Source organism: Condylostylus longicornis, unplaced genomic scaffold (genome assembly GCF_029603195.1).
Source record: "Condylostylus longicornis isolate FDR11 unplaced genomic scaffold, ASM2960319v2 ptg000098l, whole genome shotgun sequence".
In the NCBI taxonomy this organism is placed as follows: domain Eukaryota; kingdom Metazoa; phylum Arthropoda; class Insecta; order Diptera; family Dolichopodidae; genus Condylostylus; species Condylostylus longicornis.
The window spans coordinates 805,102-866,049 of record NW_026578066.1 but is presented as its reverse complement, the minus strand read 5'-3'; the positions used below and the strand labels follow the sequence as shown (position 1 = coordinate 866,049).

General features: G+C 25.0%; 8 protein-coding genes across 11 annotated transcripts; 2 read left to right on the top strand and 6 right to left on the bottom strand.

The window, feature by feature from the left end:
• Positions 1-7,449: 7,449 nt before the first annotated feature.
• Positions 7,450-15,067, bottom strand: LOC129613956 (probable helicase with zinc finger domain). The gene is made up of 5 exons (XM_055528304.1): positions 14,514-15,067; positions 13,762-14,449; positions 11,867-13,704; positions 8,820-11,799; positions 7,450-8,752 (listed from the first exon to the last, which is right to left on the bottom strand). Exons 1-5 carry the CDS (start codon positions 14,904-14,906, stop codon positions 7,968-7,970), a joined length of 6,684 nt encoding a protein of 2,227 aa, XP_055384279.1. The 5' UTR covers positions 14,907-15,067; the 3' UTR covers positions 7,450-7,967.
• A 3,357-nt stretch (positions 15,068-18,424) lies between these two features.
• On the bottom strand, positions 18,425-20,341 carry LOC129613962 (zinc finger protein 431-like). 2 transcript variants are annotated; one of them, XM_055528314.1, is made up of 3 exons: positions 19,131-20,341; positions 18,637-19,059; positions 18,425-18,556 (listed from the first exon to the last, which is right to left on the bottom strand). In XM_055528314.1, exons 1-2 carry the CDS (start codon positions 20,203-20,205, stop codon positions 18,665-18,667), a joined length of 1,470 nt encoding a protein of 489 aa, XP_055384289.1. In that variant the 5' UTR covers positions 20,206-20,341; the 3' UTR covers positions 18,425-18,556; positions 18,637-18,664. The 2 variants fall into 2 exon arrangements, with proteins under 2 accessions (XP_055384289.1, XP_055384288.1); XM_055528313.1 differs by lacking the exon at positions 18,425-18,556 and having other exon boundaries at positions 18,630-19,059.
• Positions 20,342-20,709: 368 nt separating this feature from the next.
• LOC129613964 (zinc finger protein 791-like) lies at positions 20,710-22,648 on the bottom strand. Its single transcript, XM_055528315.1, has 2 exons — positions 21,410-22,648; positions 20,710-21,341 (listed from the first exon to the last, which is right to left on the bottom strand). Exons 1-2 carry the CDS (start codon positions 22,449-22,451, stop codon positions 20,995-20,997), a joined length of 1,389 nt encoding a protein of 462 aa, XP_055384290.1. The 5' UTR covers positions 22,452-22,648; the 3' UTR covers positions 20,710-20,994.
• A 67-nt stretch (positions 22,649-22,715) lies between these two features.
• LOC129613965 (enolase-phosphatase E1) lies at positions 22,716-24,248 on the top strand. Its single transcript, XM_055528316.1, has 6 exons — positions 22,716-22,808; positions 23,079-23,275; positions 23,333-23,516; positions 23,580-23,664; positions 23,716-23,972; positions 24,037-24,248. Exons 2-6 carry the CDS (start codon positions 23,204-23,206, stop codon positions 24,168-24,170), a joined length of 732 nt encoding a protein of 243 aa, XP_055384291.1. The 5' UTR covers positions 22,716-22,808; positions 23,079-23,203; the 3' UTR covers positions 24,171-24,248.
• Positions 24,186-27,980, bottom strand: LOC129613961 (helicase POLQ-like). Of its 3 annotated transcripts, XM_055528312.1 has the most exons (8): positions 27,172-27,980; positions 26,836-27,081; positions 26,629-26,772; positions 26,351-26,556; positions 25,988-26,133; positions 24,555-25,920; positions 24,365-24,499; positions 24,186-24,309 (listed from the first exon to the last, which is right to left on the bottom strand). In XM_055528312.1, the coding sequence occupies exons 1-8, from the start codon at positions 27,710-27,712 to the stop codon at positions 24,238-24,240; spliced, it is 2,856 nt and encodes a 951-aa protein (XP_055384287.1). In that variant the 5' UTR covers positions 27,713-27,980; the 3' UTR covers positions 24,186-24,237. The 3 variants fall into 3 exon arrangements, with proteins under 3 accessions (XP_055384287.1, XP_055384285.1, XP_055384286.1); XM_055528310.1 differs by having other exon boundaries at positions 26,629-27,081; XM_055528311.1 differs by having other exon boundaries at positions 25,988-26,117; positions 26,371-26,556; positions 26,629-27,081.
• A 1,130-nt stretch (positions 27,981-29,110) lies between these two features.
• LOC129614002 (uncharacterized) lies at positions 29,111-30,125 on the bottom strand. Its single transcript, XM_055528368.1, has 2 exons — positions 29,977-30,125; positions 29,111-29,876 (listed from the first exon to the last, which is right to left on the bottom strand). The coding sequence occupies exons 1-2, from the start codon at positions 29,997-29,999 to the stop codon at positions 29,177-29,179; spliced, it is 723 nt and encodes a 240-aa protein (XP_055384343.1). The 5' UTR covers positions 30,000-30,125; the 3' UTR covers positions 29,111-29,176.
• A 1,024-nt stretch (positions 30,126-31,149) lies between these two features.
• Positions 31,150-37,089, bottom strand: LOC129613998 (uncharacterized). The gene is made up of 9 exons (XM_055528364.1): positions 36,872-37,089; positions 35,256-35,548; positions 34,006-34,068; positions 33,610-33,910; positions 33,345-33,546; positions 32,155-33,282; positions 31,948-32,082; positions 31,526-31,854; positions 31,150-31,307 (listed from the first exon to the last, which is right to left on the bottom strand). Exons 1-9 carry the CDS (start codon positions 37,087-37,089, stop codon positions 31,274-31,276), a joined length of 2,703 nt encoding a protein of 900 aa, XP_055384339.1. The 3' UTR covers positions 31,150-31,273.
• A 15,178-nt stretch (positions 37,090-52,267) lies between these two features.
• LOC129614004 (uncharacterized) lies at positions 52,268-52,867 on the top strand. The gene is made up of 2 exons (XM_055528371.1): positions 52,268-52,511; positions 52,585-52,867. The coding sequence occupies exons 1-2, from the start codon at positions 52,310-52,312 to the stop codon at positions 52,737-52,739; spliced, it is 357 nt and encodes a 118-aa protein (XP_055384346.1). The 5' UTR covers positions 52,268-52,309; the 3' UTR covers positions 52,740-52,867.
• The last annotated feature ends 8,081 nt before the right edge of the window (positions 52,868-60,948 follow it).

Sequence of the window (60,948 nt, the reverse complement as noted above, 5' to 3'; positions counted from 1 at the left end):
GATTCACCAATTTTCAAATTTAATATCAAAATTTATAACATAAAGGCAGTGTAATAACAAAAATATAATTTGAAACGAGAGAGAGAAAAAAATTAAATCTTATAAATAATAAAGTAGAAAAAAAAAAAGAGTTAAAACTAAAATATACTGTATATACGTATGTATGCGTGTATATGAATACGACCCAATACACACATAATGTACACAAATCTATTAAATTTTTGTTCTTTTTTTGTATTAATAACTACGATTTTATGGATTAATTGTATGTTTGACATTTTTTTAATTTTTTTTTTTTTTTTAATATTTTTTTTTATTTTTTTTTATTATTTTTTTTTTGTATTTTTGTATAAAAAGTGTGTTTATACGTATGTATATACTTATATTTTTTTATAATAATATTTTTTTTGTTTTAATGTTTTTCTTCTAATATTTTGTTTTTATTTTTTTCTTTTTTTAAATTATTTAAATGGGTATTTTTATTGTTTAATATATATATATATTTTTTTTTTTTTTTAATTTTTTTTTTGTTTTTAACTACATATATTATATATAAATGTATTAACTTTTTATCCTTACCCTATATATATTTTTTTAATTACATAAATTTCATAAAGACCTAATAATGTATGTTTGTAATCAATTATAATATATGCTATGTATATAATATTATTATACATTTTTTATTATAAATTTATAATATGAAACATTTACATATATATTGTACACATATTTATGCGTTAATAAAATTTTTAATATATTTTTATATTTTTAGTAAATTAATTTTTTCTCCTATGCATATATAATGCATATATATATATATATATATATATATATATATATATTTCAAATATTCATTAATTATATATGTATGTATAACTATTAAATTATTTTATCGTCTTAATTATAAAAAAAAAACAAAGAATTATTTTTTTGTTAGGTGATACAAAAAACTAAATCAGTGATCGTTAAATAGTTGGTTTTTATTATTGAAAATTTAACTTTAATTAGAAAATTAATAAATATGTAATAAGTTAAGGATCTATAAACTAAATTTGAAAATAGTGCGATTAAAGATAAGTAAATTATTATAGAATGAGACCAATTTCAGTTGGTTTTTAAATATTGCCAAATTTATTGGAGAATCACTGATAGTCAAACTTTACACTAACTGCATTTTTGTTCTTATTCTTTTTAATTTTTTTCATATAATTTCCATATTATTATATATATATATATATATATATATATATATATATATATCTTTTTATTTAAACATAAGACTTAAACAATTTATGAATTTGTTTTTAAATATTTTTTTAAGTTTTTGATTTAAAAACTATTTTTCATTCTTTTTGTGATCTTATATATATGTATATTTTTTTTCTTTTTATTTTCTTTTTATTACTTTTTTTGTATTTTATTTTATTTAATACATAATTTTCTTTTTTAATTTTTAAATTATATAAATGGTACTTTTTATTTGCTATTTTTTTTTATTTATTTTATTATTTTATTATTTTTTTTTATTTTTTGTTTTGCTTTTATGTTAGAAATTTTATAAATAACTTTATTCAGAATTACATTAACATTTAAAATGTTTATTTGTTAAAAAAAAAATTTATTTATTTTAAAATTTAATTTATCGTGCATATCATGTTTATGTTAATTTTATATTTTATAATTAAAAAAAAAAATTATTTTTCCTTTTACAGACACATTAACTATTTTCATTACTATTGTTTTCATTTGAAATATCAAATTCATATTATTTTACATTAAAAATTAAATCAATTAATTATTATTTATTAACATTAATTGTTAAGTTATTTGCAAATAGATATATTTTTTATTTATATAAATTATAAATTAGTATTTCGAGCTCTAAAATTCTAAAATATGTTTATAAAAAAAATAAAATCGCTTAATTAGTAAATTTAATTGTAATTTTTCAAATTCTCTATATTTCTTTTTCAATAATTTTGGAAACAAAAAGTAATTTTTAAATTATTTCGTAAATTTTCTCTATAGGGATTTCATCAATATTGGCTGTCTAAATAAATCTTTTTTAATATCTATAATGTAAAAAAAAAATATTTTATTAAAAATTTATATGTATTTATATGTTTTTAGTTGTGGATAATTTAATATTATATATATGTTTTTAAAAATATTATTAAAGCAATTAAATATTTTGTTTCTGCTTTTTTTCACTTTTTGCAATATATTGTTTTATCTAAAATTTAAGCAAATTTATTTTATTTAATATAATTTAACCTTTTCAAATTTATTTTGTCTTTTATAAGAAGCATTTATTTTATTCGTAATTTAATTCATTTAATACTACATATATAAATTATAATATATTAAGAAGCAATAAAAAACAACATACAATACTAAAAAAAATCTAAATTTTCATTTATCTAAATTTTTCATCAATCTAAATTTTTGTATAATATAAAAGAACATTCAAAAAAGCTTTTTTTAAACATCATTAAGTACAAAATTTTTTAAAATTAAAACAAAAAATTAAATAACAAATTTATGAAAGTTATATTCTTATTTTTTAAATTGATAAAAATGTAAAAATTTTAAATAAACAATTTTAATATATCAAATATATACATTTTGTTTCGCTTTCATATAATTAGCATTTCGTGTGATATACAAAATACTAATTATAAAAAAAAAAAAATTCAGCAAGTATAAAGCAGAAAATATAAAAGAAAATTTAATTTGAAGCTTTTTCTAATAGTAAATCAAAAAAAAAGGAATTCATAATTTTGTAGAAGTCTATTTTTTTTTCAATGAAATTATTACTTTTATAAATAAATCATATATAAAATATGTTATTTAAAAAATATATTAAATGAAAATGTATTTTTTGTTTTTTGTTGTGTTTCGTTATTTTTAATCACCAAAATAATAGTGTAATTGTATATCCAATATTTAAATTTTTTATAAATATTAGTTATCTAGAGATTATGTTAGAATATTTTAAATATTTTAATAATTACAAATAACTTCCAATTTGATTTATGTTCATTTTATTTTTTTTTTAATTCTTTTTACTTTAATTTAAACAATTTTCAATTGATTATTTATTAAATTATTACACATTATAATATTTATTTTTCATTTAATTCATACAGTATACTGTTATATAATATTTTCAATTAGAGAAATTATCTATTTATTTATGTAAATACTTTATAAATATTATAATAATATATTTATGAAATTGGTGCAATCATCATACGGAAATTTATTAAACTTGATACATGGAAAATAATCACAAATATTTGAGTCGCACCATTTGACATGATGGGTTATTATTCAAAATTTTGAATTTTCAATAATTTGAAATTACTTTCTTCTTTATTGAAAATAAGAAATTATAGATAGCAACACTACATTGTGCAATAATTAACAAAATTCGACAATTTAACTTATATTTTTACTGAAACATTTAGTTGCGATGATGTGATACTGTTCTAAAATTAAGATTTAGATTGCAGATTGACTACTTTAATTTTTTGATAAAAACAAAATTATCATTATGGATTTTTAATTACGAATATTATGTATTTGTATTAAACTGTATAAATATATATATATATATTATATTTAAATTTTTTTAATTAATTCAATTATGTTTCCATAATTATGCATTTGATATATTTATGTAGTTTTTATCATTACATCATGTATATGTTTATGTTGATAAAACAATTTTTTATAGATAAAATATTTATGTGTTGAAAAAATAATTTTTTTTCTGTTTTATTATTAAAAAGTATAATTTATTATTAGTCATTCAGAGCTTGAGAATATATAAAACTATATCACTAGTCTTAATATACATATATCTAACTGTTATATAATTCAAATATGTGTATATATTATAATTATACATATAGTATTTATATATATTATAAATGTTGTGTGATAATAATTTTGCATACAACGCTGATACAAATCACATATCATATTATAACAATATAATGCACATATTAAATTAAATACACTCTAGAAATATTTAAATAAAATCTATTCTTTAAATTTCTTTGTAATTATTATCATGTAATATGAATTGTGTCTTATTTTTTTATATTTTCCACATATATTTATATATATATACATATATATTCATATATATTTTTTTTTTAATTATTACTACATATTATATCTAATATTATCAACGCATAATAATTATAATTTTATAATTTTATTTGTTTTCATTTCATATTTAAAATAAAACTTGTACATATATACTGTTATTTTAATGTTACAAAATTTATAATTTTTTGCAAATTTTTTAGTATTTTTAAATTTTGAGTTTATAGGTATGTACTTGCCTTTATAAATGTATAATGTTTTTATCTTTTTCTTTTTTTTTTATTTTTTTTTCTTTTTTTTTTTATTGTTAGAATGATATAAATGTTAAATTTATTAATTTTTTTTTATTTTTTCTCAGTTTTATTAATTTTTTTTTTGGTTTATAACCTTTTTTTTTTTTTGATTTTTTTTTTTGTTTTTTATTGTATTATATATATTTATATATAAAAAAAATATTAAGTAGTATTAAATTATGTTTTACTTTTTATGAATTTTTTTGTGAATTAGTTCAATTTATTTTAGCTCTCATTTTTACATATTTTTTCCCCAACTACAAATTGGACGCAGTGGTTATTTTTATATTTACAATATTTTTAGTATTATTGCATATTAGAGTGGGCTGTTAATCATAAAATACTTGTTAATGAAATAAAAAAACAAAATTAAAAAAAAAGAAACTAGGTAACAAAAAATTTCAAAATTTTTTGTTGCCTTATTTTATATATAATTGTAATTATTTATAGTTAATATTATAAATATCTATTTTCAGTTCAAAAAACAATTATTGTTATATTAAGATGAAATCCCCACTTATTTTAATATAGTTCGTAATTATATTTAAGAAATGTTGGATAGTAAAACAGTATTTTTAATTATAAATTTAATTTAATAAACAATTTTAAGTCGTTTTATTTAATTTTTGTGAAAAAAATAAAGAAAAAAAGAAAATTTAACTTAAAGGTTTTTTTTAAGAGTAGGTTAAAAAATATATAAAAATAATGCTTTTCAATTGTGTTTTTCACATGTTTTTTTCTTTTCGATTGCTCTTTTTCATTGAAATACTAATGAAACTTTGAAAACAAATTATATAATTACAGATAGTAAATATAAAACATATAAATTTTCTAACATATATTTATTTCATTTTCTTTATATTTTAGGTTTCGATATTTAATTTAATGTTTTATTTTATTTTTTCCCATATTTTTTTTTTTTTGTAGTGAAATTGGATTTTAATTTATATAATTTTATATTATTATTATATGTAATTATCGTTTAAATGATATTTAGTAGAATTTCTGTTTGATTTTGAATTTAATTTTTTTTTTGCTTCAAATAATTTTTTCTCTTTAGTTTTATTCTTAAAAAAAATTTTTTTTTAATAGTATAAATAAATAAGGTATTATAAAACCTTAAGTTTGTTTTTATTTTTATAATATTCAAATATAGAATTTTTTATTGTGGCTGTTATGTACTAATTTTTTATGGAATTTAATTTTATTTTAGAATGCTATAGAAAAATTCTGTTAATTTTCTATATATCTTTTGAAATGTCATTTTGCATATGGTGTATAAGTAAATATTTATTTTATATTTTATACGCTTTTATGTATTTACTTATCTTATTCAGTTATATAACATAAGTAAATACAAATATATATATATATATATATATACATATACATATGATATAATATAAGAATATTTATGCACATATGTATATAAGTACACATAAATAATTAAGTTTTTTTTTAAATATTTATAACTCCATAATTATCTTTAATTTCATTGTTATTATATTAAAAATTTAAATACATATTTTTAAAATTACATAATTTTGATTTAATAAAATTATGTTTAAATTTATTTATAATTTTAAATGTGTTTGTTGCAATTTTCTTACTATGTGTTTATTACATATTTTATTTTCCATTAATTACATTTGCATCTACCTCAGTGAAAAATGTGGAAATGAATAATATTAATCATAATAACAATAATAACATGAAATACGTAAACGTACTTTTGTTACAAGTGAAATTGACTACTGATCACTACTATTTAGTATTTGATCAGATTTTTTTTGCCGAAGCTTAATTTATAATGTAAAATATATTGTAATTATATTACACTACATAAATAATTAAATTACATAAATATATTTATATATGTTACTTGTATTAATTACATATATATATATATATATATATATATATATATATATATATATATATATATAAATTTTGCCTCTTGATATTGTATTTGTCAATATCAAATATGTATTGTAATTTTTGAAATTTATTTTATAGATGATTTTTTTAGACTTTTCAAGATGAATCATTAACATATTATTAATAGAAATTAGCATTTTTTCCAAAATTTTATTATTATATTCTTTGAAAAGTTTATAATTTCTATTCCCAATTGTCAAAAACCTATATAAATATTTATATTATACATAATATTCAATAATTAATTTTTTTCGAAAATGAATTTTTAATTCAAAGTAGGTAAAAAACATATAAATGCAATACAGAATCTTTAAAATATAAAAAGTAGAGGAAATTAATAAAATTTTCAAATATTCACAAAGCATTTAAATCGAAAAATTGAACTCTATACGTTTCCCAAACTTTTTAATAGCACTCAAAATACTTAATTTAATTAAAATATGTATTCGGAAACTGCTTTCAAATTTTATTTGATTTGCAATAAGTTGTTTTTAGTTTTTTTCTAGTTTTAAGTTTAACGCAAAATAATTTAATATCGTCATATAAAAGAAGAAATAATATGGAAAGTAAAATAATATCAATCGGTATGAAAGTTTCATATTTTTATATAAAGAAATTTTGAATGAATTGTTAAAAAATTTATTCTTATTTGATTACATTATAATTAACATTTTGAAACATATTTTACTATCAAATGGGAAACTAAAAAATTAATTATTAAAAAAAAAACTTTTGAATATTTGAAACATGAAATTTTCTATTAAAAAATATATGTGTTTTATGTAAATTTTGATATTTTTAAATTAAGATTTATATTTTCTTTAAATCTTACACGGAAATTTTTATTTTATTAAAAACTAGTAGCAAAAGAGGAAATAGATAAGAACTGATTGATGACATTTTCATTGCAAATTTTTAAAATGTTTTATACTATTCATCTTCATTATAAATATTTAATGTATGTATGTTTTGCTAAGATAATCTTAATTAATTATTTTTTTTACGTAATTAACTTTCTTTTAAATTTAAACAAAAATTAAATCTTACATAACTTTTGGAAAAAGTTTAACTACATTTATGTGTACATAATGCATCTTCTATATGTAAATATATATATATATATAAATGTTTGTGTACATAAATACAACAGAAATATGCCTAAAATAAGTTTAATATGTAAGGAAAATTTATAAATATAGAATATTTTTCTTTAATTTATTATTTATCTATTTCTAATTGATTCCTTTTTTTTTATGTGTTTATATTTTTAAAAATTAGATATACATACATATATATATTTTTTTTAATTAGTTTTTTGGTATTTTTTAATTTTTTTTTGTATTTTTCAATTATTTTGATGTTTTATGTATAAAAAAATTATTCTTATTAATATTTACATAATTTTCACTGAGGCAGACATTTGTTCATTTTTTTTTTTTTATTTTCCTTTAGTATTTCTTATTTGTGTTAATTTTAATATGTTTATTCTTAAAATTCGTAGCAAACTCACAAGGCCTTACTTAATTTATCAAATAATGTTTTTCCTTTTTTACAAAACTTTCTGTAACTAATACTTCCCTTTTACTTTATATAAAACTGAATTTAAAATTCAAATACTTATTGAAAGTAATTATAAAATCCATTAGACCTTTGACCAAGCTCTCGAATCGCAGCGAATGGGTCTTTTTCTTCTGAAACAGTATTATTAGTATTATTATGATTTTGTTGCTGAGATGTCTGTTGTGATGACTGCTGCGGTTGTTGTGTAGCAACGGCACCTTGGCTTAGAACTGCTGCATAAGTTGTATGCTGTTGCGGAGGATGAGGAAGCTGTTGATTTTGGTTATGATGTTGTTGTTGTTGCTGTTGCTGTTGTTGCTGCTGTTGTTGCTGTTGATGTTGTTGTTGCTGTTGTTGTTGCTGTTGAGATTGGTGTGATTGTTGATTTTGGTGTTGTATTTGATTTGAAACTGTTAAAGTATTCCTAGTATGGCCAGAAGCCGACACATTATTTGCTAGTAATAAATCGCATTCATTTTTAAAAGAATAATTATAAAATAGTTTTTGTATTGAATTCACGTTGCTATACGGCGAAATATCAGTCGTATTGAATAATGCTTCATATAAGTTCGATCCAGCAGTTAAATTATTAGCACAATTTGCTAAATTATTGTTTTCTAATAAATTATCTGGTGTTGAAGAAGATATTGATTGGTTATTAGATGATGTTGAGCTATGGTAATCCGTGCTTGTGCTGCTATTATTACTTATAGTTCCGATACTACTGGTACTGCTATTACTTCCAGCAATACCACTGCTGTTACTGCTCCCCAAGGCATGTCTTCGATATAATGGCACCGACTGTTCACGACTTGTTGTTGTAGATAGTCCTAATTCGGTGCCTAATTATTAAAAAAAAAAGTAAGCAAAGTCATTATGAAAATTATCACATAAAATGTAATTGCTTACCGTTCATCAAATAGTTTGCATTATTTGAATACATAGAAATTCCAATATTTTTTTGATTTTGCTGCACAACAGATTGTGGCTGTGAGTAGTTTTTCATATTTGGAATACTCGTGTTAACACTATTGTTTTGGTTGTTTGAATCGTTGCCAGTCATTCCTAAGAGGTCTCTTAAAATCGGCTGACTGATTTCGTTCCCGTTCATCAATGAATTAAATACCAAATCGATTTGTTGATAAAAATTGGGATTGGTGCTATCATTGGCATTGATTGCAGAAGAATTATTGGAGTTGTTTACTATATTTGCTCCGTGATTACTCATATTTGTTGTATTCATTAATCCAGCTTGTCTTTGATTAACAAAATTATTGGATGATGATGATGTTACTGCTGGTATTGAATTAGTTTTATTGTGGGTATAACACATTACTTGCTTTAAAATTTCTGTAAATTTATTAGCAGCTTCTTGGCCATGCATTTCTAGAAGTCTCAAATACCACTTGTACTGTGATTCTTTTGCTTCAAAGGCCATGTCATAAAAATTCATGTTAGGTGGTAGTAAGAAACTGTAATCATGATATTGAGGTAAATTTTGTTGATGTAAATGTTGTTGGTTTGCTATCTGTGGAGTTGTATTATTTAAGTTCATTGGAATATTGTGAACGTTGTTTAAAAACTGGTAATCTTTTTCTTTGTTGAGTAAAGTGTTACCGACTGTTGTTTGACTTATATGATTAGGTCTTAAAAGGTTGTCTAAGTGATTTTGTTGCTGTTGTTGCTGCTGTTGTTGAGCAGCCAATAAAGCTACAGCAGCGGCCTGCATAGCAGCGGGACTGGCCGGACCATTAGTTTGCTGATGAGTTTGTAATTGATTTCGCAACTGGTTAATGACTAAAGAATTTTGGTTACTTTGAAAACTTGAAGATGGTCCAATATGATTTGAAGAATTCTGATACATATATTTATTCATAGCACTTAAATCATGTGAATTTCGCAATGAATTTGACTGATTAGTAGAAGTTGCCGGATTAACAGACGAGAGATGATTTGAAGCCTGTTGAGATGGTCCCAACATAGGAGGACCTCCGGAACTTCCACTTGGACGTATATTCAAATTCATGTTGATTGGTTGTGGCGCAGAATTTTGACCTAATTGGGTTGTTGCTTGTGGCATTACACCGCCTGTATTATTTAATCCAGGTGGACCACGCATACTTGGTGGTTGATTGACCGATGTTTTCGGCACTACCCAAGGATTATTTTGAGGGGGTGGTCCCCAAAGCGAAGCGTTCGGATTATTACCTTGATTTTGTTGATTTGAAACAGGATGAGCTGGGTGAATGGATTGAGGCTGGGATTGATTTGGATGTTGAGGAGGAACATAATTTGGCCGAATCATTTGATTAGTGGAGTGCTGTTGTTGCTGCTGCTGCTGCTGTTGTTGTTGTTGTTGAGACCACATCATGTAAGATGAATATTGTTGGGCATTATTTATATTATTTTGAGGACCATGTAAATTGTATCCCTGTTGTGGAGGGGGTTGACCAGCAGTCGGTGGCGGACGAATTGGCATTTGATGATTATTATTATTCAATTGTTGGTGGGATCCTTTTTGCACAATATGCTGTTGTGGAGGAATCGAAACATTATTCTGATTCATCATTCCATAATGATGATTTGTTCCATACATCGAAGAAATTTGGTTACTTTGCTGTTGTGACTGCTGCGAATGCATAGAATGATGATGATGATGATGATGTTGTTGTTGTTGCTGTTGATAGTGGTGATGTTGTTGTTGTTGTTGCATTTGATGGGAAGATTGGTGACCGCCTACTGTACCACTGGACATTAAATACATTGCTGCTTGCTTGTTAAGATACGCTTCTGGTTGAAGAGCTCTTGGAATAAATTCTGGAGCTAAAGGATTTAAAATGTAACTTCTTTTTAATTCCACACCATCTAGTTGAGATCGTAAGAATGACCATGTTATTCCGAATAATGATTTATTTTGATTGCATATATCTATAAAACGTTCCCAAACTTTACGGCATCGTCCAATAGAGCAAAGCGCTACTGGATCACCTACGACGGCTACAAGACTTTGAGCCCTGGTTATTGCCGTGTTTAAGAGCTTAGAATTGCTCAAAAATCCATAATCAGCATCATCAGTATTAATTACGGTGTTGTTTAAGGAGTTTGATGGCAAACATGTTCGCCTAGTACGTACCGTCGATAAAAACACGGCTCGAAATTGTTTACCTTGTACATTGAGAACTCTTTCAACTGAAATACCGGGCATGCGTCTTTTTCTCAGCTCAGATCGAATTCGAAATACCTGGTCAGCATATGGTGTCATTATACCGATACTAGAATCATTTATTTTGCCCCAAGAGCTGGGCCATTTTTTTCGTAATTCGCACACTCTTTCCACTACCTCATATACTTCGGAATTGTTATAAAATGCTGTAGAATTTTTATCTTGAACATCTTCCCCACGAGTTGTAAAAAACGTAAGTGGGTAAAATCTGTCATGTCTTGGTTGCTTTCCAGATGCTATCAACTTCTGTTCATAAAACAATTCAGAGGTAAATCGTATTATTGCTTCATGAGCACGATAATTTTCACATAGTAAAATTTTACACGGAAAATTTGACGGATAATGATCATACAGTCGTTCCAGCAAAGATATATGAAGTCTTCTTTCCTTTGCAAAATTAGAAAAAAGTTCTGGACTCATTTGCATATGATCACCAGCTAAAACAATTCTGGTATTTTCTCCTGCCAAAGCCAGAGGCATAATAGCTTCGCACTCCATTGCTTGGGCAGCTTCATCTAAAAATATATGAGTAAAAAAACCTTTTGGTAACCCTAAAAGAGCTAGTTGCATCGAAATATTCAGTGTGACAACAACGATACGATGTTTTACAATATCTTCCACAGAAGGACGTCTAAAATTACCAGAAGATGGATCTATTATACAATACTAAAAAAAAGCAGCGTCAGTCATTATTCTTATATTGTAAAGTATTATGGTATATTCTTATATTTACCTTTTGAACAACTTGATTTACTGTAGCTACCCATCGTTTATGATAATAAACTCTTAATGGTACAGCTTCTTTCATCCCCTTTTCTACCCAAGGATGCAAATACTCTTTGATATATAAATCAGCGGCTGAATTAGAATGGGTGCATATCAAAATTCTTGACTCCGGTTGTGTCAATAATTGCTTAATCGCTTGCGCCAATGTGAAAGTTTTTCCTGTACCAAATGGTCCAATTAATAAAATTGGTGGTAAACTACAATTTATTGGAGTAGTTATAGCATTAACAGCTTCCTTTTGTTTAGCGTTTAACTTTGGATCGCAGACCTCAGACCATTGCTTTTTCGGAGTCCATGGGATATTAGGTTCTATAAATGTGTCTGGAAATATAATTTTGAAATCAGTGATTTTGTCAACAGCATTGTGCCATTCACAATATGATAATCTGTTCAATTGAAATTGAATATCCACTTGAACGTCAGTGTCCGATTTTAAACTCATTCCCTGCACACATTTGGCTGACAATTTTAAATACATCATGTTTTTCCCCTTATCTTCTATGAGGGCTTCAAAAACATCACGTTTTTTCTTTAGATGCTCGTCCTTTGGAGTTGGAGAAAGATACACGCTCAAACAATTCGACAAAATTAGGCGACCAGCGGACGTATCTTCAGATATATCTTTGTCTAAAGTCATTAAGCCAAAGAGTTCCCCTGAATGTGAATATTTTGCAGTGCTGGTTGCCATACCACTTGGAGTTAACATGTAACTAGACGTTATTCTTAGTTTAGTCGTTAAGTTATATCTTGCTACTTGTTCGTATCGCGCTATTTCTTCAACATATAACAGTTCATGAATACGCGAACGATAATTATTTTTAGTTAAACGTTTTTCTATTATAGTTGATTGCGTTAATGTAAAAGTAGCAGCACGGGGACATGGATACCTTTCAAGTAACTCTTTTTCCAGTTTTTGATCGTGTAAATAAGAGTCAGTCTTTAAATGTGAGCCAATGGTGGTCTCGAATTTTACTAGATTGCAATTGGTTTCGTCCCATCTTTGCGCTGTAGAGCTTATTATATCTTTTTTAATTTCTTGAATTTTTTCGGCATCACCTACTGGAAGAACATCTACACATAAATGTTTGACCAGCACTGGCTCTGTACCAAAATCAAAGCACACTGATTGACGAAATGTGCCGAATATTTCTGTATTAAAGGTTATTTTTATTTTATGTTCCAATATTTCGCTGAATTTTGTTAGATTTACAAATGTTTTGTCAAATGTGTTTGAAATCCATTCTTGATCTGATTTAAGTTCAACTTCGTTATTTGAATTTTTTGAACCTGAATTATTGGATTTTTTACAATTATTTATGAAATTTATTTTATTTTCGCCAGGACATATTGATTTGATTGAAAAATGGTTCCTATGGGCATCTTGTAGCAATGCAACAGCCTTTAAGTGTTTTCGGCTTTTCAGGATAAAAACCCATTCCCGTTTGGATACTTTTGAACTCATACTTGTGACAAGTTCATTTGAGCACTGTTCTTCTACCCCATCAATTTTTTCACACATTACTTTGTCTGGAGATGAGGCTTGGCCCCATTTTTCCAATAATTCTTCCGTATAACTTTTTCCGTATAGCTCTTTTTCACAAGCTTTTTGAAGCCTCATTTTTCTATATTCGAAACGTTCTTTCCATTCATTTAGTTCGTCTAACCCGTGTGCCTCAACACATTGATTACCATAATGACAACTTTGCGATTCTGAAAAGCTTTCACATAAACTATAAGAGTCTATTGTGTAGCCTCTTGGTGGAGGCCGCCATTTCCAATCTCGTCCTAGTAAAATAAAGCAATATAAATATGTATTCGTCTTAATTATTTGAAAATACATACCTTCGTCTGACATAATTACGTTTTGGTGTGTTTCAGTTTGACAATGTTGTCTTAATTCATTTTTGTCCTGAAAAGTTATTGCGCAATATGAACATGTAACTGTTCCATCACTGTTTTCACTTGCTTTTTCATTTAATTTAAGATTGCTAATTAATTCAGAAGCTGAACTAACAGTATTTGTTTTAGGTTTCTGCAGTACACTTATAACACCAGTAATGTTATTCGAACTACCACTTTTACTTGCAATGTTACCATTGGAGCTATTATTATTACTAGAGTTTCCGTTATTATCACCACGTTGTTGTTGCTTAATGTTATTATTAATAGTATTGTTACTATTATTATTAATATTATTACTATTATTATTTGTATTATTACTGTTATTATTATTACTTATGCTATTAATATTATTCTTAACACCTTTTAAAGTTAAGTGTTTACTATATTTGTCTAACGGTAAATTATTTGTAGCCCAATGTTCTAATTTTGTATCTATTTTTATAATTTCGGTGTCTATTATTTCAGCAATCTCACTGATTGAACTAATTGGCGCTTTACTATTAAACACTAAAGACCCATTTGCATATTTGACATGAGTCTTATAACGTTCTAGAGTTTTAGATATATCATTAAAAGACGGTTGGAGTGAAATTTCTTGAATCCAATCATTAAGAGCATCTTCAGCTTCCTAAAAAGAAAATATTTGCAAGAAATTATTACAAAAACAATAAAAATTTTGTTTTTATACAAACCGTAAATTTTTTTAAACGACATAATGCGTACACCAAACGTCTTCTAACTCTTGAAATTGTAGTACTACATTCCAAACTTTTATCACTTAGAATTGTCAATATATTTTTTCCTTCAACAATACATTTATCATATTTTGATAATTCAAAAAGACATTCGTAACGTCCAAGAAAACATATAATAGTTTGATCGTTTATTGGAGAATTTGGTCCGGGTTTACCAAAAGCTTCCGTTGTTGTTCCTGTATCATGTTTTCTGTTTTCTTCCAATATTTGATCGTACAAAGTAAGAGCTTCTGACCAAATATGTTTACGTACAAATTCATGAGCTTGATTTTCCTTTTCGGCAATATTCGGAGAAATTGTCAACTGCTGCGATTGTGATGCAGTTGACATTATATATATGTATATATATATGTATATTTATATGTATATAAATATATATGTATATGTAACGTTGAGTAAAATATAATAGTGGTTGTTTTTAAATTTTACAAAAAAGATAAATGTTTAAACGAAAGATATAAATTATTTATATATGAATGCATATATACACGATGAACTTTTAATATTCACGATTTCAATAAAACTATAAACCAATCTTAATTATTTTTTATATTTCAAATTTATTTAAGATATCTTAGTTTTCAAAAAAAAAAAAAAAATTATTCAAAATAAAAGTTTCGAAATAAAATTATAAACAAATTGTTTTTAAATTTTTCTTACAGGATATCAATATGTATTAATTTTCTTTTATATTCAGTAGTATAAAATAATATTTCGCAAGAATATGCTGGAATAAAAAATACAAAATTTAAAATTAATTAGAATTATTTTGAATGAATGATTATTATTATTTTAATCAAATTTTATACAATATAGCTATATTTAATTTATGTATGTAATTAAACTTAAGCAAATTTTTAAATGAAGTAAACAGAAAATTTATATATATATATATATATATATATATATATATATAAATTTTAAATGTAAATATGTAAATACCTAGGTATACCTACCTACCTATTTAGGTAGATACTAATTCAATTTTATATGCAGTATCTGCATATACAATTAATTAAAAAGATAAAACAAAGACAAAATTTTGAAAAAAATTTAAAGTTTTCCATAAATAAGGAATTGAAGAAGTATAAAAAACTTATTGCCTAATAATTTTTTTATTTTTCCCGCTAAAGGATAATTAATTTTTTATTGTTTAAGCTCGCAAATAAAATAATAAATCATACATATATAAGTAGGTATCGATATATTAATTTTTTTATATACATATTTTGTGAAATCGGTGACTTTATTTTCTATTGATTTCTGTTTCAGTTGTTTTATAAATTATGTTGATTATTCAGATGTTAAGGAACAAGCAGGAAGTTATCTACGTAAAAAATAATTTGTTTCATGTCTCAGCCAAAAACAAAACATGAACCAGAAAAATTTAGAAAAAAACTACCTACATAATATGTACATATATAATTTTATTAATATATTAATAAAAATTAAAGAATCAATTTTCCATTTTATTTTGCTTTATGGGAAACAAAATATAGGGGAGAAAACAACAAGGTTTTTTTTCCAATTTTTAATTACTATATATAATTAATTGATTTTTCAACAAAAGTTCATTGTTTTAATTTTCATATAATGAACAAGGTAAGGTTTTATTAATGTGTATGACTATATAGATATATTTTTATACATAAACACACATCATAACATAAACATATACAGTATGTGCTTAAATATGTAGGTATTTTGTGTGAAATTAAAATTTAATTGATATCAGAAATTTAGTAAAACAAATATTATGGAACTATCTGTAAATATATTTGATATAAACACAAAAATATAATGAAATATAAAAAAAACTTTTTAATTTTTTTTTCCATTAATTATAAAAATAGGGCATTCTTGCAGTTAAAAAAATGCAAATAGCTATGTATTTTTTTTGTTCAAAAAAAAAAATTGTGTTGTCAAAATGTCGGCAAATAGTTCTTTTTTTAATATCGTTTTTTTTTTAATAATTTTATATTTTTATTTTTTCCAACAACAATTTGTATTTTCATTTCTTAAATGCTTAAAAGATTATATCATAATTACTAATTTCACCTAACATAATTGAAATAGACGCAATTTCCATTATTATTTTGACATTTTGAGTCCACATAAGATTTTTTATGACACTACATTTGTTAAAACATATAAAATTTTTTTTTTATCACCATATTTTTATTTGCACTTAAAATTAACACAAATTTCATTTTTTTTTTAATCAAAATAATTTTCTTTAAATTTTTCTTTTCTTATTATATATTATCCATTTTTTTCTTTTTTTTTTTGAATAAAGAATATTATTACTAGTCATGTCTTCCACAAGAACAGCAAATTAAAATCCCAATGCAGATTCATTTTTTTATTCTTCATTTATTTTCATAATTAAAAACCTTTTTTAAATTAAAAACTAAACGAATACTTATGAATTTTTTCTTACCGTTTATTAATAACGCTTTAAAATAAAAAATGAAATTGAAATTTCACATTTTTTTTAATGATTTACTTTCGGACACTACAATTTTGCAAAATATTAAACAAGGCTAAAAAAAAATTGAGAAAGTAGTGGTGACTGGAGTATATGACAAAATGTCATACTGATAACGTCAAACTGGTAGCTACCGCAATTTACTTCATGTTTTAAGCAAAATATGCGTTTACATAACAAAAAAAAGAGATTGAGTTCGGATTCATCACAAAAAATTATGAGTATAATTCTGGCTAGTTTAATTGTATTCAGGATTTTACTAACCATACATGGTTCAATGTCTTACTCAAGTTATTTGACTTTATATCAATTATATATACAATAGCTGAACATCTTTTTTAAAAAGATTGAACTAAACGGGTGCGTACAAGGTTCGAAAACTACGTTGATTTAACCATTAACTAATAATAATTAGTTCTGCCACAATCAACAATTCAACTTCAACATACATACAAAATATAACAAAAGAATAAAAATCATTAAAACATACAAAATATAACAAAAGAATAGAAATCATTAAGATATTCACATCATACATAATGTTAGGAAATAGTACAAACAAATATACGAGGAAAGAATAATTTTAACATATTTTGATTCATGATGCATTTGGATATTTGTAAAGGTAAACACTATTCGAAAAGAAACATAATTGTACTATATATAAGGTACATACTATATATCTACTCAACATATTAAAAACTTTTTGTTATCTGCTTTTGTATGATAACTAGATCAATGATTTACATACGTAAACAAGATTTTTCACAAGGGGAATGATATCTATGTCAACCATTGATGCAAAAATCATCGTGTAAACGCAATTATTCTCTATTGGGGCAAGACTGTCGTGAGTCGAATTTTAAATGGTACAGGGAACCTAAAAGCGCAGTACCAGAGACAAAAGATGGTACATATATTAATTTAAGTACTCTGCAGTAAGTTTCAGTTTTAAGTGTTTAATTTGAATATCCTATTCTTCTTGAAAAGGAAACTACAACCCAACAATGGAAACAAGTACAAATATCATGAAGTTGTTATAAAATCTTTATATACCCATGGATTTAAATAAAAAATTATCGATTTTCTAAAAGACGACATATAATATTGTGCTCTTTACAAAATCACGATGTGGATTTGATTGAATTAAGAACAAATTTTATAAGTAAATTATTTTGCATTGTGACATCGTACACTGTCATTGATATCACAACTATGTATCTTTATCGTTCTTGTATTGTATTAATTGATTGGCGGTTACATCCCACAAAAACGATTAACACCATTTGTTTTGACCCTATTAACAGATTGATTATAAGTAAAATATGTATTTATAAAAATATAACAGTAAATATTTATGTTTCTTTGCAACGTGTGTGAAACAATGTCACTCATTTCATACAATATTGAAATCTGAGCAGTCAAAGCAAAGTGACCGTTAACCGAACCAAACACTCAACCTATGTATGTATATATAAGAATGTACGCATACCTAAAAAAAATGGAAAAGTTGAAATATGTATGTAAATTTATTTCTTTTTAATGAAAAAATTATTTGGTAAGAAGCTATACATAATGCTTTTTTGTATTTAAATATTCGTTAAAGAACATTTGTTTTTTTGATTTCATCAGAATTTTTTTCTGTATTGGTTGTTTCTGGATTATTAAGGTGAATTGATTTATGCATTTTCATTACGTGACGATTAAGCCTGATTTCTGTATCAAATCGAGCCTCACAAAAACTGCATCCATATAATTTTTCTTCCGCATTGTGTTGCTTACAATGTTCTTGGAATAAAATTGAACTTTCGAATCCAATATGGCATATTTTGCATTTATATGGGGATTCGTTTGTATGCTTGGCTTTCTTATGTTTTTTTAAACCTTCAGGCCTGGCATATTCGCATTCACATAAATCACATTTATATGGATTATCAATTCGTGTGTGCATTTCTTCATGTTGACGCTTTTTATTGAGTTTCAGGAATCTTTTACCTAACAATGCAACATTTAAATATTCTTAAATATTTTCTTTAATACATTAAAGTATCTTAAGAGCATCTTACCACAAAAGTCACATTTGTAGTTGTATTCTCCTTTATGATACAGCCGTTCATGAGCATTTTTGTTAACGTTAGAGATGAAGGTTGACGGACAAAAACTACATTCAAACGGTTTGGAACAATTTTTAGATAATCTTTCTTCATGACGTTTAAGATGAAGTGTTAAATAATCAGCACACTTAAAGCTTTTATTGCACAAACTGCAACTGAATTTTAAATTTATTTCATTTCGCTTTGATACATCATTTTCGTTGTGATGTTTTTTCTCATGAATTTGTTTGTTTAGTTTGGTTTTAAAGTAATGGTTACAATTTTCACATTTGAATGGCTTAAATCCTATATGTGTTTTATCATGTGATTTCATGGATGAATGAGAAAAGAAAGTTTTTGGACAAAAACGGCATTTAAATGGTTTTTCACCTGTGTGAGTGCGAATATGATCTAAAAGGCGGTTTCTAGAAGTATAACCTTTGCCGCATGTTTCGCATATAAGCCTTTTCACACCCTTATGAGTTTTTTCATGTAATTTTCTTTCTTCACCTCTTTTTAATACTAATTTACAAATATTACATTGCCAATAGCCTTTTGGAACTTGTTCAGTATTAATTTTGATAGCTTTATCAACCTTTTTCCTTTCACAATCTGCATCAAATTTAAGTGAATCACTATTTGAACCGATGTTAGCTTTTTTAAGATTTTCAGATTTGCAAACAGGATCTGAAATAATGGTTTCACTTTCGCTATAATCAAATTCTTGATTTAGTTCCCTGCTGTTACAAAGAGAATCTGAATCAAATGTTTCAGTAAATAGATCATTTCCAACATGTATTGCTATTTTTTTTGTAATAAAAGAATGCTGTTCAAATAAGTGATTCCAAAATTCTTCTAATGTTTTGCTGTTTTTATTACAAAAGCTACAATTCAATAATGGTTCGTTTTCTACTGTTATAAAAATATCGCCACATTTCGGATAGTTTTGAAATTCTGTCTGTGTTTCTCTTGAAAAATATGATTTTATCCTATCGCATAATTCTTGCTCAATATCACAATATTTATCATCACAAGTTTCTTTTTTCATTATGTGCTTTTTTTATTTAAATTTGATATATGAATTATGTATGTATGTAATGTAATGAATGTGTGTAATTTTGTAAATTATTTGACAGTTTCCGTAAATCTGACATTATTGGTTATTCATGTTTGTGGTTTTGTACATTTTGAAAAAGTCATTGCTTCTTGTTTAGTTTTTGGACGTTACCTAGCTGTGTTTACATGTCAACTTTTGCATCCAGAGTTAACATAGGTTTTATTCCCCTTGGTGTTTAATTTTATATATAAAAGTCCAGGTGTAAACATAGGTTACTACCGTTATTTTATGTAGGCATTGAAAAATATATTACCGTTTCTCTTTTCTTTACTGCTTTCTTGCGCAAAACTTTACTAATGTAGAATGACAAACTGGCATTTACCAGAGGACGTTATTACCTATCAGAATTGCGACTTAGTTATTCAGCTAAGAAAACAATTTAATACATACATAGTTTGATACCCCAATGTTCAATTTTGAACTTTTTATTGACAATTTAAAATTTTTTTGAGATCAGTATTTTACGATTTGTTCTCCAATCCTTCTTTACGAATTGGAGGTGAGTCTTTTGCAATTTATTGTGATAGAATATTAAGTTTTATATTTTTATATGCATTTTTTTTCCTTATGAATGTTAACTATTTCACAATTACAGTGATATTCAAACGTTCAGATTATTACATCTTCAATGTTAAAATGTCCAACAACAAAAGCAGTTAATTTGCAAAAAATGTGGGTACTAATGGTTTATTAATACTTTAGAATATCTAATATGCTTCATTAGTTGTCATCTACTTGTTTTCCAATATTTTTATGCATTTTACTTATATGTCTATCCAGAATTATTTGCGTATCAAATCGAGCTTCACAATATTTGCAACCATGAAGTTTTTCTTCAATGTAATGCTGCTTGCAATGTTCTTTAAACAAAATAATGCTTTCAAATCTAGTTTGACATACTTTACAATAATAAGGCGAGTCTTTTGCATGTTTAGCAAGTTTATGTTTTTTTAATGTAATGGATCTTGCGTATGCACGTTCGCATAAATCACATTTATAAGGGTTTTCAATGCGAGTGTGTGTTTCTTCATGCTGCCGTTTTCTACTTAATTTCAAAAATGCCTTACCTAGAATGAATTAGCAATTAAAATTTTTTACATGTACAACTATACAAATGTATTCTAAAGATATTTACCGCAAAACTCACACTTGTAGTTATATTCCCCTTTATGATTTAACCTTTCATGAGCATTTCTGCTAAATTTAGAAAAAAAGGTAGATGGGCAAAAATTGCATTCAAATGGTTTCAGAGAACTTTTATTTAAGTTTTCCTCGTGACGTTTTAAATGTCTTAAAAGATATTCAGTACATTTAAAAGTTTTGTTGCATAATTTGCAAGCTATATTAGAATCAATTTCTGTTTCAATATTAATTAGCTTATCCTTATGATGCTTCTGCTCATGAACTTGTTTGTTGAATTTTGTTCTAAAGCGATGCTCACAATATTCACACTGAAATGGTTTTACTCCAAAATGTGTTTTGTCGTGTGATTTTAAACCACTATTTGAACAAAATGTTTTCGGACAAAAACGGCATTTAAAAGGTCTTTCTCCAGTATGCGAACGCATATGATCTAATAAGCGTCGTCTCGTTGTGTATGCCTTACCGCATGTTTCACATATTAATTTTTTTAAACCTTTATGAGTTTTTTCGTGCAATTTTCTGTCATTGCCTTTTTTTAAAATGATTTGGCAAACGTTACATTGCCAATACCCTTTTTCAACATTGAGATCTTCAGTCTTATTAAGTTGTGATTCACAATTTGTAGATTCTTTGATAATATTTGGTAGTTTGAAATCATTGAACCTATTGTATTTAATATCATGGTCTTCGTTATTTGTGTATACTTCACCATCGGGTTTACTTTTCTCATACGTATTTGGGTATTTATGACTTATTTCATTTGTTGTTTTGGATTGTATTTCTAATTTGATTTTGTTAGTAGTTGATGAATGCTCACCTAGCAAATGATCCCAAAAAGAGTCTAATATTTTACTGCTTTTTTCACAAAAACTGCAATTAAGTAAAAGTTCATCGTTTGCAGAAATAAATATTTCACCACATTTGAACAGATTTCGGCATTCAGTTTGACTTGCTTTCGAGCAAAAACTTTTATCTTGATTACAAGATTGTTTTTCAAAAGTCATTGTTATTGCATCTTCAATAATTGCATTCATTTTTTTATAGATTTTTAAGAACGAAAAAATTTTGTTTTTGTGGAACACTTGTTCATCATTTTATTTTAGTTTTGCTCAATTATATACATTATTTTTATTAGGTATAAGTATATATTATTTATGGTTTAGCCAGTGCTGTTTGTTTTTATTTTATGAATCTTATTTTGTTTATTTCTTTTTTGTTATCAAAATAAAAATATAAATTAAGTATATATGTGTGTGCAAATGTTTTCCCAGCTGTCAAACATCAAGATGCCGCTTTTCGTTTGTTTAATATAGGGAAAATTTAGAATGCTACTTTAGTACAATTGTGTAAAGTAATATAGAAATATTAACGAATTTTATAATTTTATACACGTAAGTTATTAAGTTTTTGTTAACCAAAACGAAAAACAGATATAAACTAATGTATACTATTCAAATATGTATAGATTAACATTTTTATAGAATATAAATATTAATTGGATTATTCACATCTTAAGATTTTAAATAGTTGCTCTAGCTCTAGAAGGATTTTTATCTTAGTTTGATGCACTAATAAGAATAAAAATAAAATTTATGCAGATCAATAATTTTTCGGCATCTCAAATTCTCTGATATAAAATTACATTATTTTTTCACCTCTAGTCCTTGATAATTTTACTACATTGGTGTACACGGCAATCTTATTCGATTTCGAATTTGGCAACTGATAAACCGATTTAGAATGTTGTTTACGAGTTGAAAGTTTTTTGAAAAAAAAAGCAAGATAAATGGAAAATATTGAAGCGGAAGCTGTAATTTGCGATATAGAAGGAACGACAACATCAATTAGTTTTGTTAAAGTTTGTTTTTAAAATAGTTTTACTATTAACTTGGCTAATGTGTATGTATATTTGCAGGATGAGTTGTTCCCTTTTTCAAAAAAAAATGTCTTAAATTTTTTAACGCAAAACTGCGATAATTCGGAAGTTAAGTTAATTTTCAATGAATTACAACATTTGCCCGATTACAAGGGAAAGTTCTATGAGGATGTCGATAGTACTTCAATCTCAGAAATTGCAGCATTTGCTATTCAACTAATAGGTATGAAATTTACAATGATATGAAGTTCGGTTCACGCTTACAGATATGAATTTGCACTTTAAGATGAGGATAAAAAATTGGGACCGTTAAAGAAGTTGCAAGGCCTTATTTGGCAGGAAGGATTTGACCAAGGGTTGTTAAAAGGACAGTAAGAAATTTAGATTAAATTGATAAAATATATTTTAATTTTTTTTTGAAGTATCTATTCAGATGTACTACCAGCTTTTAAAACTTGGACTGAGAATCAAATTAAAATTTTCATATATTCGAGTGGAAGTGTTCAAAGTCAGAAATTATTGTTTGGAAATAGTGTGGAAGGAAATTTACTTTCATATATTAGTGCTTACTTTGATACAACTGTGGGGTACAAACAAGAACCACAGTCTTATGAAAATATTTTGTCTAATATAAATTTACCTGCGGAAAAAGTTGTATTTTTTACAGATGTTGTTCAAGGTTTAAACATTTTAGTATATATGTATGTTAGTGTACAACCTATATTAAGATTGATAAATTTCAGAAGCGGAAGCTGCTACTAACGCAGGAATTAAAGCTGTATTATTAGAAAGACCGGGTAATTCGCCTTTTACTGAGAAAAGCAGAAGTTCTTTTATTGTTATTAAATCATTTGACGAAATTATTATAAAAAAATAACTATGGTTGCATAAAATAAATAAAATTTATTGCAGCTACTAAAATTAATTATTATAACTTGAAAAACTTAATTATTTAAGCACTCTAAAATGGATGAAGCTTCCGATTCAATGTCTTCTAAGCGTCCTAATAAGATCAGCTAAAATAAAATAAGTTCGATTTTTTAAACATTTCACAAAGTGTAGTATTACTACCTTTGCAGCTGAAACGATTTCTTTAGCCGTCTTCATGTGCAAATGTTCAATTTTTTTTACTAAAAGCGTTGGTTTGCATTTTGCAATATCTTCTATAGAGGAAAACCCAGCTGCATAAAGTTGTTTAGCTCTTGCCTAAAATTTTAATCAAGTATATAAACAATATTTAGGGTTTTTTTTTGAAAATTACATTTTTAACAGAAGGTAGTTGCATTAGTGCTTCAAGTTCAATTGATGAGCATCTATCAAGTTTTTCGTTTAATTTTTCCAATAACGGTTTGTAACACCAATATTTTTCAATTTCTCCACATAATCTAATTATAGTGTTAGCTGAGGAAGAGGATTGCGCTAATAAATTTTGGATAACACCAGGTTCAACTGAATATTTTGATGAAATTTCGCGCAATGGCATTAAATTTATAATATCATTGAGCATTAAAACAATATATATTCTTTCTAACTGAACTTCTAGAGGTCCCTTGAAAGACATTGTTTTAAACATTTTTATAATATGCGCGTCAGTTATACCAATTACTTTAAATAAATCTCTCGCGCTACTAGAATCATTGTTAAACTCTCTAAATAATACACTAGGATCAGTAACTATATTATTTTCAGAAGAATTCAAAGCAACTACCAAATATAGCAAATGAGAATAGTTGGAAAGTACTAGTGATTTAAGAGCTAGTTCTAGCTCTGAATTAATTCTTTGGGCCTTTTCGTAACTAATGCCAGCTTTGTATGCGGCTCTACCTAAAGTACTTAATTCAAATCTGGTTGACTTTCTGAGCACAAATTTTTTTTTATGATGGAATTCATGACTTTCTTCTATTGTACCACTATTTGAAAGTGTTTGACTTTTTATAGTTTCTTCGCTAATTGTAATACTCGTGTAATTTTTTATGTGATGTCTCAGTTTTTCATCAATTATTTTTAAAATTTTCTTTTTAAACATACTTTTTAAAATTTTTGAAATTAGTTCGGGAATTTTAATTTCAAATCTGTCTTTTTGAGTTGCTAATAAAGTGCAAGACACCAATTCTAGTAAGTTTTCGTAAGAACTTGATATTTTTAAACCAATAGCACTTAATACAAGATTTTCTAATCCAACATAGTTGTTGTCTGTCATAGCGCTTATTACATTATCCATTGGAGAAGATAACATTTGGCCAACTTTGTAATTATCTTTCGATGATAAAATTAAAATACTTTCGCCTGTTTCGCCTAGTCCTGCTCTTCCGGCTCTTCCTATCATTTGCTTATATTGACTAAGGGATATAAACTTTTTACCAACATACGGAGCTCTTATTATAACTCTTTTTGCCGGTAAATTTACGCCAGCGGCTAGAGTCGAGGTACAACAAATAACGCAAAGTGTTCCAACTCGATATGCAATTTCCAAAAGTTTTCTTTCATCTGTCATAAGTCCAGAATGATGAAATGCTATTCCGAATGGTACAGTTTCTAATAAAATTGGATTAAGATTTCCACAAAGCTTTTTCAAAGCATCTAGTAACATTGTTTTTTCTTCCTGACGGTACTCCAAATATTTTTTCCTTGAAAATATAAGAGTTATAGAAACTCATTATTATTGTTTGACTAATTTGTTGCACTTTTACTTACTTAGAAAGAACCTTAGTTAATAAAATAGCCACATTTTCACAGTTTTTGCGTGTGGAACAAAATATGAGGCATGAATGTTTTGGTATCACTTCAGATACTAAACCAGCTAAATGATCTGGATCAGCCTTTTCTATACTGGGGGAATACTAAAATTACATGTTTATGTTTTAACGTAAAAATTAAACTTTCACTTATATTCTGTTAGTCGCATCACTTGACATTATTTTTTTTAGAAACTTTTAAAATTTTCTGAATAAAATCAACTCCGAAATTTGAAATTTTATAATGAACACGAAAATACTTTTCAATAATATTTCTTTCCCTCTAGTAATGTGACAAACACAATATGGGTGATTAACTTACTTTATAGTCAATTGACCTACTGAATTTAAATAAATCTTCATGGTTATTTCCGTATGGATTAACACTTAGGATATCCCTACCACATTTTATATATTCTTTTAATTCTACTGGTCTGAATCCTCTAGTATAAACGTCAGCTTTTAGAAAATTTGATATTTCTGAAATATTTCCTATTGTTGCACTCATTCCAATGATTTGTATGCCGGCTATAAAAAAAGGAAATATTGAATATTCAGATGCATAAGAAACCATGAACGTGTATCTTAAAATAAAATTACCATTCAATGCAATGACTTTGCTGAGAAAATTTTCCAGTATAGCACCTCGTCCTTTTTCTCCTATAAGATGTAATTCATCTACGACAATTAAACCTATTTCGTTCACACGGCCAACTTCAATAAGACTATTGAATAAAATAGCACCTTTTTCAATTGAACAAATATAAATAGTTTTGCGTTTGTGTCGGTTTTTTGGTGGACATTTACCTTTGCCCCCTGCATATTCTTCAACATTAAAATTTAATCTTAAAGCAAAAGGAGCCATTGCACTAAATTTTTCTTGCACTATTGAAACGTAAGGTAATATAAAGATAACGCATTTTTCTCTGCAAACTATTTCTCTTAACATTAAAATTTCTGAAACTAAAGTTTTACCACCGCTCGTTGGTAGAGCATAAATTAAATTTTGTCTATTTTTTATAGCAGGCAAATTCAGGCATTCATTTTGCCAATCTAAAATTTGAAATTTGTGATATTTAAAAATACAAAAAAAGATTACACTACAATCATATTTAAAAGTATTTAAAATATTCTGTTCAGTACCATAAAGTTTTTCTATTCCTTTATGTTCCTTAATAAGATCTTGCACAAGAACTGGAAGATTATAAAATGGTCCTTTATTAGGTATAAGGTTTGTTTCCTCTTCAAAAATTTGGGTATCCCATTTCGAATCGGATCCAATGAGAGAGATATTGCAGCCATTTGTTCTACTTTGATATTGTGACCCACAATATATTTTTGAATGATCCAAAAATGATGTGTTATTTACTCCGTTAGGGAGCAAAATTGCAGAATTTAAATCATCAAAAAACTTTTGGGTACATTGAAGGGGATCGACATCATTTTCATTATTCTTGCAAAACAAATCTAAATCTTCGTTGGCCAAGAATATGTCTATGTCATTAGTTTCTTTTTTCTGGATTGGCAGATTCATTTTAGAAAATATACTGTCATCATCATTGTTTAAAATATTAAAGATTTCTTCAGAACTCCGTCTTTTCTTCTTCTGTTTTTCATCAAAAATCTCTGAACATTTAGCATTTCTTTTTATTTTAGTATTTTTATTTACAATTTCTACATTCATGTTTAAATTTTGTTTTATTAACAAAGTTCATAGATTTAACTAATGACCATTAGGTTTTATTACTTATTTATGAGGGTTTCGTTCGTTATGCTGAACTATTAAAAATTGCTATATTTATATCACCCGAGCATAAACATTTAGTTATTTAAATTTTCAATTTATTTAGAAATTATATATAATTTATAATAATTAATTATAAATTAATTCAGAAACATTTAATTAAAAAATTTACAAAAATTGATCTTGAATTTACAAAAATTAATTTAATTTTATCCCGCTTAAAAGATGTGCCACATAAAACTATCTTAATAATATGACAATTTCAAACGCTCCCTTAACCTAAAGCCAACTATTCACTTTTCAACTATTTTTATATCACAACGATAGTGTTGACTTCAGCTATATTTATTTTTAATTTTAAGTTCTGCTTCAAAAACAGATACACGTATACGTACAATTCAAAAATACGTGTCTATACACATTGTCGAAATTCTATGTTTCGGTTTGATGTTTGAATTTTTGAAATGAAATAAGTTTTATTAAAATAAACAATTCTGTTCTGCTAACGCATTGTAAATAAGAAAAATTAAAGTTTTATTTTTTTATTTTCTTTCTTAAAGGTAATTGTTAAAACACTCTCAAACGCAACTGTGGGACACAAACATGGTAAAAATTTTTATGGAGCTTACCATAGACATCTTTATATTATACGAGTGCATTATAGGAGTCTATGGGCTTACCCTTTATTCAACTTGTTCTATTCAACACATTTTAACATTATTTTAATTTTTTTTTGAATTTACCGATGTAATTTTATAACATACAAAGTTAAGTCCACAAATTTAAAATTTTTTAATTTTTTCTTTAACCATAAATTGGTTGATCCACTAGTCCACTATCAACGCATTGGATCATTATATTATTATATGTACGAGTATTTGACAAAACAATTGCGAAATTTAAAGTGGGCAAAAAGCCTTAAATAACGCTTTTACCAGAAAATTTCTTTTTTGACTGCGAAACGTAGATGTTTTTGTGATCTATTATGTAATATATATGTATTATGTAGTATATGTATGTTTGAAAATATTGGCCTTTATGAAAAAAATATATCGTACGATATATTATAGAAATAAGCGCCATTATCTATGAAGCGAAGATCCCATAAAAAAATTTCGAGTACTACTCGTATTTAGATAAATTTTTTGCTTCTTCCTTTACTTGGGAGCAATAGAACCCTAAACTTGACTTGTATTGAGTCAAGCTTCAGTTTACAAATCATTTAATTAAGCGATACCTTAAGCGTCAACCTCCCGTAAATAATTGAAATATTAAAACTAAATCTAAATATGAACTGATAAATAATTTTATTATCTTATATAAGTATAAATATGTATGTATTATTATAATTTCTAATTTGGCAATCTTTTGCTTGATTTATTACATTTTATGATTTGTACAATGTCAAGTATTACAACTTTTGTACTCTTTTTCATTACCATATCCATGAAGTTTTTCTAATTGCCTTCCTTCATGATTCTTAGTGTAATATTTATTGTAAGGAAAATGATAACTTTCTGATATATTGCTTTCATTTTCTAGATCGAGAAAATCTTTATCTTTATCAAACAAACCACTACTGAAGGAATCGTCTTTGCATTCAATCATTTCGTGATCTTCCAAATAAAGTGAATCTAATTGACTTTTAGAATCGGCATTTATTTTGGATAAATATTCTATTTCTTTCAGTCGAGTTATTTCATCACAGTTTTGGCGAACATTTTCATTACTTGGCACATTAAACGTGTTGGCCCCTGTATCTTGTTGTGATTTTTCATTGTTTTGTTCTTTTTCACTTGAAGTAACAACTTTTTTATTCCCGTGCAAGAAAATTTGGTCATCTATATCGGTTTCATTATCCAAAAATGAAGCTTCTTGAGTTTTATTATACATAAAATCTGACTGTTTAGTTTTTTCAAATAGCTTTTTAGTAATTTCAGATCGTTTTTGATGAAATTTTTTGTAATTAATTTGAAAAAGATTCGGAGATATACGTTTTGCACAAATTGGAGTAATATTTGATTCACATTTTTTTGAAGTTGAACAATTTTTTTCCTGTTGATTTGATTCTTCAATATTTTCAGGCTCATCTAAGGGCTCTTGACTGCACATAGAAAAGTGGTTTGTAAAAATATGATTTTCAAATTTGTCTATGCTCTCTGAACTATTGTCGCAATATTTACATACTAAAATAATTTTATTACCACTTAAAAATATTTCGCCACATTTGCGGCGTTTTGAAAATGTTACTTCGCTTTCAAAATTAAACATATTAATATCGTTGGAACTCATCCTTTTTCTTATTTAAATTAATGAATTTTGAAAATTAATTTTAATTATGTTTTGTATTGAGCATTATAGTTTGTAAACAATAAATTTAGTTATCATCTAAATATCATAATAGTAGATGACGCAAATGACATTTAACTGAAAGTTTTGACAATCCATCTGGTGTTATTATAAAAAACCACGGAATTGTGTTGAGAAGACACTTTGTGTCTTGAAAAATTTTAAATTACACATAACGCTTATACAATCGTATAACGTGAATGACTAAATTTTAAATGGGTAGTACAACTTTCTACAAATTCAATATTAGCTCTATTTGTTACAAAATTAACGAAGTTTCTCGATTTTGCTTGCAGAGCACGTTTCATTATCGTTTTATGACAGCCATCGGTAAGTTTTAGAAAATAGGATGATAGGTAAGTAGGTTTTCAATTTTCTTTGTAAAATTGCTTTCATGGTTTTTGCTAGTAAAAACAGCTTTATAATCATAAAAATTTAAATTAAATGTTTCATTTTTATGCATTTATATTAGAGGCTAAGTGCGGTTTAAAAGTGTTTGGATTTTGATTTTGTTATTTTTTTTTAATAAAATGCTATATTAAATAACCTAAATAATATACAATATTATGTGTATACATATGTATGTACACATAAAGGCGATATCTTTGTATAGGTAATATAAATACATTCCATAAACAGTAATCTTCGGATAATTGAATCGCTCCTTTTTATTGCACACCAATATGGGAGCAGTTTAAGTTTTTATACCACCGCTGCGTAGCAATGTATGTACATACTGTATGTAAAGGTTCATTCAATTAACATTTTTTAATGATAAATATATAAGCATTTATATATGTAATATGTGATTCATTTTGTAAAAAAGTAATTATCCGGGAATCACATGTTAAAATAAATATTTTATTTATAAATATCAAATTTTCACTTAAAACATTAACATTTTCACTTAGACTATCTTTAATATTTTATTATTAATATACAATAATTACATCTCTCGTTCTTATAAATACGTACACATAACAATTTTCAAATTTTAAAGTTCAACTAGTTTTTTTTATACTGCACAATCTACATGTACTTTTAGAATGGGAAATAATAAATTTTTTTTTAAAAAGATTTCAAAAAACCAAAATGTCGAAAAACTAGTCCAAAAAAAAAGTTGTGATCAGATTTAAATTGCGGTATCATGATCTAAACGGTCCAATATCCGGAATATTCATAATATCTGAAAATGTAAAGTTATTTAATATTCAATTTTAAAGTAATTGATTAAGTGAAATAATAAATAAAAATATTTCTATTACTAAATATTTGGATTAGAAATTTCACTGAAAATAACTAGAAAGTACATAGACATTGTTTAAATAATAGATCCTAGAAAATTCTTGTTTTCTTTTTGTTAACATTGCATTTAATTTAAAAATTGTTTTAAATTTAACTTACGTGTTCAATTTTTCTTGACCTCTTAAAATATCATGATAATCTAATTCTAATTGACGGATAGCCACTGGATAAGGTCTTTTTGGGTTATCAATTTTTCTAATATGTTTAATCGGGCTTGAAAATTCACATTCAAGTGATGGTGATGAACACTTAATGTTAATTCTTGTTAATTTAAATGGTGGTGCTTTCGTATTTTTGAGAAGATGTGCAATTTCATATGGATTACCTTTTACGAATGGTAACTTTTTTATATTATTTTGTAATTCTTTAATATATTTGGCACTCTCACGCCACCATTTTCTTGCTCGTTCATTTAAATCATCAATAGTCTTTACATAAAAAAAAATATTTAATATTAGTTTGATAAAAATTTGTTGAAATTATTATAGGTACACTAAAACAAAAATAGCAAGAATACTAACAGCGCATGGATATTCTTCTACATTGTACTTTATGTGACGCAAACAATGGCGAGTAGCAAAATTAAGTGAGTGATCAATTAAAGGTAAAGTTGATCGTATAAAACTGGCATGTGTTGGCTGATTGATTCTTTGAATCTAAAAACGAGTTTATGTGTAAGATTAAGACTCTTTAACAAAGTATTTAAGTAAAGTTAAGATGTTTTTTACCAATGAATCTATATCCGTTTTTTTTATTTTTTGTTTATCAGGGTCAACTTTTCTCTTTTCAGTTCTCTTTTCAGCTTTCTTTGTCGTTTTTTTGGCACTTTTTTTTCTATCAGCATTACCAAATAATCCTTTTGCTTCAGCCATTCTAATCAATTGTTTAGCATCTAATTTCGTTATCTGTTTTCTATGTATTAAAGAAATATAGCAGCCAAGTATATTAAAGTCTAAGCATTTATCTCGATTTGCACAAACATCTGGTAGATTTGAAATTAAAAATTCATCAGTTTTTGGCACTTTAACTACTTTCGAATAATCTTCGGGGCCTTTAGCATCAGATGTCTCCGTACTATCTTCTTCACCACCATCTTGTTTAGATTTTTTTGACAGAGACTCAGTACTGTTAGTTCGACTTATTTTTCCTTTTTTCTTAGCAGAGTCTCTGTCACGTTTTCTTGGAGAACTAAATGCAGCAGATGGAATGCCAGATGTTTCCGCTTCTGCTAAAGCTTCCAAACGTTTTTTTTCCTTATAAGCTACTAAATGTTTTTCAAATGCATTGTGATTGATTTGTTCAACTGATTTTTCAACCATATCTTGGTTTTCAGCTTCAACTATTGAATGAGTTTCATATAGAATAAATTGAACTTGTGGCCTTGACATAGAAACACGTAATGTTTCTTTCTGCTCTTCTAATATTTTATTTACCCGTAATCGACCTTCATCACTCATTTCAGATTCAGTAAGAATTTCGAGCATTGATAAATCGCCACCTCGACTACATATTAAATCAATTGGATCCGCTATTCCACTGAAAGAATTGGGTGGTGTTGCAAAAATTCCTACAACTGATTCAAGTGCATTTGATTCTAGTGATAAAGTACAGAAATTTTCCGAGAATATCTTAACATTATTAACATCTAATAATTTAATATATTCGCAATATTCTGTTGTTTTGGAACCGGCACCAAAAGCTAAAAAATTATTTACACGATTAATAGAATAAAAAAGTGCAGCTAAATAGGCAGTAGAACGTGGTGATGACACATGAGTTTGAATTATATCACCTTCAATATCAAAATGATCAAGTAGTCTTGATAAAATAGCGGGTGCTATTGAAAATGTACGATCCTTAAAAAAAAAGTTGTAAAAAATTAAAATTTTTTTTATTATATTTTTTCGAAGTTACATACTTGCAATATAAAACAATTACTTTTGACCAAATCAGATTTAGCAAATTCACTTCGATCGGATGGCAAACATGATAAAAACAAAGGACACACTTTGTCCCATTTATATTGATTTGATAGTAACGGTTTTTCTTCGATAGTATCCTGCTGATTAACTTCAATTAGACCCATTTTTTCAAGTAGATTAGATGCCAAAATTTTATCTCTTATAAGAAAATAACATTTTTTTTTTAATTCTATTGTAAACATTTTATATATAACATTATACTTAATTTTAAATGGATTAATCCATCCGGTGACAATTGGATTTGCTGCTGCAATTGCTACTTTCTCATTCTGTAAATGCAATGGTAAAAGTTCTGATAAATAAAGTGCACCTTTTTTAATACGTAATCTTGAAATAGAAGCGGCTAATTTCACACGATGTTTCCATATTTTTAATGATATATCTGTAAGATCAGATTCTTTGTATAAAATTTCTTGAAGTTGATGTTCTTCTGCATTCCGTTTAATAAAATGACGGGTGTGTAACTCAAAGAGTAATAACCAAACACGATTTTTATGATGTTCTAGCTATATAAGAAAGAAAAATAATAATGTGTCATTTATATTTAAACCAAAAAAAATTGATTTTAATACAAACCGCTTACTATAAATAATATACTTACCTCAGGATATTGTATGAAAAAGGAAACATCATTTAAAGCCTGATTCAAAATGTGTTTATCTAAAAATATTGTAATACAAATATTATTAGCATTTTATATCAAATATTGTTCAAATAATATTATTAAAGATTAACCTTATATGTACATCATTGGTACTCTTTCAGGGGAAGAAAGATCATTAAACTAAATTTTTTTATGGGGTGCTTTGAAATTTATTTTTTAAGTAAATTTATAATGATTTTAAAAACTAAAATTGTAAATTTAAAATAAAATAATAAAAATATTGTAAAAACCCCTTTCATTTTAAGTTTTTTCAAAAATTATGTTTTCATCTCTTTCTATAGTATAGCAATTACTATTAAAAAACCGTTTAAGATATAATAATTTTATTAAGATATATTGTGCCATTGACATACATAATATGTATATCAAAATTTCACGTGTGTTATAATAAGTTTTATATATATATAAATACATTATAATACTCGTGTATTCGGTAATTGATTCTCTAAATTTAATAAGTTATTATTGAATATGATAATTTTTTTCGTATGTATAACAAGCAATAATTTTCAATACCATGTAACAATAATAGAAGATTAGATACTGTATGTATATTAGACTATTAGAGTATATCAATAAAATATACCATTGCCTGTCTCAATACTATACTAAAATCAATATTATATAAAAATATCTTAATCAATATACAATTCAAATTTGCCTAACATAATCAAATAAATTTTTATATTTTAGTTTGGAAATATAGGCTTTCTGTATATTGTGTTATACATTTACATATATAAAAATTGGGTTTTTATTATTGTATGTTACAAAATGTTATAAAGCAGAAAATATTGTTGTAGATCAAGAAATGTAAGTATTTAATTATAGTTACAAAATTTTTATTTAATAACATTAGTTCGTTATTTATAAGTTTATGTTAATTGCTATAAATACTTTTATATATTGATTTGTTTGTTTCTCTTTTTAGGAAATTGAAAATTATGAAAAAAATTATCAAATACAATATAAAGGACTTATTCTCATTGAGTTAAACATGGAATTATAATATTAAGTTTGATTTGTATAACACTAAGGGTAACATTGTTTAAACATCGAATTGTAAAAGCTATGCAATAGCGAAAAAATGGCACAAGGTTTTAAAAATAATTTTTAACATTGAATTTTAATTCAAAATTAATATTGTATATATTTTATATTTAAAATTATTTAATTAACTTACGTCTAAATACATCATAAATTAAAGAATAAACTTTTCTCATTTCATGTTCATCTTCAAATTCAACTTCTATTGGTGGTTTTTTTAATAATTTGCCAGCTTTTGCAATATTTTCTAATGACCAATCACCTAAAGTTTTTATATCAATATATTTTATTGGTAAATCTGGAATACATCTTCCTTTTATTTTAGTAAAACTGGATGGTGTTGTTGATGTTGAAGAACGATCTTCTGATAATTGAGTAGGATCCCATAATATTTTACAAATTTTTTTTGATTGTACTTCTTGAATTTCACTAAAAAAAAATATATAATGCTATTATTTAATTAGATTTTAAAATATTATTTAAATTCAATTTCAAAATTATGTAGGAGTGTATACATAAGTATTACAGTTTATTGTATACAGGGTAATTCAGACTTAAGTATATATTTGTATGTAAATCACATGTTACACTCCTGTAATGTATATTAAACACGTGATATATCTGAAACACATAAAAATAATTTGGAAAAATTTTTTTAGATGGCTTTTGTAATGATGAATCGTCAGTAAAATGTTTAAAAACAATCTAGGAGAAAGCAAATTAAAAGTATATGATGTAGTTACTCCAAAAGAAAGAAAACCGAAAGTACTTGTAGTTGGAATATTTGGAGACTATACTGAAAATGAGATCTTGAAATTAATAAAACTGATTTTAAAAACTTAATTTCAATAGGTACATTTGCATTGTAACACATTTTTTCATAAACAAATTGTAAAACTATTAATTTTTTTGTTGCTTAATCTCTTATGTGGACTTTCAATCTCGTCTTCTGTTAAGTTTCTAGCTATAAGAGTAATCACACTTGAAAATATATGAAATTTAATGATGTTCTATCCGAAAAGCTCGATTTTCATCAAAATGTTAGTTAGCCTCTTTGTCCACTTACCTTTTCAATAATTGTCTTGCCAAATTTTTATTGCATATGGAACTCTAATGTTTTATGTTGCTGAATTTTTTGAGCTTTTTGAATTTATTTTGAATTTTCTATTTAATTTTTAGTTTCCGTTTTAATCTTAAAAGGTGGATCAACTTCAAAGCAACACAAAAATTTAAATAAAATGTTTTCAATGTAGTTATATATATTTATTATACAAATATAATATTGTAGTTGGCGGGTTTACAAAGTTAATAAAATTTCCTTATTTTCCCCACATTTAATTAATTATGAATTTCATTTTTCTATTATTTAAAATTATTATTAACAATTATAACTTTTTAATTAAGGTCACTCATAAATATGTCATAAGTTGGTATATAAATATAAAAGGGTTTATGAGAAGTTACGTTGATATTTGTTTTATATTTTGAAATTTAAATCACATTAAGTAGGTACAGTGTAGTTTAAATAATATAACGAATATAGTATATAATTTACTAAACATGAAAATTACACTCTTAACCATTTTACAAAAATATTCTATAAGATTCAAATCTAAACACAGTTAGCTTCCAAGTAACTGCTTTCGGAAGTATACTTGTTTTTTTATTTGTATTCATTTACAAATATTTTATAGTTTTTTTTAATTTTTTTTTTTTGGTCGTTAACTTTTTCGGAACTATTTGTATACGTACCCACTTTCTTCTGCTATTCCTAATTGTTTTTGTTCTTCAAGCAGACGATAATAGATTTTATCTTGCCATTCAAAATCACTTGGTAAATATACAAAATCTTTTTTTAATGGACCGTCATTTTTACGTTTTTCATCTTCAGCATCAAATATTTCCTTAAATACCGTTGGATATATTGAAAATATATTAGCTGAACTTATAAAAAATAATGAATCGGACATTTTCTAAAAAAATTTTATCTATTTAAAATTAACTTGGATATTAATTGCATTTTTAATTATTAATTATATTTAAATTTATATAAAATTAATTATACTATTATTCCAAAATTGCAGAATAACAAAATTATTATATGAAAAATTTTAATATTATTTAAGAATTATTTCCGCTCAACTATTAAAGTTCTCGGTTATACTTTAAATCTAAAACTAATTTATTTCTCGATATTGTTTTATTGTAAAATAAAAATATATAAATTCTAAAATAAGCAGATAAACGTAAAGGAAATAAAAATAAACTAAATATAAATCTAAGGAGTAAAAACGTGAACAGAAACTGAATTTAATAAATATAAAATTGTATAAAAATATTGTTTTAATATTATGTATAAATATTGGCAATGATTGAGAATTTAACATAAAAATAATTATATATATATACATACATTTAATGTATATAATGAAAAAAATGTTGAGTTGGCAATGGTTTTTATTTATTTCCACTGTTTTCTCTGTCATTTTGTAAAATTTTCGAAAGGTTAGAAATATTTCTTAGGTACCTTCCCTGCACAAAATTTACAATCACCGAAAAATTCAGAAAATTTCAATTTTCGACATTTTATTTTTTCGAAGTGTATGTTTTCTCAAAATTCTGTAACAGTAAAACCTAACGGTAAATATGTCTCGATTCATCTATCATCTAGCCATCGATCTGTTATGTTAATACTTTTGTAAGTTCTTCTTGTCATCCTAAAAGTACACAATATTTTGTACAATCTGTTATACATACATACATTTTAAAGAAATTGTATAAAAGATTTTTTTTTCTAAAAGTAATATTTTTTGATTTGTTCAATGTAGCATAGTGTATCAAAGGTTCTTTTTAATTTTATAAAGTTCTATTTCATTTTTTAGTAAAATTAAGAGGAACGTACAAATTCTGTTATACTGTCGCTTTATAAATACAACCACCTTTGCATGTTCATATTCGATTCTATTGTAAATCGTTCTCGTGATACAAATATAATCATCAATCGTTGCAAAAAAAAAAAAAATATAAAATATAAAATAAAAGAGTCAAGTAAGAAAATCAAGAGCTGCAATAAGTAAGAATTCTTTTGTGGGTGAATTATCTTTTAAGGAATTTCAATTTTTATTATATTAAATAAAAAGAGATGGAAAATAAAGGATTCATTTGTTTATATTTAAAAAAAATTTAAAGAAAAACATAGAACTATTAAATAAAATTTTGTATAATATAGAAATAAAATGATCAAAATTACTGTGAATGAAAACAAATCGAAACATATACACATAGGATACAATATAGCATTAAAATATTTCAGATGACCTACATTTTAATATGAGTTTAGAAATATTCATAATAATAGAGAGTATATACTTACATATTCCTATTTATAAAATTACTCTAGATAGAAAAATATTTTTGTAATTGAAAATTTTGGATTGAAACAAAATTTATATTTTAAAATATTATAAATAATGTATATATATACTTTCTTATCAAATGAAATCTTTGTCAAAATAAATATTATCTGAGTGGCAGCAATTATATCAGGCACGTTCAACCTTTGCCGCGGAATATGGGCTATAAAAGTAGAAAGGATTACCTTGAAGTGATATTATTATTAAGCATTTTTATTGAAAAAATGTGGAAGAGTTTTAGTAAAAAAAAATATTTAAAAAATATATGTTAAAAAATGTTTTACAGATGTCGCAATAGATGTCGTAATAGACTAAAGTTATTTTTGAACTAGTTTTAACAATTCGACGAAAAACATAATTTGGCAAAAACCCAATTTAAAATAATTTGCAAGCTTTATTTATTTTTAATGGATCATGAGTTTATTTATTTGTCGTATATTATTTTTTAAGCTGACGGGTCACATTCAATGGTGTTTTCAAAAGTTTTCGTAGGCCGTATGAAATAACTATGGACCATATGTTTTTCATACCTGCCTCATATTTCTTTTAATATTTCCAAAATTATATTGACTATATACAAAATAATTAAAAACGAAAAGAGTGATATTTTTAGGTTATTCCGACAGTGCTTAGTACAATTTTTTTAAGAACTTAACGAATATATATATATAAATTAGAATTGTGAATGAAGTTTTTAAAAAATGTCTTAGCGGTAAAGTAAAATGTTTTTTCTTTTTGAGAAGCAAATAATATATAATTTTATTATATTTCATTTAATTATAAGTTGAGAACTCAAAAACATTGAATCGGCACTGTGTTGAAGATAATTTGAATTCTTTATGTCCTTTTGTTTGAAGTTGATTGTCCTTTCTATTTAATTTTATATGGTCACAGTTGCAATTACGATTTGATAAGGAAAAATAACTTACAATTATATAGTTTCTTCTTTTCTTTTATATTACTCGTATGTTATCTATAATTATGTCATTAATTTAATATTTAATGTGTTAAACATTATATTATGTAGCATTTAGTAAAATGTGGTATAATTAATGGTAATCACAAGTAACGAATTTCAAAAATATATTTTTTATATAGAACTACATATAGAACCGAAATTAAATATTCTTCTCCAGCACGTCATGATATAAAAAATATTTAAATTTCCCGCAATAATTGTGTTCATATTATATTTATACATGATAATAACAACTTAAATGAGAAATTGTGACAAATATAATAATAAATATCAACAATATAAATTTTCAGGTATTTATATTGTTTCTATATAAATATACATATATGTATACTGACGTGACATGTGTTCTTTTTAGGGCTGTATTATTGGAGGTAATTTTTAAAAATGCAGCGATATCTTTTCTAAGGAAATTCTAATATAAAAATTGAAGTAAAAATTATTTTATAAATTTAATTATAAATTAACATAAAGGTGTAATAGGATTTTGCATTTGTTTTCCATATAAAAATATAAAGTCTCCTATAGGAATAAGAGTATGGGTTTGCCTACTCTCTTTAATTATTCCTGGTATAAGTTGGTGAATATGTACGCACTACTCCTAATTATTTATTAATCATAACCGTTCTACATGCTTTGGCAATTATACAAAAAGAAGTAATAAGAAGCAGCAAATACGTAGATCCTATTCCGATAGATAGCTGTATTCTTTAAATGAAAAATAAATGGAAATGTAAAATTTTCTATATTTAAATTAAAGACTAGCTTTAGGCCAATTAGTACTAAACTTTAATTTTAGTAGTTTAACAACTCTTTATCATACATATACCTTTGAATGGAACATAAACAATACCTCCATTATTATGAACCCATATGTATAGGAAAAATACTTATAATAAATTTTGTTTATAATTAAATATTTAAATATATTTACGCATAAAATTTTTTTTTTGTTATACATGCATCTATATATATATATATATATATATATATAGTGTATATTTTATACTGTTAATATAATATTTGAAAAAAAAAATTAAATTTAAGAATTTCCACTAAAAGTGAAAAAGAAAACTTATATGGTATATTAATTTTGTGGAGAACATTTAACATACGCATATACACAGTGTTTCTTATACATATAAATGTATATGCAGAGGATTTATGGTTGCAACAAGTTGTGTGGTTAAATTGAATTCCCAACTTGACTTTATCCTTATTTTTCATATATTATGGATGAATGAAATAATTTTGTATGATAAATAAGTTGTCTGTACATTGTTAAGTTTTGTTTTGCTTGTTTTTTTGTTTTTCCTTTATACTATGCTTTTAATTCGAACTTTTATTACAAATATAACACTACGACATAGTACTATATTATATAATTTAATGAATTCATAAGATTTGTATGTATATTTTCTGTGTACTTATTTAATTTATTCAGGTAAATTACTCGCAATTGGATTTGCACGTAAGGTGTTCTCTATATGAGTACTATACATGTACGCTCAAATATTAAATATATTTATACAACAATTGTACAATGTTATATTGTGTGTATTGTACAAAAAAGTTTTTAAAAGATTTTTTATACACGTAATTGTGTTAAGTTTCTTTTTTTCCACAGCTTATTAATTACAATTTTTCACTTTCTTTTAATATGTTTCTTTTTTGGTGTTATCTTTTCGAATGGACTCCCATATAATATAACAGTTTTTATAATAATATGTTAAAATTTTTGTTATTTTGTTGTTATATGTACATATTATTATTTCCTATGGTACATTTCCTTTGGGAACAAATATATTTATTTTTTTTCCTTAATTTTTTCGAAACTACAATCTCATGTTAGCAAATATGTATAACATATATAAGTATCTGTGTTTACATGTTTTATATCTATATATATATACATACATATTTCGATTATATATTCATTCATTGTCAAATACATACATACTTTTTATGCTTATTACAAAAATAATGCTTAATACATAATATACATACATACATAGTTATAGAGATTAATACATACGTATACTCATATACAAAGCTTATGGCCTTGTATATATATAAAACTACGTGTATTATGTAGATGAATATAAAAATACCTAATATAACAAAAGGTGTCATATTGTCAGATTTAAATAAAAGACAACGATTTATGAGATATTGACATGCTAGATAACGAATAATATGAAAGAAAGAGAATATATGAAGAGAAAGTGGAAAATTGTGTAAAACTAAAGGCAAAGAAAAAACATATTATGTATTTTTTTTTTCAAATAAAGGGTAAAGGATTTATGAATATGTATATTTGTGTGTATGTACTTAATTTCTCTTCATCAAAAAAAAATTTTATTCTTCATTATAATTCTAACAAAATTTTCAATTTCAAAACGAATTAATCTTGTTTTTAATGGTTTGTCTATTTAATTCTAGGATATTGAAATGAAAAGTATTTACACTTGCGTATATTCATATATGTATATGTATATGAGAAGCCGTGTAGATGCACTGAAAAAAATTTTATTTACCTTCTATTCAAACTATAAAGCAATATTATTAAGTCAATCCTCCTGTCTTCTTTAAAAAAATTTTAAAATTTAAGATGATAATCAAGTTGTTTTCTGTTTATAAATCCAAAGAATTACATAATATGAAACATGAAATTATTAGAATAGTTCTGTATAGAACGGCCATTCGTTCATGACAAAAATTAAGTGTGGATGGTTATTAAGTTGTAGAATTCATTTTAAATATTGTCCAATAGCAGCAGCATTCAGTTGAACTAATTAGTTGGGTTTCCTTTCAATAATTATTTTAAAATATAAGCCACTTTTGAATGCACTATGTATATAACGTTTATATACAGTTCAATTAATAGCATCAATTGCATAATTTAAATTTCTGAAAATCTAAAATCGAATTAATATTATAAAATTTTGTCTATTCATAGTTCAACTTAATGGATCACTCTATATATTATATGGAATCACAATAACTTTACTGTTCTACTAAATACCATATGTACATAGATATTTTTTGAAAATTTACATATATAACAATAATTTAAATAGATGATTTGATTTTATATTATATTTTATGATTCTTTTATTCTTCAAGGACATTTATATTTTAATAGGTCGATTTATTTTTAGATTTTTTATTACTATTTTGTCATTTATTTTTAGTAGTGAAAAAAAAATAATCATTTTGATTTTCTTTTGCAATATTATGGTTTTCTCTTATAGTATGGGGGCTTTTTTTTTGTTCTCATTGAGTTGCAATACAAATATACATACTTACATACCAAATTTATAACATAAACTTAATTTTGAATATTTCTTATGCAAAAGGATTTCATTTATATGTATATGTGTTGGGGTATCAAACAAATTTTATGATTAAATTCGATTCGTAATTTATATTGATTTGACAGTAAAATTCTAACGTCATAAATGTGGTTTGTGTTTCATGTTTTTGTTTCATGTTAATAATTAATAAATTTTATAGGTATACTGTAGTAGGTGTATTAAAATTTTCATTTTCACGTTCTTTGCTTTAAAGTCAAAGAATTTCAGGCACCTAAACATTTATGGTGAACTCAAAAACCCAAACACAATTTTATTATGATTGGAAATTTAAGACATTATGTAAATGTGTAAGTGCAATTGTCTTCTTAATTATACATCTTTTATTGATTTAATTCACAATTGAGCCTAGGAATTGAGTTTAAACATTATATTTATGTTATACTAAAAAATATACGCGAAATTCAAATTAACTTAAACTTAAACGAGAAAAAATAGAGTTGATCTAGTCAACTCTGTGATACCCGTACGAATTTGTTATCCTATGTGCGAATAAAGACGGCTTAACTGACTTTGGGACAGACTATGACTTTAAGTTGTCGTATTACTACATTAATTTATGCAAAATTTCAGTACTGTGTTTTTTAAAATACTGTGTGTGCCAAACTACTGTTGAAGTTGTATGGCAGCTACAAGAAAGAGCTAAGAAATTTTAACGAATTTTATCAAGCACATCGGCCCTACTAATATATTCGCTTGTGTGAAATATCAATATTACAACTTTTATAGTTTCTGAGTTATGGTCAAATAACTTTTGAAGTTGTACGATAGCCACCAGAAGGAGCCATGCAATTTCAATGACTTTTATGAGACACATTGGCCCTACTCATATATTCTTTTGTGTGAAATTTCAATACAACAGCTTTTATAGTTTCTGAGATATAGCCAAATGAATTTTGAAGTTGTATGACAGCTACCCGAACCTGTACGCCTTACTACAATAAAACATTTGTGAAAATTTAATGCTTAGCTCAATTAGTTTTTGAGTTATCGTTGGGATGGACGGAAGCTGATCAAAAACATACACTTGAGTCTATATCTAAGGCCGTTTCTTCTTAGCGTTACAAACGGTAAGGCAAATTTAGTGTACACTTCGAACATACGTTCGTACCGGTATAAACAACATTTATGAGGGTTTTCCTTAATCAATGTTTGACGTTAAATAATAGAATATTCAATCAAGTATCCCGTGTTGACAATTATTTTCTCTTTATTTCTAAATTACTCTTTTAATTGTTCTTTGTAAACAAATTGAAGGTTTAAGTTATTTTCAAAAAAGAACTTTTCGCTAGTTTTTATAAAATTTTTTCTTTTTTAAAGTTTCGATTTGATAAAGAACACGAAAGTATTTTTAAATAATAAGAATGCTCTTGGCAATGCAAAAAGTTGATCTGATAGTCGGAAGAACAAAATCATTTTAAATCTTTTATATTGATATTTTTTTTAAATTTAGCAAATTAAAGAAGGATATCGGGTGTAAGCGAGTAAGAAACATGAAAAAAAATAAAAGAAAATAGTAAAAAACCAACAAACCTATAAAATAAGGAAAAATTTTACAAAATTGGGTAAGACCTTAAAATACTTCTGATTTTAATATAATATTTATCGAGTGAATCAAATTTTAATAGTTTTTTTTGGAAATTTCTGATTTTCTTATAGCTTTCTTTAGATTTTAATTCAATTTGTAAAGCGTCTCCTCAAGTAACTTTATCCACAAAGTACCTTTTATAACAAAATCAAAGAAATTTATAAATCTTCAGAAATTTCGAAATCCTGTGTCTGAATTCAAATTCCGTCTGCCTTCATCAAAACTTTAAACACTGCTTAATAAAAAAAAAAATGCATACTTAAGTTTTCTAATTAAATTTTAAATTTTTAGTGATATTTAGTACTGCTTTATGTCAAAAACTATTTCGAAGTAGTCACCTTAATTGACATTTCAATTAGTTCGAGTCGTGACGTTCTCGTAAATCATGATCAATATCAGCAATGTAATTTGTTATAGGTCCGCTGTCGTTTTGTGGAGAGCGAATTCGCACTAACTAAGTGTTACAAATTTTCATGTAATTAAAAATAATTTTCTTTTATTAATTTGTAAAAATTATTTATTTTCTTCCCAAAGATATATGTCAAAATTTTAAAACAGTGGAGATTTGATTATTCGAATTGAACCAATGATTTCTCAATTAATATGCAAATTAATTGATGATATATTCATAATATTAAACGCTTGTGTACCACTAAATTAATTTTTTATGACTCAAAAAAACAAAAGGAAGAAAACAGAATCGAAAAAAAATTGTTAAAAGAAAAACAATAACAATATAAGTCGGCATCTATAGAGAACACCATAAATTTAACAATAATGTTCGAAATCAAATATTAAAATCATCTTCATCTTCTTATGATTTTTTTCTTTAATATTAATTAATATACACGAACATTTGAAGTAAGTGATCAGTTTTCTATTTCAAATAAATGATGTTTATATATGAAGAAGTACACGCTTATTTAATATATTAGTTTTCGTCCAATACGACAAATTATTAAGAAACTTACGGAAAGGATTCTTGTCCAGAGACAAAAGTTGGTGAAATAGAATTTCTCTTTTGGCAATTTGGTTCGATTAAATAGCAGCCCTGACATGGATTTAATTTAGTATTTTGTAGACTAAAATCGGTTTGTATACTTCCGACACTTCCAGAAGTCTTCAGAATTACTAGAAATTATTTTTTTTATACTATGTTGATAACTTAATATCTATAATTGGATGCTAAAATCTTGATTTTTCAAAATTCCCTATATGGAACGAAAGAATTTTCAAAAACTTAAAATCGTCAAAACAAAATAAAAATTTAGGTTTGGTTTAATATTAAATAAAATATTCAATTTAAATAATTCTTGTATCTTCATTAATTTTAAAATGGCTATTTGTCACGCTTAAAAGGATGAATCGATAAGTTGGATGGCATAAATAAGCCCATATTATTAAAATTAATGATTTATTTCAAATATTTTAATAATTTAAAACTGTCAATAGGCAAACGTTAAATCTAATATCTTTAATTTTAAATTTGTCTAGACTTCTGTATGACCTAATCAAAAAAGATATGTATAAGCTATATACCAATTTTGAAAAGATTTTATTTTAATATTAATCAAAAATTATTAAATAAATAGAGAACATAGTATATTTATATACATGCAATATAAAGGAGATTATAATCTTTTATTATTAGGAGAAATTATCATAAATTTTAGTGTTAATAAACTTTTAAATGTAGTAATTTGTTACTTATATGTAGAGATTCGATGAAACGACATGCTACCTGGATTCTTTAATAATTTTGAGTGAAATTATTAAAATTTTTTGTATTTTTTATACCCTATGTAAATAATTTTGAAAAGTTACGTAACAATATCATATATCTATAATATTCTCTTACTTTTACTTTATTTTTACGTCGTTTTGAAAATTCTACATACATTCACACATATATATTTAAATTTTTTTTTGAAAAATTTCTTGACGCAAATTATTTTTCATTATAAATAATTTAAATATTTTGGAATAAATGTACGTAAGAGAATTCATTAATTTATTTAAAATTTAATTATTAAAATTTCGCATGTTATATTTTCGATTTTATATAATATGCTCGTGTACATTATGATATACGCTCGTGCATGATCTAGTTTGATGAAAATAAAAACGCTCATTTATGAAAGCGGGAAAAAAATGTTTTGGTTTGCTAATTTATTATGTTATCATAAAATCAGAAAATACAAAAATATTTTTGTTTTCATTTCATATAAAATTTTTTTCTAAATTCAATGAAATTCGCGACACATGATTATTTAATTATCATTTTAAATTTTTTTTTAATTTGAAACACGTATAGTATGCAATTTAAATATGATTCATTCTTATTGATGATAAATTTCAATGTAAACAAAATTATGACAAAAAATTTTTAATATAAAATTTAAAGATGAAGCTGAACTGCTTTAAAATACAAATCGAGAATAAAAAATGGTTTTATTGCTGATTATCAGAAATATGACCAAATAAATCTCTTCATTTGTGACAAATTATAGAATAATTTCTATAATGACAATGTAATCAATTAGGATTTTGTTTTACTTCTTTTTGTAATTAACATTTAGTTTGAATTGTTCCATTATTATTATTATAAAATTCATGATGAATGAAAGAGCACGGGACTTATGTTGCTTGAAATAAAATTTAGAAAATAAACAAAAATCGTAGACATATTAATTTTAGATAATTGCATTCTGCTTTGATTTTGCATATTAAATAATTTTGAATTCAATAAAAAATTAATTACCCACTATTATCTGAATAATTTTCACCATCTAATAATTTCTAATTAATTTATTGTAATTTCTAATAATTTTAAAGTGCTTTATTGAAACTGATTTATAGTTTATACATACATACGTAATAACATTTTCTTTAAGAAAGAATTGCATATATTTAGGGAGCAATAATATAATTAGAGACTATTAATAATATTATACCTATATTCGGTAACATCACTTGCAATTTGTAGAAACAACTTAATTTTCACTACAAAAAAAAAATAAGTTAATAATTCACTGCAGTTATTTAAAATTTACTGCAAATAATAACATTTCGAATTTTGGGCTATATTAGTCCAAAAAATAACAAATTTCTTAATGTCATGTTATTGAAAATTCAAATTACTTAAAATTTTAATTGCGAGCTCTAAAAATGAGCGTTTTCCATTTTTCTTTTTTCGTCAAGTACGACTCTACTATATGATTAATATTTTTGCGTATACAAATTATAGTATGAATATAAACAAAACTCTCGAAATATTAATTATTAATTAATCAAAAATAAACATCATAAAAACTACAATTTTTCTTTGTAAATTCCATTAAATCAATTCCAATTTGTTAAGTATGTATACTTAAAGATAAGTAAATATTATTTAATTTATTCCAAAGATTAATTCAAAGATTTAAATGGATTTGAGGAAAAAAACGTTTACATTAAAATTTCAACAAGCAATTACTAATACACCATAACAGTTTTAATATAATTATTGACTTTGATAATTGATTCTATGTTGGTGGTTCTTATTAACATTTGCAAACGTGGACAAAAAACTGTATTTACTAAAAGAGAATTGAATTATTTTTAAAAAAATTGCAAAATTAGAAAAACATTTCTTCTATAAAAGGACTTGTTTTTCAATTGAAAAATATTAAAAACAATTTTATCTTGTAAATAACGCAAGTACATTTAAATAACTCGTAAATAGAACAATATGAGATACCTGATTTTATTAGCTTTTTTGTTAATTTTAATCCTAACGGCACTTGCCACTCCTCAACCTGAACCTTTCGGTAAGTTTGAAAACATTTAGACATATCGAATATTAAGTATTTTATATAATTGTATAACACAAATAATTATAAATTAATAATTAATTTTCACATTTAAAAGGTGTAGCAGCTGCTGCAGCAGCAGGAGCGGCCGCAGCATCATCCAGTCATCATGCAGCGATTAATAATAAAAATGTAGATCAGCAAAATGAACAAAATGCAACAAATGTCAATGAAGATTTAAAATAAAGTGTTATTAAATAAAAAATTAGTCATTTTCATTTTTCTACACATAATTTAAATTTAATTTAATTCTGAAAATTGAGGTTATGAGCAACTATTTTATATTGAAATTCAATTAATTGAATAGAATCTTAAAACAGATCTGAATTCAAATTGAGTTACTATGAAATTGATAGATCAGCTTACAAAGACGTACTTACATAATAGTTTTTATTCAAATTGCCTTTCTACTAAAGTGCAACAAAAACAATCAAACTCCTACGCATATGCAATATCACAATAAGTTATTTTTAATTAAAGGACGAGAAAGAAAAACATTCAGCAATATTCAATATTTTTTATTCAATAATATTTCTTGATAATAATAATCTCAAAAGTTGTAAAAAAAATTTTGTTACGAACATAATTAAGTGGGTTATACATATGTTACGAGTACATATTATATATACAATATATTTGTAGAATATTATGTACACATGTAAATAAACATATTATATAATTAATAATTTTATAATTATTAGCATAAAATAACTATTTTCATAATACAATTCAACAAGATAAACAAAATTAAAATATAATATATAATTAGTCAATTTTAATCAAAAACTAGTAAAACTTGTTAAAAGACAAACTTAATAGGAAAACAAGAAAAAAAAAATATTATTAAAACTTGAAAAAATTGAAAAGTTCTTTATAATTTCTTAATATAAAACCAACAAAAAAAAAATACCGAATTTGCACTTATTTCTGATATAAAAGACTGATTCTAATTTTTTAATAATCATTCTAAATTTTATTTGCCAACAAAGAAGATTATAATTAAAATTATAAAAAATGAAATTCACTCTTTTATTTTACACATTTTTAATTGTATTTGCGATAGCATTCGCTTCCCCACAATTCTTCCATCATAGACGTCCAGGATTCGGTGGTGGCGGTGGTGGTGGTAAGTTTAATTATTATTTGATTATATAAGAAAAAATATAGGTTCATAAATGTAAACCTTTATTAAAAAAAAATATTTTCTTTTTTATTATAGCTGCATCAGCATCTGCTTCTGCTGCAGCCGCCGGTGGTGGTAGAGGAGGTGGATCATCAGCAGCTGCTGCTTCAGCTGCTGCAGCTGGTGGTCGAGGCAAATAAATTATAGGATTATAAGTGTTGAAAAATGAAAATGAAATCTTAAATGATATCATGTACAGTTTTAGTTTAATAAGAAAAAAAAAAAATAAAAAAATTAATAAAAAGAAGAAATAAAAATCAAAAGCTTTAAAATTTGTTAAAAAAAAAAACAATTTGTTTTTCTTTATTATATTGTTCAAATGTCATTCTAAATGCAATTTTGTTTAAAATATTTTCCGATATATTAAATTCCAAAAGTATTAAATTACAAATTTAATAATTATTATGACATATTTGCTAATATATTGAATTGCAGATATTATATTGTGCCCAGAATAGTGCTGCAATATTGAATTTCATTTCAATTTGTTAACAAGATTCTTACTAATCAACATTTAGTTTTGATTAAGATTTCAGAATATTGGTTTCATTTCGCAAAAATTTCTCAAAATAATTACATTTTTAAACCTTTGTTTGTTTGTCTATGAATTTATTTGAATTCAGGTGTACGTGTATATATTTAAAGCCTCACAAAATAATCCATTATACATAGTTATTCCAGAAACATAAAGAACGAAAAAATTGTTCTTAAAGATTGCCCATTAATAAATTATGAATATTTATTTTTGATATTTGCAAATCTTTAAATTCTTATTCCATGTTAAAAATCAATTATCAAGCATGATTTGTATATATACAGTAGCTCATTAAATAATATTACCAAATATTTAAGAAATTCTAAACTTAAATTCGTATATTTCCCATCTGCGACTATAAAATCGGAATAACATTTAGTTGGAATTGAAATTTGGCCAATTAAAATAAAGATATAAAATATTTTTAATTTTCTAAATTGTAAAACGTAACCAGATTTTTAATTATTGATATTTATTTTATTGATATAAAAATTGAATGACTTGTAATAATTTAAAATATACGAATGTATTCTTTTCCTATAATTTTATTTTTGTTATGATTTTGGATGTAAGATTTAATTAAGAATTTGAGAATATTAATTATGATGAATTTAAATATTGAGTAATTACCAAATATAAATAAAATATTGGAAAATATTAAAATCAATGTAAATAAAAAAATGATGGAATTAAAAAATTGTTATTCTTTTCATACAGATACTTATATATATGTGTACATGTGCGTATGTTTGTAAATAAATAGAAATAAAAACAAAATTATGAGCTTTTCTCAAAATTTTAAGCTTTATTCAAAATACCGGAAACAAAATCGAAATATTAATTCGATAAGGCGCCAAGAATTAAAATTTTAATTGTCTTCAACTGACTTGTAAAAACAAAAATGTTTACTAATTTGTTTTTGCTTCTTATTATGATATTCTTCATTCTAACACTTTATTTTTAAAAAAAAATTTTTTTACATAAAATTCTTTTAGAGAACAAAGAGCAGTTTTTTTTTTTTTAGAAGTATTCAAATATTTTAAGTGTTTGTGGAATAAAATTGGTTTTAATTCTATTTTGCAACTTGTCTAACTTCTGAACCAAGTACTTTTGCGACAAAATAATACTAAGCGCGTTGAAAATATGTTTGCAATAAGCATGTCAAATTTTATTATATGTTTCGAAAAAAGGTTTTTAAAATTAAAAAAATCCAAAATACTAAAATCTTTAAACACGAAGTGCATATAAAAATCTGTTTCAAAATGTTCAATTCTTATGAATAATGTTAAGAGTCTTGAAAGTCGTGGAATTTTTTAATTATCGTTCTTCAGAAGTTCAAGATCTCCAAAAGTACTAGAAGCATGTCTAATGAAAAGTAAAACTATGTCATATGCCGTCATATGTTGATAGTTTATATCAAAAATAGTTGATCATTAGAAATTTCTTGTTGTGAAAATTTGTTCCTCGGGCTACTAAAACTAGTTTCATTAATTTAAGGAACAGTTTCTGTTAATAATTTTTAATAGAAACTGTAGAATGTGATTTTATTAATAAAATTTTTACTACCAATTTTAATGCCGTCTTGATTGATCATTCCCGGATCATTTTGTAATACATTAGGCTATAAATAAAAGGATTTAAAAAACCCCTACTTCTAATGATATGAAAACCGAAATTCAATTTTTCAGCAGGTATAAGGTATACAATGTAAAAATCAATTCTCTGACAAAATATTTTGTAATTTACAATAATTAATAAAATGTTTGCTGCTTTCAGTTTTAATATTTGACCATAAGAAAATGAGATTAGTACTTTCTTTACGATTATTGTTATAAGATTAACTTAAAATTAGCATATTGGATGCGAAATTTTAGCCTTGGCAATATTACTTTAGTTTATTTGAGTAAAATTAATTCGAAAATTTATTTTATTTTATTAAAATTATAATACAAAAAATTTATTTTTTTTTTTGGTAAATTAGTTCTGTGACCTTTTGTATATAGTTATGTATACATAAAAGTAAAAATACATAAATAATTAACATAAATATTTTTATTATAAAAGATTCGGAAAAAAAAACTATGTATTGAAATAAGAAAAAAAAACAAAAATAAAAACTAGAAGAACTTGTTTTTTTTTGTTTTTTTTTTCATTTAATTGCGTCAAAATTCTTCAGTGGGAGATGACAATTTTGAGTAGTTTCTAAGATATATAAAACGTAAGTGCTTCTCATAAACGATCAGAATTTTGATTGAAGTAAAGCTATTACAATGAGAACATTAATAATTCTTGGATTAGTTTTCACTATTGCAGCAGCACTGCCTCAATTCTATCCAGGCGGCGGTGGTTTCTATCCTGGTGGAGGTGGTTTCTATCCAGGTGGAGGCGGATTTGGTCGTCCTGGTGGTTTCGGTGGGGGCGGTTTTGGAGGTGGTTTTGGTCACAGACCCTATGGTCGACCTGGATTTGGGGGTAAAGGATAATTAAAAAAATTAAGAAGGTTAAGTGAATAAAACTGAAAATTTGTTTTTTACTATTGTTGCAGGTGGCGGCGGCAGTAGTTCTGCAGCTGCTTCTGCTGCAGCAGCAGGTGGTGGTGGTGGCGGTGCTAGTGCTGCTAGTGCTAGTGCTGCAGCTGGTGGCGGTGGCAGACGTGGTAGCTCATCATCAGCAGCATCAGCGGCGGCTGCTGGAAAATAATAGATTCATATGCCAAATTCAAAATATAGTTAAATGAAATTAATTGTTGTTATTAAAGTGTTAATATTAAAAAAAAAAAAGAAATTAAATTATTAAAAAATACAAGAAATAAAATAGTTTAAACAATAATTTTTATAAATAAAATGAATGGTTTTTTTTAAGAAAGCGTGAATATATTGGAAAAAGTTTTGTGTATATGAGCTCCTAAATAGCAAAGCTTAAATTAAATTTGATGGTGGTACAATTTAAAAATTTATAAATCTAGTATTTGTTTTTAAAGAAATGCTTGTTACTAAATGTTATTACCATATTCTTAAACATAAATCAATCATAAAAGTGTTAAGTTAAAACCTTTGCGGCAAAGAAATTTCTTCTACTCTTACGTTACACACAATACTTAATTAAAAATTAATATTATCTCTCAAAAGTAGCATTATGACTTAATATTTAAGGGAGGAAGCTAACGAAAACAATCATAATAGTCACGTACTCAATGCATACATTAAGTAACCATAGGGCCGAATAAAAACAATGTCACACATAATAACACGGTGTAATTTGAAATTATTCTGAATTCTAAATTTAAATTTTTTAAGCTATATTTATAAAATTCGGGGAATTCACTCTTAAAGAGTAAAATACGGCATTCCTGTATGCATGTATAGAGCAAAAGCGTCTTACCAAAAAAAGCCTATATATCCTTTTTGGTAAATCAAATGGCTATCTACGTATAGTTTGCTATTCCTCAGATTAAAGTTGACCCAATCAATTTAAGTTTCAGAATGTAATTGATCTTGGTATTTCACATGTTTGTTGTTTAAGAACTTCTTTTTTTTATTCAAAGCTCAATCTTCAATGGTTCAGTTGAAAATGAAATTCAATGGTTCCAGTTGAATTCGTCAATCAATAACGATCTCAAGCGCTGCTCTTAGCATATTTATTATTTACAATAATTAACATAAATTATTTACTTAATTTAATGGCTTTTTTAAATTGTTTTGAAAATAATAAGCTATAGGCCTGACAGTTTTTCAAAACTGGATTGTTGAATTTTTAAATTAAGCTTTGTTTTAATTACTTTGACAATATTTACATAAATATATTTTATTTAATTTACATTTTGTATTTAATAAAGTTACGAGTATAATGTTTTAAGGAAATAAAAAACAAAGTCCGATATAACTTACGTAAGACATGCAAAACTATTTAATGTGTACATACTTATATATGTAGGATTAACTATAAAACGATGGCGATAAAGGGAAAATGGAAAATATATTTTATGTTACTAAACTAGTTACTCGGTCTATTTAAGCTCGTTTTTATTGGTGTTACATCCAGTCTCGGATGTCCATAGTGTATCTCCATCGATGTTTCATAGTGTAAGAATTAATTAGAAAATAGAGATTTTTTATATAGTGTATATCAGTAGAAGCTTTTGAATCATCTCTTAATTTAATAGATTAATTTAAAAGAATGTTCTATTTGAATGTTGAAAAATTTATATTCTGGTAGTTTAGCATGTCAAGGGGTTTAATGATCTTATAAGCTAAAATTAATACAATTTATTATTCATTTGTTCTAAAATATTGTACAAAAAAATCTACTTTTTAATTATGATTAATTATAATTTTCAAATACGTAAACAGTGTCTTTTTTTTTTTATAATTGCATTAGAACAAGTAAAACTGGTACTTGCTTCGAGTATTTCTATATAGGAGAAAGATTTTGTTTTGTAATTTTGCGATTGTTTTTTCTAAATTTGCAATATTAATTTTTATTAAAAGACTATTGCAAAAAAATTTTTATAATTAATTTAAAATTTTTTCTAAGAGTATAAAAGGACACAAACAGTTCATACTTTGATTAGAAGAATTGAATTTGTTGAAGAATTTTTAAGGAGAATAAAAATGAAATTGTTATTTTTAATATTTGTTATGTTGCTAACAATAGTTTCGGCCAATATATATGGTAGACCATACTTTGGTGGAGGAGGATTTAGAAGACCGTACGGTGGTGGATTTAGAGGTGGAAGTGCTAGTGCTAGTGCTAGTGCATCAGCTTCAAGTTTTGGCAAGAAATAATAAGGCGAAAAACGCAGAGAAAATCCTGTTACAAATATTTTGTTTTGAATATAATTATTGTAATAGAAGAAAATAAAAATTTTAATAAAATTTAATATTAAATATTAAATATTTAATATTAAATTTTATTAATCAAATAAAATTATATTTGGCAGAATAATTAATTAGAGAATTTTAAAAATATATTTAAGGAAAATGTCCTTTAAATTTGCTTATTGGTATACAAAGTCTTACCATATCGTATGAAAATCGTATTCATCATAAACAATGTATATGAAAAGTATATATAACAATAAGAATAGAATAATATACTTGTATATAGAAATGTTTAGAGCATTTTCGATTCAAACTTCAAAAGACTGATCGGAAAACAAGAAATTTGTATTTTAGTTTGTTGATTTCATGTAGTAAATAAATAAAATTTTATTTATTTTTTTTTTTTTTTTTGGTAAAGTTCATGGTCAATATTGTTGATTTGCAAAAGTTTTTTGCTTCAAGAGCAAACAAACATAAGACGATATTATGCAAATTTGAGATTAAAATATTCTAAAAAACAAAAAAACTATTCCGTGCACAAAGTATCCTGTTTTAAAAAAATATAAAAACTATTTGAATTTTAGATTGGATGTTAATATTAATAATCTGATTAACATAATAGGTCGCAATCCTCGAAAAAAAGAAAAGATTTGTTATTAAATTAAACTTAAAATTTATGATTTTTTAATTACCACTGTGGTAGGAGCTTCTATTAGTTTTTTTCATAAAATGAATAAATAAGGCACAAAGTTATGGCTGAATTTTGCAGAACAAATAAAAATTAAAAATTTTTTAAGAAAATATTTTAAATTAGAAATAATTTAAAAATTAAGAAATGAAGTTTAAATTGTGATAAATTTCTTATATTTTTATAAAACTACATTTCTTCATTATTGCTATATAAAATTCATAAATGCTTTCACGCTTTCAGTTTTGAAATGAGTTTTGAATATTGCAATCTATGAGTGTAATAATATAACCTTTCAAATCATATAGTATGGACCTTGTATTGTAATATCTGTTATATTTTTATTATGTATAATATGCTATTCTCTTATGATTTATTTCACTGTATATGATTAACTGTAATACTATTCATTGTCAAATCTATTCAGACTTGCGTAAAATTTAATTGAATTAATATATACATATATGTATGTGTTACTAACAATATATTTTTCCAAATTTTTTAATTTTTATGTTGTTAAAATGTAATTTTGATATTTATGCGAAAATTTTGTATTTGCAATAATTTTTTATAATCGTAAATGAATAATAATTTCATATCTGTGTCTATATAAATATAATGAAAAAAAAAACAGTTCACTGTAAAATTTAAAAATTCGCTGCTTATTTTATTGGTTCATTTATTTCAAGATCAATTTGATATTGAATTTTATTTAATTTTCAATAATATACTTGATGAACTTTATTTACTGAAAGTAATTTCTCATTTTGTACTATAGGTACGAACTATCCGGACACCTGGCGCCCTCTGAATTATTTTCCTACTAAGTATAGTGGATCTCTTCTTAGATAGATATTATTTCTCCGAAACTCGTTACCCGGTTGGTCAGCAAGGGAGACGTGTATTTTTATAAGAAACTAAATGAGTCTGGTACTAGTCAAAAGCCAGAAAGGAAAATGACCAAAGCTAACTCGCATATAACGAGAGAAATATCGTCTAAAAGCAATTTCCAGCAAGAAACCGCAGGTGGGTACTGAACATACTTCAAGTACTAATTCGGAACCAAAGGAAGCTCAACAGAAGAAGCGGAACCTGAGTCGAAACGGCAGACACGAAGCTGTGACAAAGTCAGGTCAAGTGAATCCAAAGGCAAGGCGTGACACGCATGTCAACAGGAGTCATAAAGCCTTTTCAGAGCACTTACAGAGAACGTCGATCGGTGTTTAGAATTTCGAGAGGAACAGAAGAACCGAGAAATCACGTGGCAGCTCAGAAAGCCACCGAACACGGTGGAATCGAAACCGATATATAAGCCATTTCACGAGATCTTGGAAAACCGTCTAATAATGGCTGAAGTAGACAGGGGTCAAGACGATGGCAGGATCTCGGTTGAAAATTGGAGGATAATTAAGTACCAACTCTAGTCTCTAGTCATGAAGAAGAACTCGGGTCAGTATCCACTCACACAGAGAATACGTTTGGCATTAGGAATACGCAGAGCTACAAGTAGTTGCATTTGCCGACGAAAAATTGGTAGGCCTTTACAAAAAGATGATTAAGAAATATTAAGCTGCAGGGTTTCCAAACTGGATGATTCCAATAAAGATTTCCAATAAAGATTCGCCATGATACTCATCGAAAAGCACTCATTCGTTAATGAAATTAACACAAAATCTATTTAAATTATTCACTCAATAATAATCTCATTAAAATATTTTCCATAACAAGAATCTAACGAGTTATTTTAATAATGATGCGTCAACAAAAATAAGAATTTAACAAAATAAATTTTAGAATCTAATTCTGTTTAGAATTATTTTTAAAAATTGACCAAATAATTTGAGGTCGCAATTAGTAAACATAATTTGTCAATATCATAATTCTATAGAAAAGAAGCAATGAGTTTTTTGTTTATCCATTAACATTTTAATTATCGAAAATTTTTTGAAGAAAGTTATTATTTTTCTCGCGTGTAAAAACCAGTTAGATCACTTCAACTATTAGATTCTTTGAGACGAAAAAAAAAAAAACGTATTTGTTAATAGTTTATACATATATTAAGAAAAAAAAAAAATTATTATTCCTAAAAAATCATTAATATTTGAAGGTTTTTATTTTTATTTTTATCTATTTGTAAGTTTATTTATATAAAAGCAACTTTAACTACCAATATTAGCATCAGTAAGAAAAAAACTCTTTCTGAAAACATTGTTAATTTGTTAATTTAATTATCAATTATATTATTGTTTTAAATTTTTTTTTTAAAAACCGAAAAAACGTCTTATTTTTACAATAAAAATGAAATTCTTAATAATATTATCAGTTTTAACAATAATGTTATTTAATTTAATAACGGCACAAGTATATTACTCACGTGATCCTGTAACTGGTGCTGTTGGTGGAACTTATTCTGTACCAGTTGGTGGACCAGGTTATTCAGGAATTCAAACAGGTTCATTTTATAGTTCACCTTATGGTGGTGGTGCAGCTTCTTTTGCCAGTTCATCATCTTCTGGAAAGAAATAATTAAATAAAAAAAACAAAAATAAAACTGAAAAAAAAAACTTAAAATAATTTGAGCTTATTTTCATACATTTTATATTTTTAATTGTTATTAATTAAGTTATTTAAAGTATTTTATATAAATACGTGTTATGAAATATATACATACATTAATAATTATGAGAAATTGTTATTTTTGTTAAAAATATTAAGTTTTAGTTTAAACCAGAGGTTAATGACGGAATATTCGCAATTATTTGTCAATAATTAAGTAACAGCTAAAGTGTGTATACTAAAAAAAATTAAACTGGAAAAATTACACTAATCTTAAATGGTTCAAATAATGGATTAATCTAATGGTTTGTAAAGTACTTAGTATATTTTCCTTAAATTGCTCACAGTAATATATCAAAATGAGTCTTAGTTATTGCATACTTGTCGGATGGTATCTCAAATTAAAAGAATGTTATGTTAATGCGTATTGGTCAGATTCGACAGCTAATTAGTTTGGTTAAGATAAATAAACAGTTTCAGAAAAATATTGTACCGGAAATTGAAATTTTTCTAATTTTTAAAAACGAAATCTGGTATGTGTAATTAATTATTTATTAACGTCTAGAAGCTATTCTAAAAATTTCTGATATCTATACAGCTTACGGTCTAACGGGCATATTATGCTAAAATTTATTTATAAACTTAACGGCTAATATCAATAATCATTTTGCCTAATTAAATTTTGTGTATGGTATTTTACTTCAGATATTACAGCGTTTTCGGGTATGAATCCCGTCAACGCGGTATTTTTCAGATTTTTAGTGAGCTTTGACATTTAGAGAATGTTTCTGTTACTAAAAAAATATATTTCTCTAAAAAGTTCTATTTATAAAACTTCAATTTCATTTACAAAAGTAGTCCACAATAACAATAAAAAATGAGTACTCATTTATGGAATTTTTAATCTAATTATAGAGATAGAACTTTTGAAAAATCATCATTTTGAATATTTCCCAAAATACCCTATTATGTCTCAATATTCAAAATTGAAAAAAAAATAATGCTTTTGATAATAACCACAAAATTAACTTTTTTTTATATTGTTATTCTAATTTCTGTAGGTGATTCCCCCGTAACTTGAAACTAGAACCAGTTTAACTAGATAAGAACGAAAATGAAAATAAAAATTTAGAATAAAAAAAATATCAAGTTTCGTTTTGTAAACAATATGGTGTGGTGTTTTGAGTTTCCTTTTCATTAGAATATTTTTTTATTATAAAATATGATTATTCATAAATAAATTATGCAATATGAATTAATGGAGAAAAGTAAGAATTTTAATATATGAATGTATTAGATTTAATCTACGTGTGTGTATACATATTAAATAAATGTTTTTTAAAATAGAAATTATAATTTTTGAATATTTATAAATTTTTTGTTTAAAATTTATAATATTTTCGGTTTAATAATGTAGGCAATTTAGTGTTTTTCTTTTAAATAATTTAATTATTTTTATTTATCTCCTTGTTTTTAATAATAAAATTATGTACTCGTTATATGTAGGAACATAAACATATTTTTTTAAATAAATTTTGAAAATAGCATAATTAATTTTGGTTTTGCCTGAAAAAAAAACATTCAAAAAGCAGCTTTATATATCAATTATTAAAAAGGAATCCTCTCTATATCACATAACATAATTAATCATATGTATATATGTATGTATAGGAATACTCAATGAATATTCATATACATGTACATATATTTATAAAATTTAATTAAAACTCATTTTTTTTCCAACAATACTAGTTTAAACTGAATTTGACTGGAAATTTCATATAAAAGTTAATATCTATTAGAAGACATTGTGCTATACCTATGGTATAGAATAAATCCTGTACGTAAAAAATAATGAATAAAAAAGTGAGTAAGAAAAAAAATTAAAATTAGACAATTTTAAATTTAAAAATTTTAATTGAAAATTATTGATATTTTTATGAAATAGTGATGTAAAATTTTAAATTTTTAATAATGATTTAAATTTAATTAAAATTTTTATTGAAAGAAATGTCCTTTATATATTCGGAATCGAATATTTTTTTGGGCTAATATAGCCACATATATTTCAGGTACTACATACGTACAGTGAAGCCTGAAACAAATCCTGATTGCCATGACATTCATTACTATAAAATTTTCCCCATTTCACGAATTCGAAGATGACATTTTCATGAGATTATTTTCATGGAATGTATGCCGAATTAGAAAATTCATCTAAAATTTCTATTTAATAAAAATTATATATATAAAAATATTACTATAAATAATTTATTTGTAGTTATTGAAAAAACTTTACAAGGGCTGACGGAGGGAGATAATTAAACTAATAACTAAACATATTCCAATTATCTAAACTAAATTAACCTTTATGGAGAAATTATGGGAACAATTTGTATGTGACTGTAAGGAATTTATGTATGTATGTATGTAGTTTTGTAAATTACATTCAGGTAAGTGCCTTGTTTCAAAAGATTTTGCATATTAAAGCGCTGTTTGATGTTTGTGAAAGGAATTATTGCAAAGGTAGAATATAAAATAATAAAAATCGATAAACGGGTTGTAAATCAATAAAGTATATTAAAAATTGTTTTGGAATATGTTTTCTAATAAGTTTCAATTAATTAAATGTATACGAAATGTACATAACGTACATACATACGTACGTAATGAAATGATTCATAGTTCCATTTATAAAAAATTTTCATTAATATTTATAATTTTATATTTGACGTACAAATTTTTGTTTTTTTTTTTAAAATAATCAAATTTTTATAAATTTTCAATTATCAAATATAACTAGGTAGATATATACATACATATATACATATGTATATGTTTTAAA

What these genes read in the sequence shown, in the direction of transcription:
- LOC129613965 (XM_055528316.1), top strand. Translation starts at nt 23,204, where the DNA reads ATGGAAAATATTGAAGCGGAAGCTGTAATTTGCGATATAGAAGGAACG. An exon ending in CATCAATTAGTTTTGTTAAA is followed by an intron (nt 23,276 to 23,332) that starts GTTTGTTTTTAA and finishes GTATATTTGCAG; the next exon opens with GATGAGTTGTTCCCTTTTTC. An exon ending in CAAGGGTTGTTAAAAGGACA is followed by an intron (nt 23,665 to 23,715) that starts GTAAGAAATTTA and finishes TTTTTTTTGAAG; the next exon opens with TATCTATTCAGATGTACTAC.
- LOC129613962 (XM_055528314.1), bottom strand. Translation starts at nt 20,205, where the DNA reads ATGAAAAAAGAAACTTGTGATGATAAATATTGTGATATTGAGCAAGAA. An exon ending in CTACAAATGTGACTTTTGTG is followed by an intron (nt 19,060 to 19,130) that starts GTAAGATGCTCT and finishes TTGCATTGTTAG; the next exon opens with GTAAAAGATTCCTGAAACTC.
- LOC129613964 (XM_055528315.1), bottom strand. Translation starts at nt 22,451, where the DNA reads ATGAATGCAATTATTGAAGATGCAATAACAATGACTTTTGAAAAACAA. An exon ending in CTACAAGTGTGAGTTTTGCG is followed by an intron (nt 21,342 to 21,409) that starts GTAAATATCTTT and finishes AATTCATTCTAG; the next exon opens with GTAAGGCATTTTTGAAATTA.
- LOC129614004 (XM_055528371.1), top strand. Translation starts at nt 52,310, where the DNA reads ATGAGAACATTAATAATTCTTGGATTAGTTTTCACTATTGCAGCAGCA. An exon ending in TGGTCGACCTGGATTTGGGG is followed by an intron (nt 52,512 to 52,584) that starts GTAAAGGATAAT and finishes CTATTGTTGCAG; the next exon opens with GTGGCGGCGGCAGTAGTTCT.
- LOC129613998 (XM_055528364.1), bottom strand. Translation starts at nt 37,089, where the DNA reads ATGTCCGATTCATTATTTTTTATAAGTTCAGCTAATATATTTTCAATA. An exon ending in CATACAATATCCTGAGGTAA is followed by an intron (nt 33,911 to 34,005) that starts GTATATTATTTA and finishes TTATATAGCTAG; the next exon opens with AACATCATAAAAATCGTGTT. An exon ending in ATTAATCCATTTAAAATTAA is followed by an intron (nt 33,547 to 33,609) that starts GTATAATGTTAT and finishes TTTTCTTATAAG; the next exon opens with AGATAAAATTTTGGCATCTA.
- LOC129613961 (XM_055528310.1), bottom strand. Translation starts at nt 27,712, where the DNA reads ATGAATGTAGAAATTGTAAATAAAAATACTAAAATAAAAAGAAATGCT. An exon ending in TTAACTAAGGTTCTTTCTAA is followed by an intron (nt 25,921 to 25,987) that starts GTAAGTAAAAGT and finishes TATATTTTCAAG; the next exon opens with GAAAAAATATTTGGAGTACC. An exon ending in AACTACCTTCTGTTAAAAAT is followed by an intron (nt 24,500 to 24,554) that starts GTAATTTTCAAA and finishes TTAAAATTTTAG; the next exon opens with GCAAGAGCTAAACAACTTTA.
- LOC129613956 (XM_055528304.1), bottom strand. Translation starts at nt 14,906, where the DNA reads ATGTCAACTGCATCACAATCGCAGCAGTTGACAATTTCTCCGAATATT. An exon ending in GTCGTTTAAAAAAATTTACG is followed by an intron (nt 14,450 to 14,513) that starts GTTTGTATAAAA and finishes TTTTCTTTTTAG; the next exon opens with GAAGCTGAAGATGCTCTTAA. An exon ending in TAAATCAAGTTGTTCAAAAG is followed by an intron (nt 11,800 to 11,866) that starts GTAAATATAAGA and finishes GCTTTTTTTTAG; the next exon opens with TATTGTATAATAGATCCATC.
- LOC129614002 (XM_055528368.1), bottom strand. Translation starts at nt 29,999, where the DNA reads ATGTGGCGAAATATTTTTAAGTG. An exon ending in TGGCGAAATATTTTTAAGTG is followed by an intron (nt 29,877 to 29,976) that starts GTAATAAAATTA and finishes TTCTATGTGCAG; the next exon opens with TCAAGAGCCCTTAGATGAGC.